The following is a 72,089-nucleotide window of genomic DNA, read 5'->3' on the forward strand; positions in this document are numbered from 1 at the left end:
TGGAGGAGGGCAGTGTGACATTCTTGCACAAAGCATTTTCTATTTCAGTGTATCTTAAGTAGATTGGCATAAGAAAATAAAGCCTTTTCTTGGGTTTACAGAAACCACAAAGATATTATATCATTGGGGATCATACTGGACAAAAAAATGGGGTGGCAGGAGCCTGGGGGAGGAAGGGGGAAGAAAGGGGTTTAGTGTGGAAAATGAAGCTCATATTTGAAGATGGACTTAACCTGATAAGAAGTCTGAAACATGAGCTGAGATGCTAATCTCCTCAGGACAATTTTAAATCCTCCTTTTAGAGATGTGGGAGTGACTTCATACCTGCTTTGAGAACTTGGGAAAATCCTTTCTAGAAAACACCTAAAGGGGGCTTTCCATTGTCAAAGAAATAGCTTGATTAGTGTAAGATGATATTCTTTCCCACGTTGTACATTGACTTAACAATGTTCAGATGAACTTCTATCAGTAAAGAATAATTAGGGAAAAATGAAATAGAATAAAATCATATCAAGAAGTGCTAGAAACAAGCAGGAAAACTTTTTTTTTTTTTTTTTTTTTTTGCTATGGCAGAAGCAGAAATAAGGCAGCTCTGTTGCAGAAGAGCTGCCTGAAATGTGGAAGATTTAAGCAGCAAGTTCTTTCACCCTGAGTAGGTGAGGGTGTAACGGTAGGCTCATACTCAATGACACAGGGAGCGGGGATGAAGCAATCTCAAAGAGATCATGGGACATTGACTGAAATGGCAGGGAAGGTGATGGCAATTGAAGACTCCTGAGATCAGCAGTGGGACAGTGGATTTGCCTGGCATTGTTATCACTGCCCTGAACACATGCTTGAACAAGGAAGTATACACAGGGAAGCTGATGATCAGAAACTGTTACAGATGAATGGCCCTGTGCTGTGATAAACCCAGACCCTTAGCTTTTTTACAGATAGGACAGCACAGATGGAGAGGAAGAAACTAAGATGCCATGAGGCACTGCTGGGAAGAGACTCTGAGCCATCTCTGTGAAGCCACTCAGACGCAGAGAGCACAGTGAGATTTGTAGGGGAAAGGAGGGGGTGTGACCAGAGCAAAGGGCTGGACAAGCTGGGTGTCCAGTTCATGTGCATTTTTATCTTTTTTCATCATTTGATATAGTTCTCTACTGGGAGCATGATGCAAAATCAGACTCTGGTTCATACCAGGCAGCATGAACTCTGGAATGGTCTCAATATCCTGCTCTCCTTCTTTCTGTGTCAGTGCCAAGGCCCATCCAGATACAGAAATTTTCAGGATCAGCCCGAGCATTATTTTAATGAAACGTTTTTGTTTCCCTTCTGAGCTTACACAGCAACTTTTGTTGTTTCTGGCAGTGAAGAATTTGGGAAGCACCTGGAGGGATGGGGACCTGGTGTTGCCAGGCAGCTTGGCTTGCTTGAACCAACCAGGGTTGCAGGGTGGCTGTGTGGGTCACAGAAGACTAGAAGACTGACTAGGCAGTCCAGCATGCACAATTCCAGCCACCCCCTGGCCTCCAGTTCGACATCTGTGTGGCTGGAGAGTGATTGGGTTAGTTTTGGCCAGGCTCCAGGCAGATCCCTGGGGGCCCAGGGTGTTAGAGCCTCTGTGTCAATGTTAAGGCAATCCAAAGAGATGATATCCAATCCAAAGAGAAATATCATTATTCTCATCTTACAAATGGAAGATGGCACTCAGTGCTGAGATGACTTCCCCAAGGTGGGGAAGTGGCTGTACAGCACCATCAGAAGTCCCAGGTGACCTCTGTACCACTTACAATTTACATTCCTCCCTATTTTTTTGCATTCATATATACAGTACAAACTATATGCATTGAAAGGTCATATAGGCCATTTTCCAAGAGGTTTCACCCTAACATGGTAGGCCCTGAATAGCTGTCCCGTGAATTTCCATTCTTTACTTTAACCAGGAACAGCAAACCTGTGGCTTGTGTACTCTTCACCATCTGGGATGGAAGTGAGGAGTAGTTCAAGAGGGGACCTTATTTCATGCAGAGAGCTGCCTTTTTTTTTTTCCCCTTCTTTTTTTGCTTAGTTACTTCATAAAATTTAGTTCCAGTTACCACTTAGCTCTCAGTGGCATTTCCATATCACAGAGCTGTTGCTTCATTCCAGGTTTTCAACAACTGAAATATATCATGGGATTTTGCTGTAATGCAGGAAATTGCCTTCACATTAACAATCTGCCACTTCTGTAAACAAGAAATCCACTGATGTGACATGTCAGCGCTCAACAGGAGGAGTCCTGGCTACCTTAGCAAAGTGATGCATTCCTCAATGGAAAACTGGTGTTAGGCATACCTAAGTAATGACACAGTTGCTTTTGCTTATTTTTAGAGCAGGGGCTAGGTGCCTTCTCAGGATAGTTGGAGACAGAGGACATGAAGGAGAATCACTCCAAGCGTGCTCTTTAAGTGCACTTTGCTACCAAACTTTCTGAGGTCACGGGGTTATGTGTCGGGATTTTTTTTGCTTCTCTTTAATAGCATATTAATAGCAGTATGTGCATTGTAGATGATAATATATCTTTTTTAGCCAAACCCACTTGTGTCTCACATAGGCTGCTTGTTCTCTCCTGCTAGCACGTCTGCTTTGACTATGTAATGACAGCTGCATGGATATATGGACTGTGGCAATGGGCTGGCAGCCACTTCATTGTCAGCTCCCCTTTGTTCTCCCAGAAAAGAGAAGGCACAATAGGGAAGGCTTCATGCACATGTCAGACATATGAGGGACAAAGGGATGATGGGAACTGACTGAACTACAGGATCTAAGTCACGCCGAGAAGCGCGCTCTTTCAGCTCAGTTCAGCTGCGGTGCGGTGGCCGGCCATCGAGCCCCTTGTAGTTAGCCAGCAAGCAATTAAGCTGCAGTAAAGCCTCTGTGCCATTCACATGGCTGGGTTCAGGGGGCATATTCATCCTTTGCACCTGAGCCCCATCTTGGGTTGAGGGTGGATGTTTAGCACGGGAGCAAGGCAGGGTTTGTTAGAGAGCTGGGACCTTTCCTCAGGGCAGCTTGATTCTCTCAGGAGAAAGCAGCAGCTCTCTGGCACATGGAAGTTCTTAATCAGGTCTAAACCAGAGAAGCAGCAGATATCAAACAGAAATCCAGGTTGAGAGCAGTCGCTTTGAGATTAACTGGAAATGTTAATCAGCTAAAATGTCTGAGAGAAAATGTGGTTGACACCTGTGGAGCAGAGGGGATGCCAGTAAAGAAAGCAGTGGTAAGGTGCCTGTTTCCTAAGGGAAAACCAGAGGGAAGAAGTAATTTATTGCCTGTGGCAGAGGTTAGTGGCAAGAGAAAAATTATAACCTTATAAAATTCAGTATTTCTATTGAGTCTGCTCTTGTTAATATTTGGTACACATTTAAGCCCCATCGCAGGGTGCTCATTTGAAATGTTACACTTCATCTAGTGCACATTATGTCCTGAGAGCCGTCACCTGCTGTAGACAAATGTGGGTCATCTTTAGGGAATCCCCTTCAGACTGCTCCCTGGCCCAGCTTACACAGGGTTTCATGGAATGTCTCTGTCTAAAAGAAGCAGCTAAGGTCACCAGAACAAGGAGGAAAGACAAAAGAGGATGGTAAATGTGTCCAGGTTGGATTTTTCAGTAGTCTCATTTCAGAGATAGTGCTCTATCTCTGCAAACTCTCAGGAAAGATGAATAGTAAACCTGTGGAGAAAATAACTAAAAATATTTAGCATATTGATTTTCATCAGAAAGTGCCTCTTTGTCAGTTGAAATGTTTTGGAGATAATAGAGTGGTTTGGGTTTTTTAAGGAAGAACAGTGTGGTTATAATTTTTGAACTGGTATCACTGTAGTTTTGCAATTGAATTGCAAGTGAGTTGTGTAACAGCTACTACTGCAACCCTTCCCAATAAGGCAAATTTACATTCTTGTCTGAACCAAACAGAATTCAGAATGTCCTATCAGAGAAAATGTTCTGACAATGTGAAAAATCTTACAGGATGGGGAAACTGTTTCTGGATGTTTTCCACCAAAGTGAAACCCTCAAGAGGGTTGGTGGTTTTTTTGTTTGATTTTTTTTGTTTGCTTGTTTTTTTGTTTGGTATCTTTTAAAATACTTGCTATGACTTAAAGAAAGCAAGAAGTTATTTGGAATTTCTCTGGGTTTTGATTTACATTATCATATATATGCTAATGTTGTCAAATAAATGCATTTAATACCTGTACTGAATTAGTGAAATTCTATGTAGTTTTATTTAAAATCTGTTGAATTGTCAGTAGTTACAAGATGAGTGAGTTTTTCTGTGTATTGCTGTCCCAGTGTTTTGAGAGATGACTGAATTTCATGAAGAGAGTTTCACTGAATTGAAGGTAAAAGACTTAGCTCCCTCAAGTTCACAGTTTCCAAATTTCAAGCAAGTTCCCAGCATTATGTAAAAGCTCCTGTGCTTTGCTGTGGCTTCCTACAAGTAAATGGTTTAGTTAGAAGATGGAAAGCTTCGCTTGGTTGTTAGGATCCAGAACCTTTGCTCTTAATTGTGTATGTCCAGCTACCAATAGACGAGGAAGGTCCTCTAATAAAGTGGTTTTTATTATGTATATAGTGGTAAATGCTGAAAATGCTGCAGTAGGGAGTAAACCCTGTATGACTATTATAGACATGTTATGTTTTCTGGTTTTTAACATTCAGGTCTCTCCACCCTTTTCACTGGCACACAGTTGAGTACTTCAGTTTTTGGAAATACATTTCTCCAAGAGCTCTGCTGTTAGGTATAATGCAGCCAAAGAAAAGGGCACAAATATAGTAATAATCATACTACTGTATGGTACCATTTCAGGGAGCTAATATGAAACTAAAACAGAATATGCAGACAGCACATTACTGGAGATATTGCTTTCTTATGGAAATGTGTTTTTTAAAATAAAATTGTTTCTGATGGCATTTGTAATGGAAATGGCCTTACTCTTCTCTGGCATGAGATTTCCTGTAGTTGGTACCAAATCCCTATAAGATGTGATGTATGTGAGGTGCCAAAAAGGGCTCAACCATCTTGAAATTGGTATTTACATTTGTGGTTCAAAAGCATTTGCTGCTTTGTTAAGGAAAGAAGGTGTTGCTAAAAAGTGCTGTTGCAAATAGCTGAAAAGGTGCCACAGTCTAAAAGATGCTATGCGAGGTAAAGGAATTGGAAAAATAGTTCAGACGTTAAATCCTAGTGAAAAAATTGCATGTATCTAGATACAGAGGATGGCCCAGCAGATGAGGAATGGCATGTGACAGGAGCACTGTGTTTTTTCCCTAATCTCCAGCAACCTCTGGGATGCAGTTGTTTGTGCAGAGGTGCAGCATTCCCCCGGCAGCACAATGTGGTACCTGCCTCAATATGATCTCAGAGGCTGATCTGAAAAACCACCTTCAGTTTAAACAAAACCTGTTTTCAGTATATTTTTTAAGCTATCAGTGACAGGCATCCCACACACTGGCAGGCATTCACTTCTGCCTGCTCAAAACTGCAAAGAATTGTAGTGAATTAGGGAATTTGTTGCCTGCCTGGTTGCTTTTTCGCGCTTAAGCTATACATAGCAGTGTTCGCTTGGGGTCCTTTAAGGCTCCTTCATACCACTTAAATGCCTTTATTTTCCAGTATTCACGAGGGTGGCAATATGACAGGGTTTGGTCTCTGCTGTTTTACAGCAAAATTTAAGGAACTTTCATAAATGTGTTGCTGTTGAATCCTAATCTGAACGGAAGAGAACAGTCCCTGGGCTTGGATCTCAATCCACTGGGCATAGAGACTCCAGTGGGACTCCAGTCTCTCTCTTCTTCTACTCTTTCCTCATCAAAGCATGATTAACTTAAGAATCTTAAATTGTACTTAAAAATTAACTACACTGTAGTTCAAATATTGTAAGAATGTGTTTGGATCCAGATAGTTTAAGAAAAAAAAATTTGAGGTGTTTTGGCTAATTTAGACTGATTGTGTTGAACTGCACAAACTCTGAATTGAATATTGAACAGGTGGGTCCAAAAAAGGTTGTTGTTTTGTTGTTTTATATTTGCCCCCACCAAAATTAAATAAATACATAAATCCTTCTTCTACCTCTGTAGTAAAAAACCTCTTTTTATGTTGTGTTCACATGCTTGCGCTTTCTATAATTCTACTTAGAAGGTATAATTACATTTATTTTTAACATTTATTTATTTAGACATCTAAAATAAGACAAAACTTCTGTCTTTATAAGTTTCTAATTATTCTGAGATTCAGGAAGACATTTTTCAAGTGTATTAGATGACATGCTCATCTCCTGTTCATATTTAAGATGTTATTCTCATCTTCCTACTGTGCTTTAAGTCACTACTTAGGAACACTATATTGAGAAAAACATATTCCGTTGCATGGAGAAATAATCCGTTCCTGAAATGAGAATTCCTATAGTCTACAGAGGAAACTCCTATCAAGCAAAATGTTCTGTGGATGAGTACTGAAAGAAAGCTACCCTGAAAATGTATTGTTCACATTTGAACACATTATCCAATTGCAACCTAATCTGAAGATATGAAAGTAATTCATTACATGGCCTGAAAATTACTGCATGAAGTAGACATCATAACAGGCATTTACATGCTAAATGTAGTAACAGATTTCAAAAAACCCCCAACTATTTAAATGAATATAAATAAACGGCTAATTTGGCAAAATGTTTTCATGGAGTTATGGCAGGTTCATTGCATATATAATTCTACAATTTTTAAATATGTCTTTTAAAAATAGATATCTGTAACTAAAATAATTCATTAAGAGTAAGTAGACTCAAAATACATAGCTCTGGTTTTTATCAGATTCATGCAAAAAAGCATCTGAATATTTTGCAAATTGAGTTAAATATCTGGAAGTCAGTGTTGTACCTCTGATCTCACAGAGAAAAGTCCATTTCCCTGCAAATAAATAGCACCACCCCTCCCTGCGTCTATCCTAGTCTAGAAAAGCTTACCTTTACTTCAGGAATTTCATTCCATTTCTAATTCCAAAGTGAATGGAGTTGACAAACCAAGGGCAGACTTGGGACATTATGGATTTTTTCCACCTTGGTTGATCAACCTCATACATTTTATTCAAATAATGTCTAAAAGCCCTAATTAGCAATGGCTAGTGTGCCCCCCAGATGCTTGCTATTGATTTTGCCTGCAGTAAACTAATCTAATTGCCCTCCTTGTGAGAGAGAGGGTGAGCATTAAACAACCGACTCACTCGCATGTCCGTGAGAGCCATGAGAATGGCAGTGTGGAGTGGGATGGCTCTGTGGGGCACTGGAAAAAAGCCAGGCCATGGAGATGGGTAAAGACACTGAGCTAGTGGGCAGGCAAGTCCTGGAGGTACAGTGTTGCTGAGGGAGAGAGCTTGGATGTCATCCTGCTCCCATATGAAGAGTCAAACTCAGAAGGGAGATGAGAGAGGCAATGTGTTGATTACTATGCCAAGAGAGAAGAGGGGGTTTATCCATCAGCAGTTCACTGATTAAAATGCTTTTTGTCTGGGTCTTTGTCTGGGTCTCAGGACTTCAGTGCCACCCCCAAAATGACAGTGTTCACATAACTGTAAGACAACATCTATTATTGCTTCCTTTGATAGCACTGTGTTTATAGAGGGTTTGATATTGTCTATAAAAACTACTTCTCCATTGAAACCTGTCTGTTAAAAAGCAAAAAAGCAAACCCTCAGCCTGAATGTTTTCTTTAATAAAACGTGAAGGTCCCTTAATTTTTTGTTACCTATGTGTAAAAATATGTCAAAAGACAAGTTCAAGGAGATTTATTTTGTATTCCAGTAGAGCAAAAATGCTTTTTTCTTTTTTGAAACTGCATTTCAGAAATGATTAGTCACTAATGTAGGATTTTTCTGATATTTGAAATGAGATGTTGGTATGTGAGATACTGTGATGCATTGTTTTTCTGTTGATAGCTTCACTTGGGTTGGAGTTCCTGGTTTTATTTAAGTTATTATAGGATAAATTTATTTATTTATTATCACTATAAAAATAATATGAATAAATTACCCTAAGTAGCTCAGCAAGGGTTTTTCCCCATTAAATAGTGCTGTTGTTGATTTTTCAGGGCAGTAATCTATCACATTCCTCTCAGTACCTATTCTTTTTTTTTTGCAGCTTTCTGCACTGAGTATGTGTTTTGGAAACAAGCCAGCCTGATCCTATAAATCCTGTTTTTCTGTGTGATTTGTTTTACAAGAGCACTCACATGAGATTGTGGTGCAGGGATGAAGTGGGGGGGGGGGGTCCTTTGCCTTTTTCTACTGGAAAACTCAATAAATGACTGGCAAATCCTGACTTTTTGTTGCGTGTCCTTGGATTGCCATGCAGTTCAGTTGCCACAGTTACATCCAGTCAACATCACAAATACTCTAAGGTGCACCTCTTCCACATCTTTTTTGTGTCTTCCAGCAAACTGCCTAGAAGAGGAAAAGAAAGGTTGGCTTTTTAGCATGACAGCTGACACAGTGTGATGTTCTTGCTGCAGAGTGACTGTCTGCCTTGGGCTGGCAGTTAGTCCTCATCTAAAGGGATTCTCCTGTCTTTAGTCATGTCTATAGAGTAGTTTTTCTTGGAGGCTTCACTGTGGTCTTGGAGGTCTTCAAAGTGGTAAGAAATTACTTTTCTGTTTGGCTTGTGGTAGGCTTTGGAAGGTGCCCCTGGCTTCTGTAGGCTTCATTTTGGTAGGCAGTGCATCATTATTGCAATGTCTGTCTGGAGGGGCTGATGGCGTTAATGTGCTCATGATCATTGCAACACTAGATGCAGCCACATGCTGGATCAAGAAAATGAGATGGAAGATGCCAGGAGGGAGCAAAGGAAGGGCTTAATAGGGACAGTTTACATGGAGCAAATCAATTGCTGTACTGGACCATGACAGAGGCAGGGTGTCAGGAAAAACTTAAGCACAGAGACTTCTGACTTTAAGAGACCTTACAGAGCACAGTGCACTGCAATGATTGCTTTTCAAGTAGCTGGTGGAGAAGGGGTGCCAGGAGGTATGACCAAGGAGAATCTGAACCAGAAGGCTTTGGATTTCAAAATTAGATGGTTATGTTATGCTTGTTATAGGAGTGAGCAGTGAGGTTCAGTGAAGGGAATTTTAACAAGGATCAAATGAAACAGTTCTGGCAGCTGTCTCTAGTCAGGATTGAAATATGGTGGTACCAGTGAAAGAGCCAAAATCATACTTCAGGAGCAAGTTAGGAAAAATGAAAGTTCACATAAGAGACACATTTATGAGTATGAAACCCAAAGGATGGCTTTTAGATGATGTTGAGACTGAAGAAGCATCAGGCTTTGGGATAGGGGCAGATTTTGTGGAGAAAAAGAGCAGAGTGAGTCAAAGGTTAATTTGGAGAAAGCTGCAGCAGGAAGGGTTGAATGAAGAAGGCAAGTAAAAACTGATGGGAAGATGTGTGATATAGAGGCAGGGCTGAGGATGGGGAAGTACAAAAGCAGCAAAAGACTATATGTATGAATCATCAGCCTGGGAAACGGCATGCAAACATCTGAGGGCAGGTAAGATTCACCAAACAGGGAGGATGAAACAAGATGAGCAAAAATCCTGGGAAGATAAACATGGTGGAAAGGGCAGCTTTTCAAGAGCCGGCACTGAGGCATTTAGCAGCTAGGAAGAAGAGAACTTGATTGGTATCTCCTGTTCTGAGCATAAGGAGGATTGCTAATGAGTAAAATATTTCGAAATGGAAGAAAATGTTGAAAGCAACAAAGTCAGTCATATTCTGAGCAAAGCCAGGGAGTCCTGCCAGAGAAACAGAGGAGCCAATGCAGCGCGTTGTCTCCTTGGTTATTCTTCTCTCTCCTTGGCATTACGCTTGCTGTTTGTGAAGGCTCCTTCCAGACTGCTCTCATGCAAAAAGAGTGGGGGTTGAGAACTTCCTCTTCAATGTAATACCTGGACAAGCTGCAAAACTATGCAAACCCTGCCCTGCTGTGGAAGCTGGAAGGGGCTGATGGTCGGCTGCAGAACTGTGGAGCTGTTTAAGGCCTCTGGTGGGAATTTTCCCTCTTTCTAGAGATATTAATAGCACAAACCTCCTTAGCTCTTTAGGGATCTCTGGAAATAGCTGGGTAGTCAGTGAGTGTACTGACAGCATGTATGCTGATTAAGTAGTGGTTTAGTGTGTTATGCATGTTTATTATTCAGCTTCCACCCTGTGATGTTGTGCCAGAAGAACAGAAAAAACCGCTGATGCTGGAGTGGGGGGAGAGAGAGAGAGGGAGACTCAGGTGGACAGGATGAAATGAGAGAGCACCAGGTACAGAAGGAACAGGTAGGTTTGGATGGAAAGCAAAAAGAAAGTCTGGAGAACCTTGAGAGTGAGAAATATTAAAAGTCCAGCCAGCAGGAATATAAATGAAAGGTATGAACTATGAGGGGTAAATATGTAATAGCACTGCAAAGAAAGCTGAATTTATTGTTCCTTGATGTGGCTGGCTCTATTTACCATCCCCTTGTCTTTGCTGGGATGCAGTTCTTCTGAGTGATGAGGTGACCTCTGCTGATGAAGATAAATTCAAAACCTGTGGTGTTGTTAGAGCCTGTTCTGGAGGTGCAGTTGTTGTCCTGCCTTTGAGAGTTAGGATGGTTACTTTTAAACAATGGGAGTGGGATTTAACTACAAAATGTTGCTTAAGATAAACTGCAACTTTATGCAGCAGATAGCTGTAAAATTACAGTCCAGGCAAGGAAAATGATGTATGAGAGGAGAGGATAGCAAGGAGAGGGTGAAATTCTGAAAAGAAGCCTTTGTGTTTCTTTCCCTAAGCTAATAAATGTTTTGCTGGTAACCATATTGCTTCTCTGTGTGGTCTGGTATGCCATTTGTTTTCTCTTCACAAGCCATGCTGCAGGGAGTGCAAATTGAGCAGTGAAGTCAGTTGTGAATGGCGTAAGAAATGCATCTTGGCATGCCTCAGATATTTTCAAGTGCGTTCATGTGTACCCTCTTTAGGCTATAAATTCTACAGGACATGAATTGGGGCTTTTTCCGTGTTTGGGCTGTTTTGACTGATCTGTTTGTACTGCCCATAAATAAAGATCCAGTGATTCTCAGTTCTGCAGAGGAAAAGCAGGACACCTGGCATTTGGCAGTGAGCACCTTAATGTCTTGCCAGAATGGGCTGCAGAAGTTTTGGCCAGATTAGTGAGCACTTCCTTCCTCCTTCCCCAAAGTAAAACCTAACTCTGCTAATTTTGATCACATCACTGGGGGCAGTGGCAGCCTGAGTCCTGCAATTCTTCATATTGATACGTTCATTCTTCTCTTTGACCCCCTCAACTTTCACATTCCCTCCAGGTAAAATATCACTGTATCACTGCAAAGATTTACCTTCTGAAAACTGCTCCTGTTCCCATGTCAAGCTCCTTCCATGATTTACGTATTTCACATCAAATTCAAGTGTCCTTGCTACTTGTTCTTTATTTCACTGCCCTTTCTTGATTCATTGGGATTATCTGTCTTAATTTCTTAGAAAATAATGTCACTGCCATACATCTGTCTAAATTTTGAAGCCACTTAATGTTTTCAGTGAAACTGACACAACAGTGGGTGTCTCCAAGACCAGGTGCTTCTATGGGTATTGTGGAAATAGATGTCCAACTGAAGGAGAGAGACTGTGTTACTGATGTTACAGAAGAAAAAGAGAATGAGTTGTGCACCAGGGAATCTCTCATATGACAGCTCTTGCACCGCAGGCTTCCTTAGTTCTGGTGCTTGGTCGTCACATTTTTCTTTTTCTGAGGTCTGATGCTTCCTGGCCACCTGCATCTTGCCTTCCCAAATTCCCAGGCATAGAGACTCAACGTGCCATTCTGTCACATTCCTTAGTAGAACCCAATTCCTGGGTTGAGTTGCTCCATGTTGCCCCAAACTGTTCACTGTTATTGGGGTGCTATACTGCTGGAAGTTGAGGGGTGTGCATTCTGCTATCCTCTGCCAGCTTCTCCACCTCTTCTTTCAGATTTCTTACTTCCCCAACTTGCTCCTTTGTTTTTGGGCTTTCTGTACAAATACATAGCAATTTGAATGCAATGATGTATATTTTAAACAGATTATGTCCCTTAGTGTGGATCCAGTTATACTGAAACAGGTTCAGCTGTAATAGGTCTCCTAGGCCAGGCTACAACAGGAGGGCTTTGGCAGCACAGCTGTACCCATTTGCAGGCTTCACTTATCATTGTTTGTTCCTGCCCTGAAATTTCCAGCATTATCCAGTTATTTATCTGTTTGCATATTTAGTTATTAGCCAAGTTATCTGCATCTGTTTTGCTGTAGGCCCATCTTGGTAAAAAATCATAGCCCAAAAGAAGCAGTTTTACTGTAACAAATGCTGTACTCTTGACCAGGGATGCTGCATCCATTTGGAAAAGCACTCATATATTGTGGGAGGAAGAGTGTTGTCTTGTCTCATATAAACATGACTAATGACCCTGTGCCCCAGACAAGGGGATCAACTTCTGGCCAACCCTGGAGAGGCCCCCCTCTCTCCAGGTCTCCTGGAAAATTACTCCCGAAAGAAAGCTGCAGTATATTGACCTGACTCGTGTGCCTCATTGCCTTGTGCACATTTATTCATTCCAGTAATAGACACAAAAAAGGAAAAACACTTACATAGCTACTGTGAAAATGAGTGTATTAAGCCCCTCAATTGAAAGGAACATATGGAGAAGAGAGATGAAACAGATCCCCCTCCAAAAGGCCCTTATTTGGCTACACCTCAGAAGGAAATAGTGTGCCAGCTGCTGCTATAGCCCTGGAGGGAAAAAAAAAAAACCCAACGTTTTGCAGCAAGGTGGAGACACAAGGGAAGCCTAATGGAGTCCCTTAATAAACATGGACTTGTCCATAGCAAGGAGAGGAGAAACACCGGATTGAAATTAAATCACTGCAGAGTGAGAGGCTTGTGATCCTGCTCTCTGCTTGACTCCTTATTCCCACAGTGGTAGGAGCTCGGAGAGCTCTGTGGTGGGTACTTGTTGTTCAGCACAGGAGCAGTCCTCAGCACCTAGCCACACTTACAGAAAGCTCACAGCACCTCTGGGAGCCCAGGTCCTTACCCCAGCCTTAGGAATGGCTGAAGAGAATCGCTGTAGGTTACAAAGCAGAGCTGAGTCGCCCAGCAGCTGTGGCAATACATGGCACACAGCTCAGGGCGGTGCCACGTGAAGGTGATAGCAGAGGTCCAGAAAGCAGCACAGCCAAGCCCAAGTGCTCAGGTGGGCTACTCACTAATGTGGCTGCACTGCTTCCAGTCCCGGGCTCTTGCTTGGTCTTTTCTCCGTTGTTTCACAAGGGGAGATACACCCTGAGATCTGGTAACAGCCTGCAAAGCCTCTCCCCAGCCCCTGGGCAGCAGCTGCCTGGCAAGAGGGTCTGCCATTACCTGTTTGTACAGCCCCAGCCCCACGGGCATCGTGTCAGTGCCACTGGATGTGCAAGAAATGGGAGCACACACATCATTTTCTCCTCTTTTCAAGCAAGGTTGCTATTTCATGGGATCTTTGAGTGAAAGAGATTAGAAGGACTGAAACTCATCAGGGCAAGGCAGGGGAATCCTGGTGATGAGAGAGGTGTCAGCACATTCCCATCCCCACTGGGATAAGGTTATGTTATGATGCTCTTGTAATAAGATGTCAGACTGGCTGATAATATCCATTGCCATATGATTTTGCAAAGCTTTGGCTTGGGAAGCAACACTTGTTTTTCTTCAGGAAATCCATAGAGAATAAATTCAGAAAATGCCTTTAAAACCATAAACTCTCTAAAGTAAAAGAGAATTCAGGAGGAGTAAGGAAGACCCCTGGTACTGCAATGAAAAGCAAAATTCAACTTTTACAGTGTTTTTTTTTTTTCTTCAAATTCAATTTCACAGAATATATGCTTGTTTCTTCAAAAATGTCAGAGGCTTACATTTATGACAGAGTACAGCAGATAATTCTCTAGAGGATAAGTAAAACAAAAGAAAAATAATTTTTAAAAATCACAATAATTTCATGAATACTTCTATTAAAAAGATTAGCAAATGCAACACAACCCCTAAAGCAAACATCCAAATACTGTAGCATATGTTTGTGTCTCTGTGAAAGCGTCAGTATTTTTCAGTTGCTATTAACTATTTCAAATACTAAATGTCAGCATTTCAATTCTCCTATATTCCTTTTCTTCCTCATACTTCAGTAAGTGCTACTGGGGTGTCTGGCTCGGCCAGGAATGGAAATTCTCTTGATAGAAAAAAAACAAACAAAAAGAATCAAAAACAACTTGACCAAAATATTTAGTGAAAAGTACAATAAGACAGAATATGCTGAGCAGTAGATAAATCAGCCAGAATTTACCTATCAAAGGCAGTTTCAAGTTGATACAAAACTGTGCTACCTTACAAAAACCCCAGAAAAATAGAAATAGAATGAAGCAGAGCTGAGGGTAAGAGAGGCTGCAGAAATTGTACTTCCACTGCCATTAATGGATGGAAAGTAATTCTCCTTTTTTTTTTCTTTTTTTTTTTTTTTTATCCAACAATGGAGACTTGCTTTAAGATGATTTGTCAGGTGACAGTCTTGAAGGGAGTCGGATAAGTTTATAAGTTATTCTCCTTGCTTGTAAATTCCATTAATATCTTTCTCACCTGGAGGCAAGTGAAGTGAAATTGTGTAGTTATTTGGTGTCATTCAGCTATGAAGGGTCTGTAAGTATCTTATTAGGCCAACCTACTTTTTAAAAGAGTATCTTTTAATAGAAGAGAATTTTTTCTGCATAAATTGTATATGTCTTTATTGGATGCACTCTGCTATAATGCATAAAACTAGATAAGTCCCACCCCAACACACACGGAGCAATTATTGCTCTAAATCTGAAACTGTCTGAATTTGCCTGGCGTGAATGTGTCACCTGAAGCCAGCTCCTCTCTAATCAGTCTGCAGCGTGGATTTAGGTGCATCCAAGACAAACTGTAAGGCTACAGAGCTCCCGAGATTAAAACTCTGGACATTTCACATTCATGAAGCATTTAATGTGCTTCGATTTTTGTCACTTGGGACATAATGCACAAACTAAAGTCAGGGTGACCCCACGGGCCGGGTTCCTATGGAGCCATTACAATGTATTTATTCTGTAATCCTCAAAACTAGGAGGGATTTATACAATAGACTAATGGCTTCAAAGGAGTCCGTTCAGCCTTCTGGGTGGAAAAGTCCACTTTTTAACCCTTGCAGTGCTGGCTCCTTGCTGGCTGCATCCACCTAAGCAGGGAAAGAAGCCCTCCCCCCAGGCCTTTGTGGGGAGGACACACAAGGTTTGGTGTCCAGGGTGGAGATACTGAACCTGTGATTGGACTGGGGGGGTGAGGATGTACCTTCTTTGGACACGTCCACAACTCAGCCATTCACACTTGTGTTTCTAGAGTTCAGGATAGCCCTGTAGAAATCAGTTGAGAAAAATACCATCATACATAAGTCTAAATATATTCTCAAAATCCTGCAAGGCCAGAGGTACCACTTATTTTTCAGTTTGCATGGTACACAGGTGCTTATGTTTACGGCTTTTCATAAAATCTTTATGAAATTTCATTGGGGTTTGTTTTTATTTTTGTTTTTTTAAACAAAGAGGGCCAGCAAGGTCAAGGTAACACAGAAAATTTCCCTAGCTCCAGCTGATATACGTATTTTTCTTGAGTAAGATTTTCAGCATTTCTTTCACTTGCTTCCTAGGTAGATTTAATAATTACAAGAGGCAGGCTGGTACCTGAGAGGCTGCTCTCCTTTATTAACCTCCTTAGCAGCTCCAGCACTGATGTAACTGTGAGAAAACATGCAATGCAATTCTAGTAATAAACTTCTATGTCTTCCCAAAAGGTCCTCCTCCTCAGATGGGCTTGCTTCACATTGTCCTCGGTCCTTTAAGGAATACCCTGTGCATGAGGCACACCAGATGCAAGCAGGCGTCTTGGAATGTGATCTTCCTAAGTACTGTTCTGAGACCAGAACCTGCACCATTGCCTCACTCATACTGCTGCAGAACGTGTGCAGTGCTAGCTGTTGCTGAGGTAAAAAAAGCTCCTTTTGAAGGGTTAGATTCTTCAAGTTTTGTGGTGGCTGAAATTGATAATGTGTTAACTATCATGTGACCCAAATGAAATGGAAGGGTATAATAGGAGCCGTATGTGTACTAGGAATGCAAGTTCCAGGATTGTAAATCCACTTATATAGTAAAATCTTGCAAAATATGTTATTTTGGAAGAAGGTAAAGCAAAGGGATGTTGAAAGTTGAGATGTTGTTTAACTTCTGGGTCATGAGTCTTTCCACTCATAATTGGGGAATCATTTTCCCTGTGGACTCTTCTTTCAGAACAGCAATCTGTCTGCTTTATTCTTGAGATTCTCATAACCAGAAAAAGAACTGAAGGCCTCAAGTGTCAGATGTGGTGTGCAATGATCTTATATGAAAGATCGCCAGGAGAAGGTTATCTGTGTTACTACTGACACTGTGCTACTACAGATCTCACACTCTGGATCAGTCCTAGGGTCTTCATGCTAGTGACACCAAGCAGGTGGAATAATTTTTGCTCAAGTTTTAATGTGCTTTGAAGTCATGTTACATCCAAGACTTCTGGTATGAAATGACCCATTTGGTTTTTGAGTTAAAGTCTGAGATTCAAGTGTTCCCTCACAGAAACCATTCAGCTGCACCTTGCCAGTTTGGCTGCAGTGATCTGGTAGGTAGATCCTTGCTGCTTCTGTCCTGGCAGTGGGGTTTGCAGAAATAATGCTGCTTGTGACAGGAGTATTGCTGTATATCTGTCTCTGGGGGTGAGGTTTTGGTGGGAAGATACCCTTTGGGCATAAACCCCCCAGAAAGATACAGCACTTTACTTGAAAGTTACTATACTGTGACTTTCAATAATGGACGAACACACATATCATTGTCTGAGATGCACATCTAAAGAAATGTGACAACTTCTTTAACTGCTCCTTCCCTCTTCATTAAAGACTGAGAAGCTTCAAGAGTTTGGCAGCTGAGACATTTGTAAATACATAATTAATGAACTGTGAGGAAAGCTTTTTACCAAAGTGCACCTCCCTCTACCAGCAGACACATGTAATCTACAGAAACAGTGTCTATAAAGTCTTGTCAAGTACTTTTTTTAATTGCTGTTACAATATTGCCTTAAAGCTTCATCTGAGACTGGAGCCTGGCTCAGTCTGGCGCAGGCATGAAATAAAAAATGGTATCTGTCTCAGGAAATGGACAACCCAAAAGACTTACTAAGGAAAGTACTGACAGGAAAAAGAAAACCCTTAAATTTCCAGGGGGAAGCTGGAGTATAGATCTGGTACAAAGCCACACAGGAAATCTTGTACAGGGAGGTTTATCACATATTACTGTGCTACTTCAGGATTGCTCCTAATGTAAGAAGAAAGAAATAATGATGGGTCTCACATTTACAAAATTTGACTGCAGAAACATCTCTAGGTAGTCCAAGAGATATAATTAGGGTCGGGCTTCTGCCATCTTTTGGCAAGAGAAGAAATGGCTCCATGTGACATAGGAGATATAGCATAGTTACTTTTGACACTTGTAAGCGGTAGATGTGTAAAATCTCTGATGACCGGGGAGAAAATGGTCTGTATGTTAGAGCACCTCTCTGAAGCTGGCAGGCTGGGGAGCCAAAGGTTGTGTTTCCCACCTGAGCTGGGGAGCGACCGTCACGTTTGGCATTCCCATCTGTGTGCTCTCCTGGGAGCTGTCTGGCTACATGTCATTTGCTGTGTCCGCCAGCTACATCTCAGATCCAAATGCAAAATCCACTACTCAGGGACATTATGTGGATTTGTGACACTACCCGTGGGACTTTGGATCCATAAACCAATGAATGGATTACAATGAGGCATAAATATAGTATTTTCATGGATGACATATAATCCTACTCAATTATTGTTCCTGTCATGTAAAGGGAAACTGTACCCATTTTTCTCATCCCTGCACACTGAAATTTCAAAAGAAAGAAATGCCCAATGCAAAAGATTTTGTCTAGTAGCTCCCTGCCTTTTATCTACTAACAATTTTAAAGCTTATGTTAGATGTTTGCTATAATTAGTTCTTTGCATCTCTACAAGATTATTATACGGGAAATTCACTTGACAGGAGCATTTAGAGTTTCTGGACCGAGCAGACTGGTATGTTAGTCTCTGAACAGTGAAGTGCATGTCACATCGTGTACTCTCATTTATGCCTGGATTGCCGTGCCCGGAAACAGCTTTGCCTTCTGTTTTGCTTCTATGAACTCTTTCTGTTTTTGAGAAACTGCTGCTACTGTCCTTTGCTTGAAATGATTTGGATATCATAGCTGTTTCAGGATCCAGCAAGATGTGAAATATCTCGTGCATAACGACTTAATCCTTTCTATCAGCAGCAGGCAGTTTTATGGGCGTGGATGCTTCACAATAAGGGGAACAATAAGGAAAACCAAGCTTGTGTTTTGTTTCCTTTTAAGACTGAAATGCCATCTTTTATTGTCAATCTGTCCTCTTTTTTTTTTTTTTTCCCCCCCATAGCTTCCCAGGCAGTAAAAAACCTTTTAATATATAAAGTTGACATTATAATGCCTCAAAATAATGTTTTATTAGAGAATGGATATGTGCAATGTTTGTCCAGCAGGCACCTCTAATGCAGTATGTTAAAGCTTTTCTACCACTGCTAGAGGTACTGAAGGGGTGCTGTAGACAAAACCCATCTCTTGTAGCAAGAACTGTGATAGTTCCTCAGCATCATGTCCTGCACATGTTTTACAGTGCAGAAGCAGCTGTCCTGTAATATTCAGCTGATTGTTTGTAATAAGCAGTGGTTTTTTCAGAACTCTTCCTTGCATTTGAAAGAAATCTTTCTGGTTATGCATGGAACTGTGGATGTCTCAAGACAAATACAAATACGTTGCCCATAGTCAATCCCATACAGGGATTTAATCAGTGCCCTTTCTTTCTGGTTAGAAAAGTTTTAGGGCACCATGGTATGCTCTGAAACTATAGCCAGTTTCCTTAGAGAAGCAAACGAAGCACTTGTATCTTCCTATGCGAGCTGAGCTTTTTAGTTGAATGTTACCCACTGCTGTTTTTTCCCCTCTCACCTCTGTATACTCTTACCACAGACACAGAATCTGCCTTTGAAAGGGCAGGGTCAGCCATGCACTGCTGTATTTATAACGCAGGGATTGCTGCAGTTCTCAGCACAAGTGCTTTAATCATCCTTTCATCTAAAGGAGAAGCATCTGGTCCTAAATGTGCGCTTTTTTGCCCCTTCTGCTACGGCACTACACGGATGGTTGATTAAACCACCCCTCCTTTTTCCTGGCAGCAGGATTGGGATGGCTTGCTACCTTTGTTTCCACTTGGGGCCTCTAAATGGGGCTCTATAAAGGGAATAATAATAAGGAAGAACCAAGGCTTCTGTTGGACCCTCTCCTCAAATTTAATCTGTGTCCAGGCCCCACTGGCCAAGCTGCTTTTATGTACATTGCTAGGTCTTAAAAAAAAATTAAAATACAGGAGCATGTGAATGAGATGGTGCTGGAAAAGACAGCAGGGAAGCCAAATGCTAGGTGCACTTGTCTTACAACACCCAGAATGGTTTAAGATGAAAAATTCAACGGCAAAAGGAACTTCTTTAAACTGTAGTTTAGCTTAAATTTACATGGATACAGACATTTGCTATTTCCTTTACACAGATACACACATTTGCTATTTGCATTACACAGATACAGACATTTGCTATTTGATATTGCAAGTAGATCTATGCCAAGTAAGATCTTCCCTTTCCTCTTCCTCCTCAAAAAAGTTTCAAAATAATTTCATTGCAGCTTTAGCATTTGGAAATTTAAAATTAAATCAAGCTGCATTTAGCAATGAAGTATCATTGCACTATTTGAAATACTGAAACAAATGAATGTTGACACAGGATCTTATTTATTTTTAGTTATAAATTGTGGTCAAAGCAATTCAGGAGAAGTGAGATTAAGCCATGAAGTAACACAGACAGTCTTTCTGTTAGCTTGGCTGTAGCCTTAGTGCTCTGCATTTCATAGAATCATAGAATGTCAAGGGTTTAGAATGGAACTTAAGGATCATCTAGTCCCAAATCCCATGCCATGGGAAGGGACATCTCTCACTAAATCAAGATGCTCAAAGCCTTATCCAATCTGTCTTTGAACACTGCCTGGTTTGGGGTATCTACAACCTCCCTTGGCAACCTGTTCTGGGGTCTCACCACCTTCACAGTAAAATATTCTTCCTAATCTCTAACCTATATTTCCCCTCTCTCAATTTTTACCCTTGTCCTATCACTATGCTATTCACCTCCTATATGTAAGGTAATGGGTCCCTTCCTCTGTGGGTTGATACTTGCCTAGGTTCACTCTCTTATACATAAAACCCACTAGCACCTCTGGATTTCCTCATTTATATTATGTTCAAAGCAACAAAACAACACATGGATGCCATCTTTTCATCAAATGATCCCTGAAGAGGTATTTTTCAAACATTCTGAGTGTGCTGAATCCCTCAGTTTTCCAGTGAAGGTGCAAAGTGTTGAACAGAGAATTTTGGGCTGATGGGAGTGAGTTTGTTCAGAGGCTCCATGTGTAGCCCCAAAGCTTTTCAGGTGGTTTATCACTCCGCAGAGGTCTGAAGTTGAAGTGAAGGAGGGAGAATTGGTCCCAGCAGCAATACAGCTGCAGGTAACCCAGCCCCGTTTTAGGAACAGCTGTGCTTGCTCTTTGGGCTGGTGCCGAGTCCAGGAGACCTGTTCACTTCTATGCTTTGCGCTTGGCTCAAGTTTCATTTGTCTGAGCAGCAATGGGAAGCTGCTTTTCACCTTGAAAGGCCAGCAGCCCTCCCAGCCCCCATCTGATGCCACAGAGACTGAGGAGGAAGGGAGATCTGAAAGCCTTGTACATTGGCTAATGAAACATATATGAGGCTGGGGCTGGTGGTGTGCCAAAAGAGGCTTTCAGCCAAGGAAAAGACAAGGGAAAGCACTGCTCCTTGACCAGACCTCTGACCACAATACACCCATTTTCTCTTCCCTGAAAGCCACTTAGGACTCCCTAGGCTCTGTCCTGGCAGCTGCAAGGAATCTCAGTACCCTTCTACTGCAGATCCCCCGTCATTCCCTGCAAATGACCTGGAGTGGCATCCTGCTCTCTGTCTGCCCCAGCCATAGGTGACCAGATGGCCTTTCGAGAAAATTCTGCCTCCTTTGCTGGCAAGGTTCCTGGAAGCCCTCCTGGCTCTTCTGCTTCTGGCAGCAATTTTCCCACAGGACAAGGTCAACTTGTAGGGTGTACCTGCTGGTCTTCCTCTGCCTGTGGCTCCACATGGAGTTGTACCTACCCTGGGCTAGAAGATACTATACCCTTGATGGTCTGATGTGCTAAAGGCATGACGCACACCAGAAAATTTTACAGCTTTGCTCTGTAAAAAAATATACCCAAATATAGACATATTATGCCAGAATAAATGCTCTTCTGCTAGCATGGCTAATTTGGCTCTGGAAAGCTCTGGAAGATGGAAAATCAACATGGGAAGGACTTTTTGATGCTATAAACTACATTCAAAAAACTTGAATTTTAAGCCCAGCCTTTCTTATCCAATACAGACATAGCAAGTTGTGCTCAAGAGAGCTTCCTGTACGATGGCTCCCTCTTAATTTTCTCTAGTTTAAAACCAAACCCATTGAGGCCTGAAAAAGTGTCACAATATTAAAAAAAAAGCAAAGGGATGTGTAATTTGGTAACTCATCCACAACCTGTTTCTAGATCTGGAAGATGATTCTTATGTTTGCCAGCACAAGTTAAGAGGATGCTTTCGTGCCGTTTTTGTGGATATTGTACATGCTGCATTCCTCCTCGTGTGGGGAACAAAACCAGAACAGGATGCAAACTGCTTCAGATTTCTCCCACTGCTGACCTTGCTGCCACTTGTGCCAAAATGAAGACAACAAATCCTTGGAAATCACCATGTGTGTGTTTCAATTTTTAATTGAAACTTTTTAGCTGAGCTGAAAGGTGGGGGTGGTGGGAGGGAAAGGGGAAAAAACAAAGCAACACACTTCCCTCTGCTCCCAATGAAAAGAAACTAGAGCTATTAGATTCACTTCAATTGCCTCACCTGACCTGAAATGAACTCCCTCCCTCAGGCCTGTAAGAAAATTCAATTAAAAGGTCCATCTGTGAGGCAGCAGCTGAAGGGGAATTACTGTAGGGAGGTCCACATTTTCATAAAAAAAGAAGCCCCCCTCTCTCCCTCCCCTCCTTCCTCCTCTCCTTCCTCCTCTATCCCTGATTAGACCCATTCCTAACCACTAAACCACAAGTCCCCCCAATTAACCAGATCTGACCAAATACCCTTTATATGCTCCATTCAGATTAGAAACACTATAGATTTTGTACATCCCTTAAATATTGTGAGGTGGGAGAAGGGGGAAGGAGCAGAGGAGAGAGGTTGGAAATCGGAACGTCCTAGCCCTATTAAATTGGCTGATGCAATGGATTAAAGGCCACTAATATGCAAAAGACTGTGCTGGCAGTGAAAATAATCACCATAAGGCAACAACAGTGTGCAGCAGCTTAAAAACACAGAGGTGACAGGGAGAAAAAGCTGGCTCCAAGGACCTGTCTGAAAAGTCTTACCAGCTTGCTAGCAGCACCCTGCCCCAGCTGTGCTCTTAAGATCAGAAATTTGTCCTAGATGCTTGGCCAGGATCCGATACGTTTGGGGTGTGGTGTCTTGTGTATTACTCCTACGGAGCATGATAGAGAGCCTCTTTATTCCAAGAGACACAGCAGGTGGACAAACACATGGGAGAAAGATGGCATTCCCAGGTGGCAGGGGACTTTTAGACTCTGGGGAATGGGGACAGAGGGAGAGGTCCACAGCCAATGGGATACCAGTGAGGAGTGGCGAGGGGAGGGTCTCTTCACCCAGGAAGAGACCACCCGGGGGTACCGGGGTGGGTGAGGGAAAAACCCATGTGATGGGGGAAAGGGATAACAAACCATGTGTCATAACATAAGCTATTCAGTGCAATATAAAGACTACTCTGTGCAAATTCCCAGTCACCCAGTGCAAAGCAACAACTAAATAAACTAGTGCAACACAACACCTGGGAGGGATCGGGACAACATGCGTGGGTGAGCCATATGTGGCACGTGGCTGCCATGGAAGGTGAGCCCCAGCTCTGGTCCGGCAGGCTGGTGGGGACCTTGTGTTGCCTCCCACCTCTGGGGCCACTTCTGTCCAAGGGGAGGCTGATGAAGAATCAGGAACCGCCATGCCTTTATATTTTCTTAATAACACCTTCTCAGGTGCATGATGCTGGTGTTTGTAACAAATAACCAAGTGGTTCCTTGAGCTCCTGTGCGTTTTACTTTGTGCTAGCAGAAAACCTGACTTAACCGTGCCTGAGAATACATGCACTCCCTATGCACTGACTTCATTTGTTCTTGCACAGTGTGTAATCAATCACTTTAAAATACCTAGCTCCCAGTGCTTGCTTCCCTGGCGTGGTGTATATTGTGCTGAGTTACATCACTTCAGGAGGATTCGTTTGAATATCGACACTTTGTGCTCCCATCAGGTAGGGCTCTTGGAGCAGAGCACAATTAAAATCTTCACGCTACCCTGCTAATATATACACATATATATATTGCCATTTGCTGAGAAACAAAAATGGAACAAATCCTTCTAATGTAGCTAGGGATAATAAGTGGGAAAACATATCAACAATTCCTGACATGAAATAGGTGTTAAGTATGCTATTAGGTTTTCTCTTTTTTTAAGCTTAAGATTTAGTATTGAGAGCCTGTGCATTTTCTTTACAGATACTTGGCATGCAAGATATTTCAGACTGTGTACAACAGTTTGGCAAATTGGTCCTTTGGTGTCTTTATTGGCTTGTTTTCATTTTTTCATTAAATATGTAAAACGAACCTTGTTTTACTGCAATATCAACTGAAGCTCTATTAAAAAAAATTATAGACAGTTCAGACAATAAAAGACCTTGTAAATCAACCAGAGATTGGTTATCTGCTCAACAAGATCATTAACTGTGCACAGGGGGAGACAGCTGAGGCAGGGCCGCTGGAGAGAAGATGCTAAAAATTAATTTTACAAGAAAAGTTAGCTCTGCCAAGTTTGATTTGTTTTAGGGACACTCCCTTACTATTTATTATTCATCTTTCAAGGCAGTCTTTGAAATCAGGCAGGCTTGTGATGAAGGGGTTGGGGGTTTTTTTTGCAATGCGTATTTCAGTGAGACACCCAAAATCTCACTCATACAAATTGTCGCAGCTTGACAGACTTGGAACCTTATAATGTTAAATCAAGTCCTAGTGGAGGTGCACTAGGGAGTGTGAAATAGTGTCACTGGCTGCTTCTATGCTGAATGCTTTGCACTGGAAATGTTTAGTGTTGTCTTCCATAACATGCTTATCGTTAATATTGTGCATGGCACCCTCTATGCAGCTGCTCTGTATGTGTGCTGTGTATGGGGTCTTTTTGCACAGCTTTCCAGCTGCTTTCAAGCTGTTCCTTTGAATCTGCCACAATATTCACGCCCTCCTCCCATATCAGGCTGAAGGACACTTGGATTTGTTTCTTGTTGACTCTTTAAAGCCTAGGTATCTTTCATGATTAATTGAGAGCTAAAACTGAGTAGGGGTTGGGTGAAGAGAGTGGGGGGAGCAGTCAGTTTTCAGTGGAGCAGGTCTGGAATAAGGATCTCTCCAGAGGAAGATGGGTCTTCATATATTAGCATCATTTGCCTGGAGGAAACCCTTGCCTGGAAGCCTTGGCCAAAACATTTAGTAGCTCTCTTCTCTCTTTTCTCCACAGATAAAGAAGGCAGATGGAAGGCAAGACCAAAAAGGATGAACTGACACAAGAATCATTTGCTGAGCATAGTAAAGGGATTTAGGCACTTGGGAGGGAAACAAAGTCACCAAACACTCTAAAAAATAAGAGCAGATACAGGCAGCCCACAAGGTTTAAAATGAGTAGTTGAATGACCTGTGTCACCTTTCTTGTGACCTCCTCTATGCTTTTTTTTTTTTTAAGCCATGCACCTGTGTTTATAATTAGCTCATAACTTAAAGAAGTATTCTTCCTTTACCAATGATAAATTTGGGATGCATTCCTAATGCAAGGAATTAATGGAATATCCTTCAGCTACGTGAGATGAGATCTTGAGAAACTGAGTGATAGAATGTAATGGCATGGGCAATCACTTAGGGGCTAATAAGAATTTATGGTTAAATGGGAATCCATCAATTGTAAATGACAGAGAAGGAGAAGGACAAGACTGGCCTATTAGTCAATCACAGAATGTCTGTGAACCTCTGAAGTGATGTGGCCAGGAAAAAGAAAGAACAGGCAGAAAGTGCAAAGGTGTATCTGACAGATGATGTTCAGCAAAAAGGGGGAATAGGGGAATATTATTCCACTGGGCTCCCACTTAAGAAGGCTTTGACTAGTTCTGACCATCTGCACTGGTAAAAGCTGAACTCAGACTATAGCAGAGACAGGGCAATTGGGAAAATAGAAAGTTTATGTCCCAGGAGGAGGGTAAAAGAGTTACGCTTATTCAATCTAGGAAAATATAATTTAATGCTACTTTTTGTAGCGTTATCTGTATCTAAAGATACAGGGTGCAGCAGCAGGACTAAGAGTTAATGGGCAGTGCTGCTATGAAGATAAATGGATATTAACCAGACACAGATGGAATTTCACAAAGGCTTCCCAACCATTCTGGAAAGAGGCTCCAGAGCAATTGTCCTGTAGGAGTCAGATGGGGCAAATGGTCTCTTTGACTTTGTCATGGCACCAAAATTCTTAATCAAAGGTGGTTAATTATGTGAGGTGGTTGCTTTGAGATATCCCTGAACTGAAACATGCAACGTTGATTGTTGCTTTCGGGATCAGTTTTTCTGTGTAGGGTGCCAATAATTCATGTTAAGTACTCTCAGGTGTGCATATCCACACACAGAACAGCCTCTGTTTTCTCATCATCGCCTCTTCTGTTCTGCTGTGCTCAAAGAGCTGCTCCTTTCTGCTCTTGACATCCTCCATCTTTAAGCAACAGAGACCCACCCTCCCTGCATGCCTTTAGGGTGTTTTTCCTGCTCCCATTGCAGCCCAAGAGCAAGCTGCTCGGTCCGGCAGGCTGGATGGTATCACATTTTCACTTAACTTTCCTCCTCAACAAAGGCCTTTGGTGAAGGCCCCATCTTGGGTTTTAGGCCAGAAGGAACCCCAAATAATAACCTGCAGAGTGTCCTGGTCTTTCTTTATGTCAGTCATACACGCTGAAGCTCTCTTGCCTCTTCTCAGAACACCTTAAACCCGGCAAAGTAATCGGGCTTAGGTGGTTGGTGTGAGGGAGCACCCTGAGGAGCCAAAAGCTTGTGTCATTACCACCTATTTTGTTCCTCTATTGTATTTAACCACATGCTTACTTGCTAAGCAGAGATCTATGTCTTGATTACATGGATGTGGAGGGCCAGCTATAACCTGAGCCCTATTCTGCTAAGGGCCCCTCCAGGCACTTATTGCAGCATGAATTATAAATGCTCTTTCCAAAGGACAGTCGCTTCCCTTTACAACAGTTGAGAGGGCAAAGCAGTTTAGGCAGCGAGGCCAGCTTATGTTTTCTGCCCATTGGCCCTTTCAGGAGGTGGCAACCATTCTGGAAAATGAGCATTTTCCGTTCTCATGGTAGGGTAAAAATAGCAAGGATACATAAAAACTAAAGCAAAGACACAAATACCTTGCAGCATATAATTGCATCATGTGAGCTGGTAATGCTGTGGAAGAGATTACCTAAGAGAAAATGACTGATACTTGAATAGAGAAAGTTAATGTTATTTCATTAGGAAAGTAAACATTCTCCTTTTGATTTCATAAAGTTTATCTGATGATCAGCTGGTAATTTAAAGACAGTTTTTAAGTGTGTTTTTTATTGGAAAAGTTATGCTTCAAGCAAGTTCTTATGCATCTGCTTTTGAATACCCTTCCTGAGAATTCAAGGGATTTGAGTTCCTGTGAGAAAGAGCTGAGAACCAGCGCTGAAGACATGGCTTGGTAGCAGGTTTGGCTTAGCTGAAGCCAAAGGTGAAGTATTAGAAATGCTAGTTAATTGAAAAAATATAGACTTTGATTTGGCATAATACAACTGGGCCAGGTGCTACACTAAAAAATAATTAGTGCTGTTGTATGTGGTCATCTCAGCTGCAGAGGGTTTTAGCCCCTCCTCTTCCCCTTTGCATATTTGAGTAAAATACGTCGTGTTGTGCTGTGGTGCGACAGTTTTATGCTAAGAGGAGGGATGCGCATTTGGTGTGGATTGTACCGCACTGTGAATTTGCCACTCCTGTCGTCCTTTATGAATATTTGCACAGCCATAAGCATGTGTTTGCTCCACTTTCCTTACCTGTAAAGTGGGATGTCTGACTTCCCTTCTTCCTGCATATGGTATTTGTGAGGCTTACTTCGTTACTGCTTGCAAAGCTTTTTGAATTTACAAAGCTCTATGCAAATACCACGTTGCTCACTTACATATATCTAGTAATGTAGGAGCACTTTAGGCAGATAAGGTTTAATTAGAGATGTGGAATAGTGCAATAACAGTAGGATTTTATATGTTCTAGTATATCACTGCCTGTGCTATCTGTAAATGATGAGGCCAGAAATTACCATTGGAATTATCTAACATGGCTGCCTGAGTAATAAGCCATAGTACTCTTGCAACTTCTTTTCCTCCTCATTTACTTACCTTTGGAGAAGGTCTCTGTATGGACACAGGAACAGGAGATTTTAAGCTCTCTTATAATTGATTTGCTTTTCTCATTTATTTCTCACTAACCCCACAGAATTCACGGAGGTTTAAAACTGTTTTACTTCAACATGAAATTCAGAAACATACTTTTTCTTGATTTCCAAAGTAAACTTCTGCTATTAAAATGAGTGAGTACCTTTCATGTCAGCAAGATTTAACCCCATATTTCTAACAGAAAGGTTTTGAAAGAAGAATCCAGTCTTTCCAATGTGTGCATGGGTCTCTCACAATTATTCAAATTTTGCTTAAAGCTAGACCTTTTTTCTTGGAGTTTGTATATTTAATATGGACTTTTTTTTTCAGTTCTGCTTCTTCTGTTTGGGTTGTATTTATTCACCTCTGGAGTAGTGTCACATAAGTTTATGAAGAGCTGCTGTAGATCTTGTATCCTATAAATCATAGGGTCAAATTCTTGCCCCAGAGAAATCGATGACAAAACCTTCTATAGATTGGAAAGTACTTACAATTTTACCCATTATGTTAGCACGAAAATGATGTTAAAGTAATGCTAAAATAAACTGTGGGAGTTTTTGCCTGGTAAGTTTGACTATTTGTTTGGATTTGTGGTCCATTATTCAACTCTAATGACCACAATTTATTTGTTCAGTCATACAGTCTAAATTTTTGTTGGCACATCCTTATTTTCTTAATGCCCTAAGTCTGAAAAAAGGTACGTGTGTGGTCTTCATTGCCTACATGCTGTTGTGTGGTCTTTTTGCGCTTTTACAAATTTATCTGTTTACTGGATTAAGCCTATCATAAATATTAGAGTTGAACTAAGTAGCTTACATTTGGCTAGGTAAAACCTCACTGATCCATAGACTGCTGTTTTTTTGGTGTTATCTGAACCCACCTACCAGCTCTGAGATTCACAGAAAATATCTGGGGTTTACTTTTTTTTTTATAAGCAATTCTCCTCAATAAGAATTAATATTAGGAATAACTGCAGCATGACAGCTGTGGTCCCATGTCTTCTGCCATGAAATGCCAGCCTTGATAGCATCAGAGTCAAGCTCTCTGGTCCTGGATTTAAATGTTAAATATTCAATATCAGAGCAGCTCTAGTATTTTGAGCTTAATTACAGGTTCACTTTGAGCCCCTGGTAAAAAGCTGTGGGTGAGAGCACAATTTTAAGAGCCTGCTCCTGTTTTACCTCGTAGCAGTGTGTGAGGTAGTTTAGATAGCTTCGACAGGGTATCTTTTTGCCTCAATGTGCCATATGAAAATGTACAGGATAGTTTTTATTCTTGCTTGAATATGATACTGTTATTTAAACCTTCACTCCCCATATGAAGGTGTATTTATGCTTCCTGAAATACAATGTGAAAAAATGAAATCTCTCGGTCCACTTTGACATGGTTATTGGATTTTTATTCCATTGTTCTTTCAGCAGTTATTTTATTTTATTTTATTTTATTTTATTTATTTTTATTTTTTTTATTAATTTTCCTTGAGGTGGCAGTTATGGGAGAGGAATAATTAAATCAAATGGAGCAAAATCTCTGCAGATCACCCTTTCATCAACTCTGCTCCTTGGGTCAACATTCCCAGCTTAGGAACTGATTAGGAGCAAAAAACTCCATGAGAACAATTCATTCTTGTTTTGCTTTGTTTTGTGTATGTGGATAATTCCCTGCAATAAATCTTCCTGCACACCATCCCTTTCACTCTCTGATGTTAACAAGACTGAGATCTATGCGTATACATACACACATTGTCTGTCTCGAGCTGGCAATGTCTTGATAAGAGGTTCATTATTATCCACCACTGTCAGAAGCTGTTCTGAAATGATCTGCAAGGCGAAACATCATGTATATATTGGGGATTTTTTTTTTAATTAAATAGAAAAAGTGTCATGAAACTTTCTTCAAAGGTGCCAGGCAGCTGTTTCTTCTGAGGCATGTTGTTCTTTTCTCAGGCAGTGGGTCTTTGATAAGTGTCTCTCAGCACCCTCAGAAGTGTTTTCCAGGTTAGAAGGATGAGAGAGAGGAGATGGCAGTAGTGATGCCACCGGCTGATAAAGCCAAGAATGCAGACTAAGCCTCCAGATCAATAGGAATGCAGACGGCTGTAACACCAGACTGCCTGGTGTCAGCTCTAATTTCGCTTCCTGTGCCGCCTGCACCCGACTTCCAGCGCTTGGAGCCGGAGGAATCCTTCCCTGCTGCCAGGCACCCGTCGCAAACATCTTGTAGGCAGGGAAGGGCAGGCAGGAAAGCGTCGAGAAGAGCCACGGAACACACGCAGTTGTCTCCCTCCCTTTGGCTTTACCCAGGCCTGCCCACGGGTGCTTTTGCCTTCATGTCCGCTCTTGCTCCAGGGCCCCGGCCTGGCGCAGGGCAGCGAGCCGCCTGGGCATCGGCCACCTGCGGCCTTAGCCCTCTCTCCTCCGCTGTTTTATTCAGCACAGATTTTATACCCGTGGGAATGCTGTGATTTTTTTTTTTGGTGGGGCAAGCAAGTTTCAGCTTTACCCCGGTTTGCAGGGTTGGCTGTGCTGGCAGCATGGCAGCGCGTGCTGGCGGGTGGCCTTGGGCGGCCTGGCCAGGGGACAGCAGGGCGAGGCAGGCTGCCCTCCACACACAGACGCCTTGTTTTGGTCCTCCCTGCGGGATCAGCAGCTCCCCCTCACGCAGCCACAAGCCTTATGGCAAACTGCTTATGTTAAATTACTTACGTTAAATTACTTATGTTAAATTACTGTAACTCAGGTGTGGGATGGAATATCTTGAATTCCTCTATAGCTGCAATGCTGAGTAAAGGCAGGGATGAAATTAAAATCCTTGTTTTACATGCGAGGCCTAAAGAGAGGCTTTGTTTCTGCTCTTTACGAACTCGTTGCATTTTGAAATCGACGTAATCTAAGATTGGGTTATAAAGGAGCTAAATACTGAAATACAATTACAGAAAGGGTGACGAAAGTGAAAAGAAGTGTTTCTTTGAAGCCCCAAATTTTCAGTTTTCAGAAGTTCACAAAACACTTTATTTAACCATTTTTATTTATTGAGCACCAAGGGATGCCTGCAGGGAAGACATGCAACACTTGAATGTATAATGTAAAACTTAAATCATGGGGAAATGCAAAAAGCCGGAGGAAACCCTTCAAGTCATCTTGATCTAGTGCTGGAGATAAATACAACTTGTATGTTTGTATCCCATTTCTTCCAAATTCTAACTTTGTGTAGGTTAAGCATTTTTTAAATCAATTCTAATCTTGCGACTGATGAGCCTGCTTGTAATCAGCTTAACAAAAGTTCAGCATTCAGGAACCATTCTCCTAGACATTTTGCCATTCTGAACCTGAGTGCAAAATTTGCACTGTTAGCAAGTTTGCTTTTCCTATTGCTGTTGTATTGGACTCCTGAAAATCCTTTGACTTCATATTCATGTATATAAATATATATACAAATATAGGCACAAATAATATATATAAAATATTGAACGGCGCCTTGAAGATTTAAGGTCCCTTTCCAGATTTACTGCATATTTTTTCTATCTTTTCCAGCATATAAATTTTAATTTTAAAATCAATTTACATTACACATATATCTGCTGTTGCAGTCTGGACTAATCTGAACTTTAAAAAGAAAAAATGCTTAAAGGTTGAGGTGGCTATTATGACACAAGCATTCGATAGTGGTGAAATAAAACCACAGGGTGATAGCTAAGCTGCCTTGTGAAGGTAGCTGGGGTTGGAGGCAGCTGATCATACAAGAAGCTGATCCCTGTTGTACACTGTGGCAGGCATCTCAAGAGATAAATTTCTCCTTATCCAAACTCTTTGAGTCCACAGGCAGACGTGAAGCAGCAGAAAGAGAAATGTTATTTTGTCTAATTTACTCAATGGCTTTTAAAATTTGAAGCATAGTTACAGGTCAATATCTTCAACTGTTTCATTGCTCATCATATTACTAGGAGCTTTCAATAAATATGCTTATTCATTTTGGCCCATCTTCCCCAAAACTGCTTACTTTTCCCATTTTGAGCCACAGAGCTTGGCAGAGTAATTATTGCCAATAGTTTCTGGTTTAGTAAATTGAAGCATTTGTAGTTGTTAATTAAAAATATTAAGGAGTAGTTGTCTCTGCCATGACTACAAATTGTCAGTATAGCACAGGCTCTTTGATTTTTGTGGGCACTCTATAAAATTTGGTCCAGCAGGAGCAAGGGTAATTTGATTTAATAAGCTAATAAATATGTTTGAAATATGCTTCCTGCAGGTTATAAAAACAGAAGGGTTGAGCCACAACACAGGAAAAGGAAAAATTATGCACATTAAAAAATACAGATTTGGGAAAGAAATCCCTAGTGGCGTGACCAGAATTCACTAGGAATTTCTGTGAGTTAGAACAATATTTTCCCTTTTACCTGGTGACAAAGTGCTTTCTGCAGTGAGGTCCAGAGATAAGTTATCCTCTTAGACAGCAGATAATAAGCTGTATGGCTTCCTTTACTAAATGAGCAGAGAAGGGAGCCAAACAAATGGTATAGCTTTCCTTGTTGATTAATTTGACACTAATTTTATGTTGCCTCTAAACTGATGATTTCCAGTGGGCTGGCAAATAGATACAGAAATAAATTAAAATTCATTGTGGAGCTATGCCAAAGTCAGAAGTGGAAGTTAGAAATTTTGGCAGCTACAGGCGTCTCATCTGTCTTCTAGGACCAAAGATGAAAATGAGAGACATGCCACCCCAAATTCCCAAGTCATAGAAGCTGGGTGCTTCTCTTAAAATAGCAGGCAGTGACATCATTAACAATGTTGACATTTAAATTGACATAATTAGGTTCTTGAAGTTAATAACCCATCTGTGCAAATACATGGGTGATGCTTACCTCTGACACTGTGGATCCATCCATAGTGCAGGCCTGTGCTCAGCTCACACTTGGAGCCCTGCTTAGGATATATGGAGTCCTTTAATTTCATCTCATAAAACCTGAGGAGCCCAAGGGTGCTTCATCTGCTTGGTTGGGATCCAAAGAAAACTCCTGGGTAAGAAGAATGTGGTAGGATATACATTAGGGCGTGAGGATGCATCCCCTGTAAGGAGCATGGGTCTGGCTTTGGAAGGGTTCAGTTTGCCCGATCTCTCTCCTCCTCTTTGTGGAGCCTTGTGCTCTTGCAAGCACAGGTCAAAACTGCTGGGCTCAGGCATCAAAACAATAACATTAGCAAAATCTGGAAGTTATTTGGTCAGAATCCTGCTGGGCATGTTTTGTTTGTATTTGCGTAAAGTTACTCGGTTAAAGTTACTGCTTTTGGGGAAGGACACAATTAGCAATGACAGCACCATTTGGCACCGAGCTGTACCTTGAAATGCCTCTAACAGAGTGATTATTTGGAGCAAACATGTCTGAAGTCAGAGCAGTGCTCTTGGCTGTCTGTCTACTGTGAGTCTGCCTGTCAGAAGGGACTGACATGCTGCATTACTGATAGAACAGGGAAGGGAAGGCAAAAGAAGTCTCACGACTCCTAGTAATAACTTCAAAATGTTGATTTTTACAGTTTTAAATGGAACTGTTTCCTACGCATACCTTTATTATATATTTAGAAATTAAGTGTTTATTTTTTTCTTCTTGAAGTCACCATTTTTATTGTAAAATAAGCACTTAAAAAAAAATAAGACAAAGAATGTAGCAGAATTTGTTTAGGTTTGAGTGATATGACTGCAGTCAAATGAATAGAAAACCTCTTCATTAACAAAAAGTTCAGCCCGAGCTATCTCTTCATTGCATTTTCAGCATCCTGCTTGAGTTTAAAAATATGTTCTTTTCCGAGCTCTGCCAGTACACTTCTCTGCATCCCATTGGGCAAAATAGGTGTGAGATCCTAGTATGCATCACAACTAGTTTTATAAATTCTCTCCCTAGATCAAACTATCAAGAAAAAACACCCAAGAAGCTGGCATATTTAAATTTTTTTATCTGATTTTTGGACCTCTGTTTTAAACTGGTATAGGTAGTTTTGGTGCAGTTTTTATTCTGCTGCCAGCTGTTCACACTGACTCCAGAATGCCACATCATGTTGATCTGATTTGAAATTTTATATGAAAAAACTGTAAATATTTGCTAATAAGATTTATTAATGAAATTTTGAAATCTGCCTGATTTGATGAATAGCTTATGACTAGCTGATTCGCAGGAAAGTTTTGTATGCATACCTGTTAGCACTCCCTTTCAGAGGAAATGTGTCTATTGCAAGCTGGATCAAGTTTGGGAGATTGCACCTCAGGTAATAATGGTAATAATAAGAGTCACTTTCAATATTCCCTGCATCTAGGAAACTGCAAAATTAATGACCACAAGTGCAGAAAATGAGCATGAAATAATTTCACTTTTTGTGGGTTAACTTTAGCAGAAAACAGAGCTGAAATGCGACTGCTCTGCATGCACCTATTTCAAGCATTGCTTTACCTGATGAAGACATGCTATTATGTGAATGCTCCTATCTATTAGAAATTAGTTAGGTAATAGCTTTTTACAAGGATGAAGGCATTGCTTAATCCTGAAATCTTTTAACACATGGACTGTCAAAATGATCTGCTCTTATCTCATTCGTTGAGGAGACAGTTTTGTATGGAATTAATATTTTCATTTGCTCAGGGTGTGGGCACATTTTTTTTGCAAAACTCAGGGTCTGTGTGATGACAGGATTTATTTCATTCATTATTATTGCCACATATTGAAGCATTTTATTTCAATTCAGTAGACTATTTTTGTTTCCATAAATTATCCAGACTGTTTCTCGTATAAATGATGGGATGGATGCCTCTGGTGTTAAGGAAGATAAAAAGGGAAGGAAAGATATATTTGAGATTACCTTTAGTGTCATGCAAGTTATTACCTAGCAGTCTGAGAAGAGTTTGCAGAAGTGTCTGATAAATACGTTTAGAACAAGCCTGAACTGGAGCTAGCAGGGGAAACAGTGAAGCTGCACATCCAGCTTTTGATTTTACCCATTTTCTCAAAATGCAGATGAATCACTCAGGACAGAAATCCATCCTTTCATAATAACTTTCTTAGCTTATTTTGTGTTGACCAACAAAAGGCACCATATTGTTCTTTCTGAGTAACTTTTAGTGCCCTTGATCACAGCTCGGTGTATTATTGGACTTGCTTCATGTTTCGGGTACAAGCTGATGAATCTTCTGCCTTTGCCCACACCACTGTGAACAGAGGGTGCCGCCCACATTAGATGAATTGGCAAGTGGCAATAGAGAAAATAAAGTCTGCATTTTTGTTTTGATGGCAGACATGGGTGAGGGGCTGGGGAGGTCTCTCTTTGAGAGGACCTCAGTGATGTCAGAAGGAGGGTTTGCACGACGTTTTTGATGTCGTTCTTCAGTAGAGGGTCATGCAGGGAGGTTGCAGCCAGAATGCTCTGAATTTGCCCTTTGGTTCCTGAGCCCATGTCCCATTACCACCAGTTCAGAAGGGGTTATTGTGAAAACCGAAGTTAGTGCTCCTCCTGAGAAATGAACGGGAGCATTGACAGGGTCAGGAACTACCAACAAATTGGAGAGAGGCATAAATGGGTATTAAATGGGAAGTTTTCCTCTTCTTCTGAGCCCTGGTACTAACCTCATGATTCCAGGTACTGGAACATTTGGCCAGTTCTGAAGAAAAGTTAGTTTTACAATTAGAAAGGAAAACATAAAACTTCTGAAGCATCTCCACGATGTGTTGGATCAGGTGAATGGTTTAAAATCCAGAGAACTCTTGAGTTTTAAGTTGAGACCAAATAAGTCTTGATATCTATACTACAAACAGAACCTGAGGCAGAAGTTTTTACTAGCATGATCATGCCTTTCTAAAATTTGGCTGTAAATTGTTGGTCTTGTTCTTTCTGAAATCCAGTCCTTTCCTCAAATGTGTTGGCATTTGCTTCTTTGAAGGAAAGAGGAAGACTGCTTTTCCTTTAATTAAAGGAAAAAGTTTAATCACTCAGCAGCCCTACAGTGGATGAATGTCAGTGTAATTTAACCTGAAAGTACTTGTGAAACCCAGCTCTTCCATCCTGCTGAGGCATAGCTGCTGTCTGGAGGATTCTTTACTGGGTTTTTCAGACACAAGAGGTGCATTGTGAATAGAAGGAGGTAATCTTACCAGTGAGGTAAAACTAAAATACTTTAGGGAGACAGGCACACCTGATGGTACCTGGACCAAACTGCACCAACCACCATCTAAATTAACTGTAAGAATTTGGTGTGTGTACATATGCATGAAAATAATTTATTCTTCATTTGTTAAAGGGACGTTGCCAAGACTGGTAGGCCTAAAATTAGCTCCCCAGCTGTGTTTTGCTTTGCAGGCACGTGCATGTCTGTTCTGTTCCTGGAAGCAGCTGGGTGTTGAAATCCACAAGAAACCTGCTCTGTGTGAAATGAAAAAAAGAATATGTGATTTTTCAAGATTCCCTCCCTTTTGTTTGTTTTTCCTTACTTCTCCCACCTCTTTACAATGACGGCCCTTTCTGGCTGGAGACCAGAAATCTCTTCAAAGTTTCTGAGTGTTACTTTTGCTTAGGAGGTGAGAGCCTGAATGCTGAGGCCAAATTTTCACCCATCAGTCCAACATGCCAGCTACAGGATGTAAACTGCATAGACTTCTCAGAGCATATTTGGCATCAATTTCCACCTTGGATTCATGCTTCTCTTTGGCAAATTCATGCCAACATCTTCCAGCTGAATGCTAGCTTGATACTGAGAAGGGAGCATGCAACTGGAAGAAGGAGGAACATGGATTTTGTGGTTACAGAGGAACTTAACAGAAAGCTTTTTTTTTTTTTTTTGTCTAGCCTACAGCCCTTCCTCAGAGACAAGACAAATAGATTTCTGAGACTCAGAAGAGAGGTTTTTTAGTGGCATTTTTAGATGACTGCAAACTAATTCTTGGCTTCTGAATTTTCACTCCATAATATATTTGGAAACATGTCATATTTAGAAACAAGCAATTCTCTTTTCAGTGTGGAAATATGATTCCTCTATACCTTAAACAACATCCCAGCAGTGTCTGTGTCTCCTGGGTGTGACTTCCTTCATACATGCGCATTAGTGAGGCTGAGGGCAGGTGAAGGGCAGTATCTGAGAGGGATGGATGAGATCTGTCGTCCCACTGTCACCTTGTGACTTACTTTCAATTCTTTGTTTTTCAGAAGGCACTTGGAAATTATCTCGAGCCTCAAAGTGTTATATAAAACCCCAAGGCTCTCCTTGGGGCTAGCGTGAAGAGTTTTTCTTCTTTCTTCATTCCTCTCTAATGATAATATCTGTGAAGTATCTAAGACATAGAAGGTAAAGAATTTTTCTTTTAATGGTAGAAGTTATTCAGACTTTGTTCATAACAGAGGTGGCCCAGGCATGGCTGCCACTGGACTTTGTAAAATTAAGTATGATCTAGATTTTGACTGCTAACAGAACTAGTGAAAAGCTAAACAGCTAGAGGTGGGTTTTCCATTGATCTGTTTGGCCCTTGTGTTGCAAAATAGGAGACAAACTGCACCCCAACAAAATCTTTTGGCAACTGAAACGCTGCAGAGCCAACTGCAAAGTTCAGTTACAACTTAATGGAAGAGAATAAACATTGCACACCTGTAGCCAAAGTTCATGGGAGGGTTTTTTCCTGTACTACTCCTGAGTTCACGAAAAGCTTATCATCTGTTTGCTTAGCTGCTGTTCAATTTAGAATAATATTTAACTCTCACAGAATCTCAACATTGATGAAACTTTAACTTGAAAATCGACAATTCCTATTGCTTCTAGGCAGAAATTAAGGAAGATGGCCATTATACATTGCTCTTCACGAGAGTTACCAATAAATATCTTTTATGAAAGGCTTGATAAAGTATCTGCTATTAACATTGTCAATATGGAGAAAGTGAAGTCAAAGAAATGGTAAATAGCCTGTAAATCAGATCTACAGGGAGGGTCAGGCTGTGCTTCTGCAATATTGTAGAGTATCTACTGCTAAATCAAAACCACAGGAGCTCTATGGCAAAAATTGATGAACTGGGGTTTGTGCTTGATCCTGGCTTAAATTTACTGAAAAGATTCTAAGGAGGTAATTTTCATCTGGACTTTGTGTAATCTCTGTTGTATTTAGGAGTTTTAACAGGTGTTAGTGCAGAGCTAGAAGCTCCAAGTCAGAAAGCATCTGAGAAGTGACTGGTGTCCCTTTGCCTGGTCTATCACAATCCATACTGGACCTGTGTGAAAATAAAAGACCTCATAGACAAAGGGTTTTATTTAGAAAGTTTGAATTGTAAGTGCCTGAAGTAATGTGATTGATCACATTATTTTTGTGCAGAGACCAGTGAGGTTTGTGGCTGTTCATGGCCTGAACACAGAAGGAAGTAGAGAACAGTGGTGATGACTCTGGGACTGCTTCTCTCTGACAGAAGCTTCCCTCTACACTAGGACAGCAGGCTGGTACCTTCCAAAAGATGAACCTAAAGGCAAACATTCCCTTTGCATGAACATTCTTTGCCACTTCCAGCACAGATGAGTGGTCTGAGGCTGGCAAGTAATGGCTTTTTACAAGGTGTCCCCTGAAAAACTGAAAGCAGTGGGCAAGGGCAAGCTGAAACTAGATGAGCAACAAGCTCCTGGATAGAGTAAATGTTTTCTCAGTCTCCTTTCTAGTGTTTTTTTTTTTTTCTTTTTTTTTTTTTTTCCTGTGGTATGCTGTCAAGATCCAGTCACTTCCTCAAAAAGTAGATCTAGTGTCACTGATTAGGAAGCATCCCACACTAGCCCTTCTTGGGTACTGAAATCTCCCTGCAGTGCTCAGTGTCATTAGCTCTGACCAAGGCAAAGGACTCCTGCTCTACAGCCCTGTCCCAGCTGGTGTACCCATTTCAGGCTCAGGATGCAGTTTCAAGAAAATAAATGCAGTTACAGTAGCAAAGTAAAAGAGTAGCTGTTGGTTATTCTAATTTTAATGCAGTAACTTACTTCAAGCTCCCAGGCTTTGCCCTGTCCTTTTAGTACTCATCAGTTGAACCTTGAATAGCCCTTAATTAGCGGGCTGCAGCTGAGTATGATGAATTGTCATCCCTAGATATGGAAAGGGATGGTGGGAATCTCTGCTGGCCATAGTTTGTTGCTCTTGTTCAGAACCTCAGTTTGTCCAAATACATTGTGCAGTAGTGGGACCAGGGCATATCGGTTTGGATGCCCTAATTTGCACTTGGAGGTGCTTTTGTAGCACCTGGTGTGCCACAGGTGTCACACGGAAGAGCCAGAGCAGCAGGCAGCAGGATTGTCAGCCTTGGCTGATCTGCCCCTTGTTGCGTCTTTCGGGACTACGCCAGGACAGGCTGGCATTGCCTATAACCAACTTTTCTCCACTCTGCCTTGAGCTAATGACAAAGAAAAAGCTATTCCTCTGGGGAACACTCTCTCCCAGAAGCCTGTATGTCAAACCATCACTGTTCTGTACCACACAAGGGGAGGGGGGCCACCAACATGGCAAAGAGAAGTTGTTTGTTGGACTGAAAGGGAAAACGATAACCCATTTTGGATATTCTTGTTGAAGGAGGATTGCCTTCCATTTTGAGGTGGACTACAGCAACTACAGCAGAGAGAAGGTGGCTATGTGAGTTTGACCATCCTGGCTTGGGGATCATCTGCAGCCACCACAGAATGAGACCAGGAAGTATCTACTGAGCTCAGGTGTCGCCTTCCTTGACACAGCAACACTCAGAGCTAGAGGAGGGACTGGAGCCAAGTGAGACTGGTAAGACACCAACACTTCCTCACTGGGACCTGCTCCAACTCAACAATTATGGCAACAAATCCTGCTCTCTACACATCTCCACACACCTTTCAGAGTTTTGAAGGGACACATGTAGTTGCCTTGTTGTATTTTAATAATATGGCCCTTTAAGTCACAACTGTGTTTTACACTGTGTTCAGTAGATAAACAGCCATAATTCCTAGGGCCTTCAAGGCAGTGCTTAAAGCTGCCGTGGCTCCTGGGCTGCCAAAAGGTCTCTGACCACAAGACAGACAAAGCCAAAGAAAATAAAAGATCAGAGCAGAGATTCAAGCAAGATGTTTTATTGCTTTTAAGGGAGCTCATGTACAATTTCACAGCACGGCAAGTGAAATCAATGCTTTTGCATAAAATCATCATCCAAGGATGTCTCTTAATCTCTGATCTTCTCAGTCCTTATGGTCAAACAAATAAACTGAAGCTGTCACAAGTGATGGCTGTAATTTGACTTGATCTGTTCCAAGCTCAACCTGCTCCAGCCCAACACCATCTGCTTCCTCCAGCCTTGCAAATAGCCTGCAGGACACAGCAAGGTCTTCACCAGGAAAGGTGGGCTGGATGTTCACCTGAGGGTGAGGACCTGTAGTTTCCACTGTTCAGGTACCCAAGCTGCTCATATGTTCTGTGGCAAAGCAGCAGCTGCTTGGGTGGTGAGTGACACAGATGGTTAGCATTGATGGTGAATGGCTCTGAGAGAGCATCAGCAAGTGCTGCTCACCCAGGAGCAGCAGTGGCAGGGCAAGTTCTGCTGTCTCGTACCGGGCCAGCTCCAGAGGACCCTGGCCAGCTCAGCCAACATCTATCAGGCCTGCATGCCCCACACCACACTGGCTCTGATGCCTGTGGTTATCCTCTGAAAGGCTTCCTGTGGATTGTGTACCACTCCTTGCTGGGGGAGGAGAAGGTGGGGAAATGTTTTCCATCCATTGTGGTGACACACCAGGAGAACCCCATGGAAACAAAGACTTCTCTGACCTCTTGAATCCCACTGGGGAAGGACTGCATGTGCCAAACGCCTCCTGAGCCATCCCACGTGAGGCTGACTTCCTAATCCTGAACTCATTATTTGCAACTCAGGGGTGGAAGCGTGTGGCTGCCAGCTCCCAGATGACTGATTCAGCCCACTCAGGACTCTCTGATCCTCTTGAGGTGGATTGCGTCTTCTGCCCCACAAAAGGAGTGAGCTCACCACGGATCAGGCTGAGTGTGTCTCTCCCTCTCCTGGCAGTCCTCCCAGACTACAGCATGACCCTCAGCTATGAGTCACCTCTTTTCTCACAAACCCAGATGCTGTACAGAGCAGGCAGTTGCTCATCTGCACCAATGCTGAGAATTTACTGCGGCAAAGTTAGTTTGGCCTGCTGTGATTCCTTCTCTGCATGTGACCTTTCTGACTTTTGTTGGTCCTCCTATGTAGAGCATCTTTGTGCAACTGCTTCCCCAAGCATATACTAGCAGCAGTGCTTGGGAGGAGAGAGGGAAAATCCCGTGGGGCTCTTGCAGTGCCAAGGAAAAAGTGACAGCCAGGTGCTGACCATGCAGTGGGGCTTTCCATGGATTCATTTCTGGAGACAATGCCTGGCAGTTTGCCCCAGCCCTGCTGGCTGTAATCAATACTTTATGTTGGGCACTGATCTTGTTGGTGTGAGTGCTCCTTCCATGCATCAGTGGAGATGAGTAGGGTCAGCGAAACCAGTGACCACTGTGCCTGATCATCCTGGCAGAGCCCAGTGGGGAGCACCAAGGTCTGGGGGGAAGACAGGTTGGCTGGTGAGTGGGTTGTCAACTTTGTACCCTCCATCAGACATGTGCATGTACTCTGAGCCTGCTGGTTCCCACTTGCAAGCCAAATACTGCCTTTGGTATCAATTTTGCCATGTCAATCCAAATACCTGTTCCAGGGTTGGAGGCGCGAGCAGTGCCTGGGCTATGCCAGGTGCAGGCAGGGTGTCAGGGGCACCAGGCAGCCACAGGGCTGAGACCCAGATCCTGCTGCCTCTGCTGGCCAGGATGCACAACCAGAGAAGTGAATCAGCGCCACTGTGATGCACAGTCATGAGAGAGCTGACTCCTCCTGGGAGGGCTATGAGGATGCTGGGTTTGAGAAAAGGCAACTTCAAAGTCGCACTCCTGCTCTCTGCATGTTTCCACACCTGCGTGCTTCCAGCACTTTCAAAGGAGGAAGAACTAGCCCAAAACTCTGTGTTTTGCTTTGGTTTGTTTGTTTCCTCTCTTCTGGAACTGCGTTCCTCCTATGTCGTCTGGTTTAGCATTTTGCCAGCTTGGCTAAGTATCTTGTAAAGAAATCATTTATAATAAAGCTAGTATGCTGGGGTTTATCATTTATAAGTGTGGGTCAGGGTTTAGTTCACTGTGTTAAACTCTCCATGCTGCATGTGATTTTTCAAGCTTTGTCAGGAACAAAAAGTTCTGGGGATGTGCAAAGCATGACTGCATGGTTTCCATGGAGACTCTGCTAGTTAGGCTGTGGAAATCCTGAAAAGGCCAGAGGATGACTGACAATACAAGGTCTTAGCGGCTGATCTGAAGAGCCAGACTGAATTAATGAGATTTTTCACAGAGAGTTATTAGCAAGGCTAGCACAGTATGGCACTTAGGCCTCTTTCGTTTTCTCAGCTGCAGTCTTGGAAAACAGAAATGGAAATATCTAATTGCTGTTTTTTAAGCCCTTTTAAGATTATTTCAACCTATAACATTTTAAGGATGTAATGAAAAGCAGGTTTGTTTGCTTTTTTATCATTTGGTTACTGTTATTACTGTGTTTTTTGGTGGCAGTTGCCCTTTATCTGTACAGAGATGGGAAATTCAATAATACTTATTACATTGAGCAGTTAATTCCCACATACTGTGAACACATTACTGTTCAAAGTAAGTTATCTCGAGTTCCATTTAGAGCCAAGCACGACATACCATGGCTTTATATCTCCTAGGGCCATATTAATTATTTATTACTGACTGCTAACACAAACTGTTAACTCTGGCTAGTAATAGTTTGTCCATTTATCCATCACTTGCTGCTTCTTCCCTGTGTTTCTGCCTATCCCCTTTCAGCAGTCTGCTCAGTCTATGAATGCATGTGTATTTTTGGACCCAATTAATACAACACCAAAACTATTATCAGTCTGAGATGCTAAGTTTTGATCAGAACCCGACTTTCCTGAAAGTTTTGCAATGTCTGAACTGCAGGATTTCACTGGACCATTAACAGGTGGATGGTCAATAGTTAGAGGGAGATATCTATTCTTTGCCAGTGAACTAAATGGATGTATCTGCCTGTTTCTGGCAGATGTATCTTGTTTGCTGTTTCATTTTCAACCAATACAACAAAAAAGGTGTTTGAACACTCTCCTCCTTTCCCTGGAAAATGCTGTATCTGCTGAAATCAGCACAGCTGGTACAGCAAAGCAGCATGTTGGGGACTGCTATTTCTTGTTGGTTTGCACAAGTGCACATGCCCATATGTTTCTGGGAGATGTAAAACCATAATGTTGCTGCTGAGTAATCCACAACAAAAGCACATGCGGGCTGCATTCCTTGGATTCCTGTACAGTAGACTAATCCACTTAATCTCATGTTCGTTTCTCTGGCTGGAATTTCACAGTCCCTTTTGATTTACTGGTTTGTAAATCTCTGATTAAGTGCCTGGGGGAGGGGAGGGGGAGAGGATATCATCTCTGAAGCCCCCTCTTTCTTCTCAAATGGTTTTGTGGGAAGGAAATGTGTAAGCTGAAGTGAGGGTTGGCTGGTCTTATTTGGCCATCATTTTGTCATCATCTTATGATTTTTAAAAATATTTGTTCAGTAGTTTTCTCTGTTCTCAGCTGTTCGGTGCACGGGCAATATCTCTTTTTTTGCCACATGGCAACATTTCCACTCCCCAAGCTTCACAATTTTTTTACTACTGTTTTTTTTTTTTTTTTTAAACAAAGACGCTAACCAAGATGTGTGGAAGTTTTCTCTTCTGTTAGTGCACCAATAGTTAGAGACCAGCACGGAACACAGGAGCTAGATGTTGGCTGTGAAGCAAATTCCCAGAAACCTGCTGTTTAGGAGGAGGTATGCATATGAGCACAAGATAAATCCCTAGCTAAGCAGACAGATAAATGAGAGAGCTTGGTTTCGGGAGGTGCTCAACTGACACAAATATCAATTTAGGACCTGCCCTTGAAATATAAAGGTATAAGTAAATAATAGAGGTGGCTCACCTGACTTAATGAGTCATAAAGGATGGGAAATTAAACACTGAGCTCCCAAAATAAACCCTCCATTTAAAATAACAAGTTACCACAACCCGCTGCATCCTCAGCCCCTGCGAGTGCCCTGCTTTCGTGAGTGTCGCGGCTGCGAGCGAGGCTGTCCCCAGGCAGGGTCCCCCGTCCGGGACGCAGCTGCTCCGCTGCGCGCAGCTCTGACTCACAGCCCGTCCTCCCCCTGTGCTGCCGAGATGACTCCGTGCCGGAGCGTGAGGACACTTCCCAGCTCATCGCAGAATTCCTCCGCAGCCCCACACTGTTTTCGACACCCTCGAAGGAGGATGAGCTTTAGGTCGCTGCCTTCCTCCTCCTCCTGCAGTCACGCATCCCGCTGAGCAGCTTATGGATGTCCCCAGACAGTGCTGCTGGTGGGAAGGATCTGTCAGAAGCCAGGCATAACTATCCATCACGAAATTAATCAGAACAGGTCTGAAGAACTGAGCAGGCAAATAAACAAACATATGGGCTACCTGACAACGCAATGTTTGGAGTAACTTTACTCAGGGAGAAAGGATAAAATCTCCCACGCTCTCCAGGGCTGTCCAGAGACATTTACAATTAGATCCAAATTGGGTTAAGGCAACAGATTTAAGTCTGAGTTGAATTGCCTGGACTTGGATCTGAAGATGCCAAATCCTGTCAACTAACCTCTGCCCAAAGTGATGAGAACTGCACAAGAACAACCTCTCTCACAGTGCTCCTGCCATCTGGGCTGGTGCCAGGTCCCAGGGTGTGGAGACACAGCCTGCTCCCAGGATGGACCATGCTGGTGGGATTTCAGCTGCATCTCAATGGGAAGTGGAAAACAGATTTTTCTAAACTTTGGCTGTAAACCAGAGCTAAAGCTACTGGGACAGTCAGGCCCTTGGGTATCAGGCTGATTTTATTTGAAAGCTTGGAAGTTTTTGTTTTGATATTTTGGCTTTAGCATGCCTGAAATGCTCAGAGGAAGCACTGGGAATGCTGTGAATCTCACCACCCATACTGTTAAACTCCTACAGCCAATATAGCCTCAGTCATTCTTTTGAAAAGGCTCCCTGGTAGGATTGCTGCAGCTGAAAGTCAGGCAGGAAGCAATGGGCAGTCTGGGGAAAGAAGTAGGGTCTCGTGAGGGTATTCCCACCGTGAATTAATAAGGAGGGTGATAGATAAATGCTACCTGAACTTGGGGTTCAAGATGTAGAGCAGAGAAGTGAACCACAATGACTCAAAGGCAATAAATCTTCTGTTCCAGACAAAATTAATCCAAGGCTGTCACAGGCTAGAGAGGAAATTTGGAAACCCCTTTGGAGTGAATGTCTGCCAAACTTGGAAACACATACGTTGTGCTATGACCTGTCAGTCTGCATGAGCCATGCTGCTGGGGCGCAAGCCAGACCCTTTGGCTTTTTGTCCCTGACAGTGCAGACAGTGCTGCTAAGGAAGGATAATACAGGAACTCACAGAAAAGTTTTGTCTATCCAGGCATGCGTCTGCTTTCAAATAACCTTAAGTAAAAGTGGGCAAGAGAGAAAATATACAGCAACAAGGGAAGACTTAATGGGATGCCAGCTGGTTTAATCAAACCTCTCTTAGGTGTGCCCACACTGAGAAATGAGTGCTTGCTTTCACAAGGCTAAGGCTGACCTGTGCTAGCAAACTACCATGCTGTTTCTGTGAATGTGTTACAGCCTCCCAGCTTGCTGACCATCTGGTGGTCTCTCCTGTTAGGATTAGGCAGGTCTCTGAGTCCTGTTCATATCAAGGCAGATGAATGGTTTGATGCCACTCTTTCATGGCATGCGGTGCATGGTGGCACTAGAGACTTGGCAGGTCCCTGCCCTGTGACCCACTGGGTCTTGAGGAGATTGTGAGTTGGTGTCTGCAGACTGCAACCAGCTCCCCTCCAACCTCTCTGTCTGCCCAGCTGCACCCACCCCTGTGGGCTGGCTCAGGGCAGGAAGGTTATCTTTGCCACTATCAGGGCTAGAGGCTTTGTTTATTTTTAGATTACTCTGTAAAGTCTGGACAGAGAGATGAAAAGAGCCAGCGTAAAGAGGTCTCTGCATGCCAGACTGTCTTGCTTGTGCTCTGGCTCTGAAAACACAGGGAAAATGTGAAAGGATGGGCTCAATCTAGCCAGATTGATTAAAGATGGCTCTGCCCACGTTTTGAGTGGCAGATGTAGTACGGGGGTGGGCTCTGATTCATTTTGGTGCAAAGGCAGCAAGGCTCTGCCAAATCCTCTGCTTGAGCCAAAATGGTGGATGTTGAGCTGAAGAGGATAGATCTACCAGCAGAGCCTGTTGTTCCAATAGCTCCTCTTAGAGAGCAACAATTTCCACCTGGGAAATGCTGAAAACACCTTGTGGGAAGTTCAAATCATCCTGAAGTGCCCTTTGTTGGGGGTGAGCTGTGAAATGGAGGTGAGCCTGAGCTGCAGGCCATTTAATGAACAGGGAAAACCCTTTTCTATCATCCCGTGTTACACATTACAGGTAATATTTTAAAAGTAGGCAGCTCATTGTCATTCAAAGGCCAAATTTAAAAGCAATCCAGAAAGGTGGTTACTGTCTGCCCAGCTCTGGCATTTCAGAGCTCACTGAGGTTGATGAGAGTGAGCCTGGTAGCTCTGAGCCCTTTTGGTCCTGTCCCTCAGCAGAAAAAGGTGGGATGCAGGGAGGTGAGAAAAGCCACCCTCCCTGCCATCCCCCCAGGTGTGGCAACAGCAGCTCTCTTGCTGATAGTCAATGAGTTTACTGACTGCTAATGAAGTGGAGGGAAAAGTGACTTGCAGTGATATCCATACAAAAATGAATGTGTGAAAACCACTGGCTATTTTTGGAGAATTCTGCCCTGCCTTCTCCACCCCACCCCCCGATTTAAGCATCATCCTGGGTGAGGTGGGGGTTTTTTATGACTATATATGGTTGTTGTTGGGTTTTTGCAGCAGTGAAGTTAATAAAGATGGATATTAGCAACAAACTGTCAAGTCCTGAGCTGGAGAGATTTTTCACTCAGTGAAATAGACCAGGGAAAATAAATAATCCAAGAAGTGGTAGAGCTTGTAAATATTGACATGTACAAGCAAGGAAAGAAAAGTTAGGCAAAATAAAAAATGGGCTGGGAATCGCTATTTTTCGGGTTATTGCTTGAAAAAAAAAATCTATTTTTACCTAGCATCCTGTCTAGAAGAGATAATATTTTTCACTTAGAAGGTTTTAAGTGTTTGAAGGGGTGTGTTGCTGTTTCTCCAAGACAGCATCTATATTTGAGGGTCAGTCTTCCTTCCCAGCCTTTGGGACCACTGTGAGCATTAGTCCTTCATCCCTGTGGTATCTATAGGAATACCCATAACAGAGAAGACTGAGGAAAGAGGAAAGGAATGGAAGGTGGGAAGCAGAAGAGATCAGAGGGAAACTGCTCTTTTTTTCTGGTTTCTCCACCACAAAAGAGTATTTTTAAGATCTCCACAAGAATACCTTTTAACCTCAGCTGGGGTCCAGTCCTATCACCCAGTAACTTTGCCAGTGCATTGCTTGGCCCCAGATCACACAGGGAGATGCAGAGCTGCACAGGTCCCACTAGCTGTTGTTCCCTCTCCCACACAGGGGAGAGTTTTGGCTCCCTGGGGTCCGCCACTGTGACACGTGGCTGTCACACACCAGCTAACTAGGTGGAAACATCTTTAAAACAGCTCCTGCTTTGTTTTGTTTTCCTCTACCTTCTTAAAACCTCTAAGAAACTACTATGTTGATCATCTGTAGTTAACCCATCCACTGGTTGACTGGTTGTTTAACTGGTTTGTTGCCCAAGTCCTGCTTTCTTCAAGTTTATCATCTTTATGACTGGTCGAGAATTTGCATTGCTGCCCCACCTGTACACCCTTTGGAAAGGCTCCAGACTTCTGAATGTTGCAACTACATGAAGAGAAAGCCAGTGATGTAAAATTAAAGAAGAACTTTTTTTGCATTCAAGGTGGGAAATCTTTTGTTCCACCCTGGCATAACATAACAGTGCCAGTGAACGTAAATAGCAGCGTTGCAGTAGCCAGTAGTGTTTCAGCCTCTCGTTACACCTTAGTGAGGTTATTTGGGATGGTGTTCTTACAAGGCAGGCATAAAATTCTAAATTAAAAAAAAAAACGGTGTTTTCAGATACTCAGTGAAATTAATGGAAGGGAAAGAATAGTGGTCTTTAATTATTTCAAACCCAGACCATTAAGGCAGATGTACATCATCAGTCTTCTGAGAATGTCCTGGGGATATAGCCAAGACAGTATTTTTTTTCCTCCTATCACAGCTGATTTAATATCTGCACTAGTGCACATGCAAGAAGATATGAAACTTGTGCTTTTCAGTTCAAGTCCCTATAAATGACTCCCCCTTGGAGATTGTTAGAAGTGGAATGGGGTTGTTGTAACACATGGGAATCAGTACTTCAATGCATGTGCCAGCAAGGCAAAGGTGGGTTGACCCTGTCTGTGTTAAGTCAGGGAAAGTATGGGGTTGAGCTGAGCAGCTAGTGGAAATAAAAAGAAAAAACTAATTCCAAGCAGGCTCCAGTGAGCATGTTTTTATCCAAAAAGCAATCAGAGAGAGGAATATGACCTACCAGATGGAATTGCTGAGGCAGAGGTGAAAGTTAAAAACAACAATAATGAAACCCGATCAAGTATAATTTTGACAGAATGAAGACATTAGACAGAAAAGGCCCCAGCAGGCGAGTTTGGCTCATCCTGAGCCCAATATTTCATTTTTCTTTTTTTTTTCAGAAGACCCCTGAAGAAAGCCATGTCACAGCACCATAAGATGTTGAGGCTGAACCAGAATGAGAGCTGCAGTGCCTGCAGCCCTGGGGTGGGGCTGAGGCTTGCTGGCAGCAACCTTCCTGGGCTGGTGGGCCAGGTAGTGGAAGGGCTGCTGTGCCTCTCCTCCTCACCAAGGCCTCTGAAAAGAGGGACTGGGGGTGCTGAGATCTGAGTCCTACTCCAGTTTTCCCTGTTACAGTATTCCACACCATTGCCCCTATAAGCTATTGGGAAATTCCGTGGAGAAACACCAGATGTGGACTTAACGCTCAACCCTCCTTTTGCTGTATAAGGGATTTTGTGTGCTAAATGAAATTTAGCCCCTCTTTATGACTGTCAATACTGCCCAACAGATATGAGAACTTTAATTTAAAAGAGAACCAGACCATCTCTGCCTATAAATTTTGGTCTGTCTTTTAGAGCCATTAATGGTTGACAAATTCACTAGGAAATCTAAAAAACAAAGTGGAGCTGCTGTGAGGAAAGTAAAGTGCTGGAAATAGAGGAGCATGTTTTTAAAATGTGCCAAATATTTGGTTTGCTGTTGCTGTTTTGCACTGCGTGGCTGGCTATGGGTGCCCGGGATGGACTGCAGGAGTGCAGAGGGGGACTGAGGAAGTGTTGGCTGTGCTGGAGGAGGTGGCAGGAAGTGGAAGGGTGAAGCCACAGCAACTTGCAGAGCTCTGTCAGCTCCATAATAACGGGGTTGTCTGCTTGAGCTTGGCTGGATACCAAGTCAAGGGTTTATGGTGTGAGTTCATCTGCTGGCTTTTCTCTGTACGTGATGTAATGCTCTCTGTGAGTGCGATATTTATTATACCCAGCTCTGTAGTGGGTACGTGCAGTCAGAGCCAGCCTCAGAAAGTTTGGAAGCAGCTCCTCGATCTTTTTTTGCATCCTTTCGGCTGACCTATGACATAATTGGTCGGCGCCCTGGCTCCCTCCTCCGCCTCCCCCTCCCCTCCTTGCCCCCTCCTCCTCCTCCCTCTCCCAACGGTTTGTCAAACTGTCTTGCCTTTATCTCCTCTCGCAGCCTTCTCGGCAAGTCACAGGATGATTTATGCCCCGATAACTTCTGCTTTTAAAGGCTGGGCTAATAAAAGCAGCCTTTGCAAAAACAACTTTTGCGGGAGGTGTGGGGAAACCCACCCATCATCGCACTCAGCAGGCGAAAGCGCCATCTCAGCAGCGACGCCGGGGAGCAGGGCCGAGGGCCGCCTCCCTCGCCATCCCCATCTGGCGCCCAAAGGGATGTGGTGCTGGGAGGATGGGTGGGAGGACAGCCTGGCCTGGCGAGTCCCAGCAGGTGAAGGAGCACAGGGTGTGCATCACCCATTTCCCTTGTCTCTCTGTCCTGATATGCCCTGCTCAGCATCCTGCAGAGCTGGAACCTGGTGTGCACCTCGGCAGCAGGTGTGGGGACCAGGGCTGTGTGTTTGGGATCTTGGTGGTAAGGTCTGTGCTTTGCTAAAGGAGGAAAATATTTTAGCATTATGATACTGCTTTCAAGATTTCATCTACAAGCTTCCTCAGTGCTGGGCAGCAAGGAGGCCAGGGATGAGGCAGGCAGCCGGACCTGTGATCCCACTGCACTGAGCACAGCACCAGGCATGCCAGAGCTGCAAACACACATGGCTCCCTGCCCTTCATTAATTTCTGGCCTTGAGGTTTGCCCCAAAGGCACTGCAGCTGCACCAGGGAGGCAGGCAGCAACCTGCCCCTATGCAGCGGGGCTGCGCCTGGGGACGTCTGTGCTGGCCTTACAGACCTTCCCAGTTAAATGCTGCTGGAACTTCAGCTTGGTGGCAATCCGTCCTGGAAGTTCAGATGTGGGCACAGACTGTGCCCACAGTTTTTGGTTTTGTGTTTTAAGCACCATGGAGTTAAACCCTTAAATCAGCTCCTACTTCAAAGCACTCCCACTGTAACTATAAGACCAGAAGGATGAGGTGGGCACTGGCAAACATAGAAAGCATGGGAATATTTTTGCAAGATCTAACATATTTAAATTGTTCTCTCGAAGTAAGTTTATAATTTTATTTTTATTTTGCAGCTAGGAAAGAGAAGATTTTCTTCTCACTGCTTTATTAACCTGGGTCTGAAATCATTATACCTTCCTGAGCAAAAGCAAGCAGGCCATGCCACAGCTAAGACCAGCACACTGAGTTTCCTGGGGTGGAAAAATCATGAACAAATAAAAATCAGGTGTTGAAATGAAAGCTGAATCCATACCTTAACTGAAACCTTTGCAAATAATACAATGAACACAAAGGAGAGAACAATTTAGATTTTTGTAAAGATTTTTTTCACTTACTTTTTGTGTGGTGTATTTGATTTCTCAGAATTTTTTTTTCCTTTTTACTCCTGAAAGACACGTTGTACTTGCCTAAAATCCTAAACAAACTAGTTAGACTTGAGAAAATATTCAGAGCAAAATTTAAATTTACTTGAAACTTGCTTGGCTTCAGGTTTCTTTACAGTCTCTAAGCTCAGCCCTGGTTCACTGAGAGGTTTGTAAAAGACCATGAACTTTTAGAGGGAACATGGATTGATTTATGAGTCTGCCTGAAAATCCATGTGAAATTTGCCTTTCACATGACCACAATGCAAAAATATCTTCTTTCCCCCTCAACCCCTTCCTGCAGTACTGGATAAGCACTGATGTGTTTTATCTCCTATTTCTGCAATGAGTCTTCCTGGCAAAAGCAACATCTTGCTTGTTTCTTTATAAATCACCAGTGGTGCTAACAACAAAATGTTCACAGCTCTGGGGTTCGTACTTGTTAGTTTGTTGCTGCTACATGAGCCGGGCAGGATGAAAATGATGCCGATTTTGATTTATTTTAACTTGATGTTAATGCTGTTGTGCACATTTTGCTCTGGATTGTAACAGCTGAAGACAGACTGGGGCTGCACAAAGGCTTCTCAACATCTTGTGACACATGCCCGGCTGCAGGAGGGCATGTTGCTGTTGCATCTGGTTGCATGCTTGGGGGAGTGCTGTGGGATGGAAATGGCCAGCCATGCAGGGTGCTCGCTGCACTGCAGCCCCATGGACAAGGTGCAAGCTGCAAGGACAACTGTGGCACATCCAGTGAAGGGTCCAGAGGGGAAGGGCCACTGGTGTTGTGCTTTTCAGATTGCTTTCACAGTCAGTGTCTCCCATAGAGACATATATACTCTATACTCTCACCACAGGATTAGTGCAATCTATTCCTGTGGTGAGAGTTGTTAGGAATGAGGGATTCCACAGCTTTTCTTGTCTCCTACACACATGCAAATGGTAGGATATTTTTCACATCTGGATGTCTTGTTTCTCCATTTCCAAACCGTGTGAAAGATTTTATCTGTCATCTGCAGGCACCAAGACCTACACTGGGCTCAGGACAATGCATCCTCTTCCAAGCAAAGCTGCTCCCTGCAGCAATCTTCGCAAACACAGCCACTTTTCAGGTCAGAGAGGCAGCTCTGTAGGGGCCAGTCTCCGTGGGTTTGACAGCATCCTGCAGTGCCAGCCAGGGGCTCATTTTTAGAGTGCTGTAGATGGCCCATGGAAAGTTCCCATCTGGCCCATGTTGCCAGAGAGGAAAGGGCAGGATGCTGCAAGTGAAGGGACAGCAGCTGCTGAAGGGACAGCAGATTGCAATGGCTTCAAGACCTCTTGAAAGGTGTTCAGCATTGGAAATCCTTTGGAAATTTGTCTGGATACAGGAAAAGACCAAGTCTAGCCCAAATACGCAGCTGAATTCCCCCTTATTGCAAGGACTGAATTCTCCTTATCATAGGGAAAACACAGGATAAAGAAAACGTTGTAAATTTTTTTTTTTTTTTTAACTACCACATGCCTCATTTAAAGGCTAAGTTGAACATTACTTCTCCAATTTGGAAATGCCTTCCCATTACACATTCCAAATTAATTTACAGTAAAACAAATTTGTCCATTTGTAATACTTTAGGGGAAACACTTGGAAATCTCCCAAGCATTTTGATTCAGCAGATCTGACTTATCTCTTTCCCTTTTTCCCGTCCTCAAATTTTCGCTTGTTGATTTGGGTTTTTTTCCCATTCCTTTATGAGGTGGGATAAATATTAAATATGACAGCAATTCCAACGGGACCAACAGAACGATTGTCACTCAGCTCTGCTCAATGGCTACTCCTTCAGCTCATATATCAGCCAGAAGGATCACTGCAGAGTTGCCTGGCTCATTTCCCTCTGTGGTTTGTCTGTGCAGATGATGCGGGTTAACCTGAGAGTCAAGAAACTGGAGCTGATCCTAGGCCCTTCCTGCACTTCTGAAGAGCACAGATGTGTGGAGCTCATAGGCCAGCTCACAGGTAATTTCCATTATTGGGGATCTTTCATTTGGCTGGTCTTACTCTTGATATATCGTATTTCTTTTGCTTGAGAGTTACTTATATTACTCCACTGTTTATCACTTTGTGGTTTTATTTTATGTTATCCCTGGTCCATAATGACTTATCAGGCTGTGAACACATATAACGAAACTTGAACTGCTTTTTTTCTGGCAGAGTTGCAAATAGAACGCAGTTCATGGAATTTCCTGATCCTGTGTGCTTCTTAAAGGTGTGAGGTGATAATTCAAACCAACATCTCACTTGGTCTTGTTGTCACACGAAGTTAAAAACTCACAAAAAACATTCACAGCAACAAAGGGTTGGTCCTGATACCAGGACAAGAGGGTGCCAGAGGAATAGAGAAGTGAAGAATCTCCGGAAGGAGAATATTATAAATTTCTTTTTAATTGACAACTAATTGTTCAAATAGATTCAAGAAGAATTTGTAATAGAGTGTAAGGTTAAGTGATAACTTGGTGACAGTTGATGGAATGAAAGTATAGCCTAGAGTTACCTTAGAGTAGCCTAACAGTAAAAAAGGCACTTCCATGGAAATTTGTCTATGTAAATGATAATATAATGAACTGGATCCAGATTAGCACATGTGCATTAGCAATTTTATCATATTGAATGAAAGAAACCTACTTTAGGGACAACACTGAAAGTACAATTGCTTTGAGGCCAAATCTGTCTTTAGAAATAAAGGCTTGTGAGATTGCAGGGAAAAAAAAAGAACAATTTCAGGCCAGAGTAAGCTCTTGTTTTATTTGTGTCTACTCAAAATATAGGAGTGTTTTATGTCAGAGGAGCATTTCCCAGTGGGAATGAATGAGAAACTCTAATGGACAATAAATTCTGGGGGTCAGGAGGTTTTCAAGCTTCTTTTACATTGTGCACTGCACTGGCTTTGAATGACTCACAGTCCTTTACCCTTTTTGTTCCAGGGAGCATGCATCACCTTCCTACCTCTCCCAGAAATGAAATGCAGTGGCAGAGCATTCAAAGTAAGACCCAGAGGGTCTAAACTGGAGGTTCAAGTCTTACCTTGGATTTTAGATGAAAATCTGGAGATGATCTGGCTGTTTGTAGGGGTCTGGTTATTTGAACCAGGAGTCAAAAAGCCTGGCAGGGATGTGACTGAGCATGCCATAAATCCTGCTGGTCTGAGAGACTCACTGGCTTAGGAGAACCCTTAATCTTTAACACACAGCTTCCCTCTGGCTTTCACAGATGTTACTTGCTGTGAGAACACAAGAAGGGATTTGGAGAACTGTGTTCCCAGCCACTCTCATGAGAATTTGGATGTGGGAGCAAGGCAGGATCCTTGTGCAATCCTTCAGGCCCTCTACAGTGTCCAGCAGGATCCCTGATGTCGACTTCTGTCAGGCTGTAAGCTGCAGTTTGGGAATGCCTGTCCCACACCATCAATACACTGTCATATCTTCCCCACTGACCTCAGCATTTGCTGCAGTGCCTGGTGAGATCCACAGCCGTGATGACCTTCCCTTACACCAGCTGAAATGAAATCCTCCTGGGTCAATCCTTACACACATCTCAGCCTCATAAGAACTCCAAGGGACTAGGAGATGATGGAGAGTTTTTAGCCATGTCCAGCATCCTCATGAAGCAGATGGCAAATGACCATGAAGGAGCACAGAAAGATGTGTCAGTACTCCTGTCTGCCTCAGGTGTGATCCTTTCCCTTTCCCTTTCCCTTTCCCTTTCCCTTTCCCTTTCCCTTTCCCTTTCCCTTTCCCTTTCCTTTTCCCTTGCTCCTGCCCTTGCCCTTTCCCTTGCCCTTTCCCTTTCCCCTTTCCCCTTTCCCTTCCCCTTTTCCTTTTGGAAAGAACTATAACAGGACATCTGGCTAAAGCCTAGCCTTCATAAATGGAGATGTCCAAAATACAGTCAGTCAAAAAATACATGTATATATAAGCACAACCTGATCTTTTGCTTCTGCCTGCTCCTGACTGTTAAGTGAAGATGATAAATGCTTTCTCACTTTATAGAGCAGTATGACACTAAATATATTTTCAAAGGTGTCTCATGGAACAAGGATGACTGCTACAGTGAGAAGAAAAAAAAGGCTTCCTCATCAGTTTGTATCTCCTTTCTGTAATCTCCCTAAATAGCTGCTGGGAAAATGCCATCACTTCACTCACAGGCTACCAAATAAGAGGAACCCCCTCCTGTCTATGGATTCAGGTATATTTCCCATCTGCAGCCTGATCCTGGCCTCAGCCTTGCCTCTCCCTGGGGCCAGCAGTGACTCAGTGGGATCTTCCCCTGCAAGGTTTGGGAGGGGGTCAGCCCCAGCTCTACATTCCTTTTGGGTGGGAGCACGGGTTCAATAAGTAGTCTCTTAGTTGGCCTCTGGTTCCTCCCACATTGCATGAAGCTGGCTAGGTCATTTTGCTGCTTTGGGAAGGGCTCTGACAGCACTGCACTGAGCACAGAAGCCCACGAGGTAACAGAAAATAGATCCCTCCCTTGGCATCAGTTGAATATCACAGGAGATTGAAATCTGTGCATAGATTTTTCCTCTTATGGAGAAGTGCTCAGCATCCCTCTCCTTTCTGTAGGTGCAGAAGGCGCTCACCTCCATGGGGTGGTGCCAGGTGGGTGAGTGATGCCGGGTGGGCGCAGGCATGGGGGCAGTCCAAGCCTGACTCAGCTGCAGGAGTGCGAGCAGCCCTCCTTCCTCTCACATGGCCTCTCATGCAGGAGGGAGGGAAGGGGGAGCAGTGCCGGAATGGTAATATCTTACTGTTTTGTTCCTCATCAGGTGGCCTGGTAAGCCACCTTCAAGGACTATGAATTCAAATCAAGGGACGGTTGCTAAATCAAGGAGGGGAAAAAGTAATGAGATAACCCTTGCTGCTTCCCTGTGTAGTGTTGATAACCACAGATCTTGAGGCATCCCAGTGCTGCAGAAACAGGAGAGAGTAAATAGCCTTGTTTAAGAGAGGAGCTGATAAAGGCAGGGGCAGATGTGTTTCTGCCATCTCTGTAAGCCTACAGGGATGGTAGAAACATTTTACCTGGAGATGCAGGGGTGGCTGGCCAAGATCAGCAGCCTTCTGCCTGCATATGCAGCTGGGGAACATCTTTGTCCTGAAACAGGGATGTTCCTTTGTGCAGAAAGCCTTATGGGCTGCATGGCCGAGGCTGACGTGCCTGTGTTGGGTCAGAGACAAGGCTGACACCCTCTGTGTGCACTGCAACCTCCTGAAAGTGCTCTCTGGGGTGGCACAGCCACACTGAGAGACCCCACTCTCCATACCACACATACTACGGGGCTCACTGCTCAGCAGTGACAAAAGTTTGGACTCCTGCTGCTGTGGAGTACTGGCAGGTGCCCCAAATGAGGGCCAGCAACCCAAGTCAAGACATTGCTCTTTGAAAACCTGCTGCCGCCGCTGCTCGTTTTCATAATCCTTTCCCCTACGACAGTATAAACAAGCTGTCATCTATTTTTCAATGAGAAATACTTTTGCTTGGCTCGGTTTCACATTGCACTGTTACTATTCGCTGTCGCAGAAGCTGCTGCAGCTATAAATAACCTCACCACAAGCTCTTCTCATCCGTAAACTCAAGCACTCACTTCAGAAGAGGCAGGCGAGATTAGGATCTTGTTTTGAAGGGTCAGGTGCTCCGGCAGAAGTGATGAGTGGGTGTTATCACTGGGGTGCTGGCCCCCCATGTGCCTGGCCCTCCATTTGGCTTCCTGGCAGAATGTGCAGGGTCCAGAAACCCAAAACCACCTTGCTTGTCGCACAGGAGGTGATGCTCATGTCAAGAGCATCATGAGAACTGCCAGCAGCAATGCTTCGCTTCCACGTCCCACTGATGGAATCAGGGCAGCACTGCTGTCTATGACCCTCATGTTCCTGTTCTTGCACACATTTTGGGAAAAACATCCCAGGAAGGCCACACTCCCACTGTCTCTGGGACCTGGCTGCCCTGGAGTAGGTGACGTGGCCCTCTCCACTCCAGATGGGACAGAGGACCATCCAGAAGTGCTGTCAGAGCACATTTGTGTGCTCTAACTGCAGGAAGAGAGCCAAAGGTTCAAGCTGTCAGAAAACTGCTTGTTTCTGAGGCTTTTTTTGACTTGTTTTTTTCTTCCAGATTTCCAAGTCAGACTGGCTCAGATGAAAGGGTCAAATGAGACTTAGGTCTCATTAGGAGCAAGGAGAGAAAGGGAGGGGAGGCCCCATTATGGGGTGAAACAGTGCAAGAGTGACATCCTCCCCACACATGCTTGCACCACTCTAGGTGGTTGCAGAGCCCCCAGACTGCTGATAAACCACACACCGATCACAGGCGTGTGCTTCGCAGGCGTCTTGCTCAACCTCTGGTTCCAGCCATGCGTGAGACACACCAGACAGGTTTCATACACTCCCCTCTTCCTGCAAGTGTTTCTTTGTTGTCCAGGGCTGTTGTTTTCTCTGCTCTGTTCACTCTGCAGTCCTGTCTTGGCCTCCTCCATGATGACAGCTGCATCTTCCCTGGCATGCCGCCACTCATGGCAAATGTGTGCCGTGGGCAGGGGACGTGGTATGACTTGCCCCAAGGTGGAGGGATGCGGTTACACTCTTCAGATCATTGCCCACGCCAGAATAAGTGCTCCGAGCTGATGATGCCCTAGACCAAGCTGGGAGTGAACTACAGAAAGGAGAGCTCATTTTGACTGTAGGCTGAGTGAATACGGTGACTCATCTCAGTTCCTAAAAGCAGAGAGGTGTTTGTTTCCATACAATGCGAAGATGCTTTAACTCAACGTTCAAGGTCTCTGGCCATGGTTTCACATATATCACTGGCTGCTGCTGAGCAGGATAAGTGCCCCTCCTTCTCCTGTGCCCAGTCTCACAAAGTCCTGCCCCTGCCCCAGTACATGTCTCACCACCACAGTGAGCTGACATAGGAAATTTGACCTGGGAAAATCTGACACCTTCCTCTTTATTTTCCACAGTCTTAGTTTTCTGTTGGCTTAGCTTTGGTATCAGGCATAAAGTAAAGGAGAATGAGGCCTGTCGTGGGTGGCAGACAGCCTTCGGTTGGCACAGCCATAACATGTACTCACTGTTCCAAAACAGAGACCCCCACCATGTCACTGCCACCTACCCTTGCGTGGTGTGCACAATGTGAGCAAAGCTGGCAGCAAGCGCTGCTCCCTCATTGCCTGGGTCTTGGGCACAAGACCAGAGAGAAGAAGGCCTGTAGATTTATTCCTGAGCCCTTTTGTTTTTGTGATACTTTACTTTCCCAGCCAGACAGGATGAGAAACAAATACCACCAAAATATGATGAGAGAGGCTATTCTTGAAGTGTTTATAGCCCAGCCTCACTGGAGAATGTTTGGCTGCCTCCCAAGACAGCCAATTCTCACTGTGTTTCCAGGCCAGTTTCTGAACTTTCAGGCACTTACCCAAACAGAATCTGGACTTTTTGAAGTTTGCTTATCTCTGTTTACAAGGGCCTCCTGCGAGGGTGAGTCAGGAAAGGGCAGCTGAGGTCAGGGGTGTGAGGGGGGAGCAGAGCAGGGAAGCTCTGGTGAGCTTTGCATGTCCTGCATGTGAGAGCAGTCGCCCCGTGCAGTCTGAATGCCCAGCTCTGATCTGCCCAAGTCAGTGGTCAGCCTGACTGTATCTAGCAGGTCTCGTTATTGCAGAAGGTTTTAAAAAGCCCTTAATTCCCTGAAGCATTTTTAATTAATAAAACTGAAAGTCAAAATGGTGGCGAGGGGTATGTGTCTGATTGAGAGAGTAGGGGATGAGCTGGAGCTTCTGACCAGCACCCTCCTGCAAATGCAAAGGTGTCAAGGTGAAAGCTGTCAGTTCTGGCACACTTCTGCAAAATAGTGGTCTCAGCCTGCTTAAGAAAGGCAGCCGCTGCCCTCACCTTTCTCTTCCCTCTTCTTTTCCAGACAGTCTACCGTTACTTATTAATTTGGAGAAGATGCTGCCTCATTAGTGCTGGAGAATAGCAAGGGTTTGCTAAATTCTCCTGGTTTTCTTTTTATTCCAGGTTGTTTCCTGTGATGGTATCTTGGGATTTTTCCTGATTGCTTACAGATACGGTGTGTGAGAGCTGTATCAATTTAGAAGGAATAAAATCCAAGCCAAATATGGGTGAGAAATGAGCTGTGTGTTTTAGTGAATGGTCATGAATTTGCAGTCTGCAGAAGTACTTTAAAACGATAGTAACCAAAAGCTTGTTTTGCATATTTAAGGTGAAATACAAACCAATCAGGACAGGTTTAAATTAAATATATGCTACTGCTGATAAAATTCTGATATATTAAAAAGTTATTTAATTGCATGCAACTATCCAATATCCTCAGCTGCCACTCTCAATTACTGACATTATTAGTCTAACATTATTGTATTCAAAATGTAATAAAATAACTCCATTAGTTTGGGAGCAACCTCATCACTGAGAAAAAAAGATGTTTGATAATGCACTGAGTGATCAAGCAAACACAGGGGTTTTATTCTCTTAATTGGCTATCAGAGCAAACATCGGCATTTTATGAATAGCAAACGATGTCAATGCTATGTTTGTTTAAACCTATTGCTATTTGAACTGACTGAGCAACAATAAAAAATCCTTTGTTTTTAGATAAACATTTTTTCTTTATCCTACAGGGAGCTTGTTTTGTTTAGCATGTGCCATGAACAAATTTCACTGTGGTGCTCCTAGTAAAACATGTCTGTTTAAATCAAGTAAATTAAACGTAATCCTGAGATTAAGGAAAAAGCTGTATTTTCATTTGGAGCAGCTTGTTTTTCCTAGTGGATTTTGTTACAATTTTCCGATGTTATGTAAACAAATAGTTTAATCAGGAACAATAGCGGGGGGAAACCTTAACTTTCCTTTTTCCTCAACTGGTGGAAATAAATAACATATGTAATAAAGATACCATAATTATGAAACAATACTGTGCAAAGGATAACAGTGATTATTTTCAGCGTCAAAAATGTGGCATGAGCCATGCGGTTCAGAAGTAAGGTTGCAATTTCACAAAGACTTAAGTGTGCAACCAGCCCCACTGAAGTCAGAACAGTAATAAACAGGCCTGCAGGCTTCCTCCGTGCAAAAACTCCAGCTAAGTCCTTGATATAGCTGAGAAATCACAACTGATGTTGCAGTCTCCTCCCCACTTTTTGGATTTCAGTCTCACACAAGCAGCATTGGTTGGCCGTGTCCAGGCACGAGTGCAAATGCGTGCACGTGCACACGTAGTCCAAAATGAAAATGTCTCTTGTGAGCACTTCTACCTCAGGGAAAAGATGATGGGAGTAGATATGTGACTGGTGTTAGTCATGTTGCTTAAGACACTGGTGGGAGGCACCAAGATGCTGCTGAGATAAATGCCATGCAGGAACCCATGGGTCTGAGCAATCCCTCAAGTTTTGCTCTCAGTGTTTCACATGAACCCGCCAAGAAGGTGCAGTCAGTGTGGTCATTTGTGACAGTGGGAATAGAAACAGATCGTGCTGAAACTCTTTAAAAATCTGAAGCCTGTAACCCAGTTCCTGCCCAAATTTAGCATGGTGCATTGTGTGACAAGATGCTGACTCAGAGGAGTTACTCATATACTTGAGCCTCTGTGAAGTCAGTACCTTTCTGGTGACCTTCCAAACTGTTGCCTCAAAAGCCACCTATTGTTAATTTGTGCATGCAGCTTTACTGAGAAGGCTTTGCTGAAAGAAATTTGAATGGAAAGCTGTTAACATTCTCATGCCCAGCCCTAATATATAATTTCTGAGTATACTTCATTGCCACTTAAACACTGTGGTTAACTCATATCTTTAGCTACATGTTCTTGAAAAAGTCAATGCCAAAATTAAGTAACCTTTTCTAGCAGTGTCTTGAATGGAAGGGAAAAATGTACTTTTTAAACCTTCTGCATATGTGGTAAGCAGGGCCTGTAATTTTGCATATGCTCCAAAACAAAACAAACATTTTATTTAAACTTTAAAAATATCTGCGTTGATTCTCATGTCCTGTGGTTTTGCATTAAGGTTTCAGAAGTGAGCTTTGGGGTTTCTTGTCTCATAAACAAATGAAGTGCTAATTCTGTTGTGTGGATGTTTTTATGGATAGGTGTTTTCCTAAACAAATTATATTGTAAACAAAGATGGAGGCTGATGAAAAATTACTTTCCCTCTGACTCCCATGGTACAGCTTGTTCTCCAGCCATCCATGGAGTCATACAGGAAATCAGAAAATCTGGCTTGAAAAGCAAAGAAAACCAGCACATCCATTTTTTTCCTGGCCTATCAAACCTCTGTAACAAGTAAGTATTCAGATTTGTTTTTTTTTTTTTTTTAATGAAATGACCAATATGTTTTATTTTCTAGACTGTTGTGTTTTACTTGAGTTTTTCCTTTAACGGAGGTGTCCTTAAACAAAGGCACCCTGTGTCCAGGGTAGCCCAGGGTGCCAGACCTCCCTGACTGGAGTGCTCCGCAGAATCTGAATAGCAGTTGTTTTCACTTGTGTGCATTAACTCTGTCTTTGAAAGACATATGCCATGTCAGCACTCTACTATTGCCTCCCATCCATTTGTTTAGAGATTAATCTTCCCCTTTGACAAAGGTAATTTTTAAACTTCAGAGCCAGGCAGCCCCCTGTGCTGTGATGCGATGCAGAGGACGTGAGCTGACGCCAAGCAGCAGTGGCTCCACGGAGTCGCTGCTGGTGCCCAAGGGACAGGGGAGGAAAGTGGCATTGCCCAGGCACAGCAGAGCTGCTGCAGCCCCCCTGGATGAGGGGAGCCAGGAGGGAGCCAGCCCGGAGGGCCTGAGTGGAGCTGAGCCGCCGGCTGATCGGAGACGAGAAGGCAATGTGCTGGCAAAATTGCCTGAGTCCTGCTTGGAGCTGCATTTTCACCACGCAGAAATGATGGGCCCATTTCCCTCAGGACCCTTCTTAATTGGTTTTGTTTAAAAAGAATAAAAAGCAAAGTGCTGACAGTTGTTGGCCGGCCTAATCAGGTTTTAGATATGTTTTGAATCAGCTAACGGAGCAACATAGATGCTAGATTCATCCCCTCTACTTTGTGTGCCCAGGGAAGGAGGGAAAAAAAACCAGCAGAGCCAAACTTACTAATAGATTTTAATCCTTCCTGGAGTTACTATCAGCCAGGCTCCTGCTACTGTTTACCCAGCTGAGGAGTCTTTAAATGGGTGTCTCCATTTGCAAGGATCTCATCCCATTGTGAATATGGCAATGACTAGACAATGAGGCTGTTACAGAAGAAAGATGAGCTGGCTGCAGCCAACAAATCTTGCACTCTCCATTTACAGGGCTATAATTATCCGAAGTTTTAAAACACAATGCTATCTGCTGAAAGGGACCATCTGGGTGAAGACCAAGACATCCCAATTAAGTGATTGATAAGCAGCTCGTGCTGGAGGAGCACACACCACCCATACAGTGCAGTTCTAAAAATGCTGCTTGTGCTAACAGCCGTCTTTAAGGAGTTTGAATGAAGCATGCACTGTGGGAGGGAGGAGATCAAGTGTGTGTGTGTGATTCAAAGTCAGGCAGAATAAATAAGATCAGCCTCCAAAGCACAGTGGAAAGTGTTTTTAGAGCACTGAGGTGCAGTGGCAGAGCAGTGCCCATCTGTGCTCTGCAGTCTCCTGCGTGAGGGCAGTGATTTTGTCCCAGGGTTGTTTTGAGGAAGCATTACAGAGGGGAGGGAGAGCAAACCTCTGCTCATGGGAGGCCTTTGCTTGCTAGGCACGAGAGCGGGTTGTCCATCCACCTGCATTAGGTGATGAGTGGAAGCATGAGGGAGAGAAATCTGTGCTGGTGTACTCCATCCATCACGAACTTTGACTGTGGCCTTGCCCTGCAGTTCATTTTTCCATCTGCAATGAGAGGATGTCCATCTGTCCTCCTGTTCTCTATCCACCCATCTTTTTTAAGTCAAGCTCAGCTCTTGCAGAACACGTACACAATACCTGATTCAGGGCCAGTGGCACTTTGTCACACCACAGCAACAGAAGATGCAGTTTTACCCCCTAACACCTTCCCAGTATGGATCAACACTCCTTTGCATCTCTTCAAAGCAGTAACTGGCACCCTGGGCATGGATGTGGTCAGAAGTGTGAGTCAGACTCCCTACAGTAAAATAAAGCAACCAGCTACAGCTGATTTACTCTTCAACAATTGCCCAGTGTTGCCATCCCCAGGTTATAAAGCCAGATGGGAGTTTGTGTGATAATCTAAGATGACCGTAAGCCTTGCCTTGATTAGTTCTTTTAACTTGCAAAATGGTCCATCCTGTGTGTAAGATATATTTATACAGGGACATAATATTTTGTCTCTGGAGCTTGAATCTTAATTTTAGTGCTGCTGTGTGTAGCCACACCTTTGAGACTTTGTTCCGGCCTGTGGCCTCTCTGCTAAATTTCTCTTTGGATATTGACTGTTCTTGCCCCCTCCGCCTATTCTAAGAATTGATGGAGGCACATATATCTTTCAAGTAGATTTATTTTCCAATGCTTTTCTGTGAACCCATCTTGATTAACCAGCTATGTTACTCACATATGAGCATTCAAATGAGATGTGGCCTTTATTTTCTATGCCTAGAGTACATGTGACTGCATTTCAATCATATTTAGATGCTGTTTTGCAGGGGTTACTGTGTGAATAACTCGTCATCTTCATTTGTGCATCACTTTCCCTAAATCTTTCTCTTATCTTGCAAGCTTTTCACGTAAGATTTGTTGTCATCTTTTGCTGTCTGGCAAAGCCAAATAGAAATAAAGGAATCCAAGTGGGTCTCAGTGGAAGCAAACCCTTGTTTTCCCAGCAGAAAAGGACCTGGGGATGCTGCCTGAGAGCAGTTGAACATGATCCAGCAAATGCCCAGATGGCCAAAAGGCCAATGGCACCCTGGCCTGTGTCAGCAATAGGGTGGCCAGCAGGAGCAGGACAGTGATTGTCCCTCTGTACTTAGCACAGGTGAGGTGGCATCTCAAATCCTGGGTTCAGTTCTGGTTACCTGTAAAAGTGAACATTCTGTAATGGATCAAGGACTCTGCTTTGCTCATGAGATTAAGCCACCTTGAACAAAGAGGTCTGCAAATGTAAACATTCCCAAAACCCACATCACTGAAACAACTGGTGATCAAGCTCATCTAGTGGAACTCTACTGCCCAGATGTAGTTCAGGGCTCTAGGACTATTCCCAATGTGTGTGGAAGTTCTGTGGGTCAGGCTGTGCAGGATTGGCTCCCTCTGCCTCACGTATCCTTCAGTGCTGTCCTAGCGGACCTTGCATCTTAAAACTTTGTTCTGAGAGGCTTTGATGCCACTCTGCCATGTGTGCAGCACACACCCATGCCGTGAAAATACTGCTCTGGGAGGCTATAACAATCCCAGCACCGCCAACATTTTTGAAGTAATCCCACTCCTTACGCACACTACAGAGTCCATCCCAGTGTTGGAGGGCCTCCACAAAGTGTCTAGAAGCCCCACGGGGCCAGTTCATGTCACACAGGTCCCTGGCCTCTTTATATGTACCAGCAGGGGTGACAGCTGCTATGGCAGCAAATGAAATTTAGAGAAGGCAAGTTCTTTGGCAGCCATGTCCCAAATTATTTAGGAGCTTATATGCCAATGTACTGGATGCTATTTTACCCTAGGAATTGTCAGAAACCTGGCTGTAGATCATGACTATGCAATACACTCTTTGTGTGAAGCAAGGCCTGATGTCAGTATCAGGTGCTAAAAGATGTTTCTGAAGGATGACTGAATTTAACAGCCTTTTACGATGCATTGGGTTAGCTTAATCTGCAGGTGACAAAGGCATTGATGAAGTGCCCTGAGACCAATAAAAAAAGGATCACACCTGTTTGTGAAGCCATGTGTAAAAATACAACCATATCCAGAGCTGAGGCTTCAATGTTTGAATCAGCTTTAGGAAAACGCCAGTGTCAGAATCTCAAAAAACGATCTTCACTTGAGTAAATACACAGGACTGCTGCAGCATCTCCTAGAAGCTGCTTTCTTCAACTGCAGGCTCTATTTTCTTATGAAAGATGCAGCTGCTCCTGTCCTCCCACCAGTATTTCCTGCCAGCCTCGCTGAGCTAGAGGGATGTCAAGACCACGAGTTCCTCAAAATGATGAAGTAGGCAGGAGCTGCTTTGCACCCTCTTTGTGTTCATCTTCAGGTCTGTATATCTTCATGGGAGATATGCTGTACCCAGATAAAGGTTATTTTGCTCCTTAAGAAGATACTGCATGGTACTCTATGGCATTTCTGTTACAGGAAGTGAGGCTTGATTTTCTTCATCCCTAAATCTCCTATGCCTCTCAAAAAGACAGGAGAAAAGCAACTGTAAAGTCAAATAAAATGCCAGCTATACCTCACTGAAATATTAGCGTCTTTGTTTCCCTCTTGACCTAAAAGAAACCTAATTTTCTTAACTTAATACCAAAAGTGGAATGGTTGATTCAATTGGCTTCTGCTGTTATGGAGGAATATAGTATTTTTCATGTTGATTCAATTGTTGGGCCTTTCTATTTCCAGTGGTGGAAACATTTGAAAACAGAGAATTTTCCTTATAGCGAGATGTGGTCTTAAATTACAAAGTTTGAACCTGTTTAAAATATTTCCCAAATTCAAGGTCTGGGAGCTAAATAGTAGGAGTTGTTTAAATCCTCCTAGGGAAACTGGAATTTAAGGTATTTTAAATATGAGTTTCATGTAGCAGTCATAGTATTTGCATCCATTCTATTTGCATCATTAAAGGCTTGCTGATGAGAAAGGGAGAAGTATTTGGGTGTCCAACTTCAGGTTTGTCTACATTTGTCTGTCTTCAGCTCAGAAAATGTCTAAAGCATTTTCTAAAGGGTCAGCTGTGATCTGCCCATTCTTTTTGCATTCAAGACAATTGCTAGGCAATTTCCTCTTCTGTGAAATAGTTTCTGTTCAGATAGAGCACAGCTATACCAGAACTTGGTTTTTATCTAGGCTGTTTTCCCAGACTTGCCTCAGATCCTCTCTTTTCTCCAACAGTCTGTGATCCAGCCTGTTTTATCTAATCTGATCCATCTTGGCTTCTATGCCACGCTGATTCCATGGTTCTTGAATGTCCCAACAGCCTTTGTTGTCTTTCTTGCCCCATAAGTCCTTCAGTCAAGAAAAACCTGGGACAGCTATCAGGTAAAACCAAAAGCCAAAAAAATTTGGCTTTGCCTGATAATCTCCATGTAATCAGCCCATCCTTCAGCTTAGTGGAGGAAAAAACCTTCCAAACTGTGTCCAGGGATAAAGGACAGGTCTTTGCGCCCTCCATCTCCTTTGGGCAAGTTCTCAGATGATTTGGCTACCTCTGGAGATGGAGGCAGCAAGCAGGCTGTGAGAACTGCTGCCATGGCACTCTCTTCTCTGCCCTGTCACAAATTTGTCATCGGCTAAGCTCACAGCTGGACCTCCTGGGACTTGCACCCCCCTGTCAGCAACTGCTAGCGTGGGCCAAGCATGTGTCTGTGTTTCCCTCTTGTGTTGTGCCAGATCCCGGCTTAGTCTGGGGTCTTTTCACTTGTGCCAGGGGTGAGAGCTGGGCCAGCTGCTCCAAGGCTTCAGCTGGATCTGGGATGGCTTGTGTGAAGAGCAGGCAGCTGCTGGCTTTATTGGTGGATGGCACTGGAGCTCATGAGTACCTTAGGTGCCTGAGTGCATGTAGTTATGATTATGCAATGCTTTAATGCCATGAGGATATGATTTCTTAAGTGACCAGTCCCAGAAATATTAAGGTTCTCTGAATTTCTTCCTGGAAGTGACACCTGGGTAGAAGTGGTCCATCTGTCAATTGGCTGTTCTGACAAACACCTACTGAACATGTCAGTCAAAAAAGGAGCACACTAAACAAACATGTCAATCTGACAGTCTGAAAATCATGTGAATTATTGTGCGTGTGCTACTTACAGCTTGAGCGTGTTTCCACCTGGGAAATACCTTGTACTTTTGAGGCTGAAGGTCTACATTATTTGTAATAAATTAAAAAGCTACACAAACATTTCTGTGAGTCAAGGGCAAAAGTTGAAATGACAGTCTTGTATTTCTGAGGTAATTTTGTCATGTAATAAAGCCAAAACACTCTTTAGCCTTTTTAGGAGAATGTCTGGCAAATGTCCCCAGTAGATCTCCTCTTTCCTTTCCTACACACTGCAGCATGCATATGTGACTGGGAAATTGAGGCACACAGAAATTCCTGCATGGAAAGGGTAATATCCCTACCAGTTATTTTAAAGGCCAATCACTGCTATCAGAAGTATACTTCAGACAGCCTAAAATATTCTTATTTCACTGAGGAAAAGCAGTGATTTGTGTACAGGCTATCCAGTTTGTGGCAAGGCTGTCAGAGCTGAGGTCTAAGATGGACATAGAGCATCTTGCTGTTTGTCACTGTTCAGACCCAACCATCCACTAAAAATGCAATTGCCAGAAGAAATGCTGGCACAAGATGTAGAAAACAACCCTCTTGTTGTTGTTGCACCAATTATTATTTCAGAGAGGGGACCATATAACTATGGGGCCTCAAGAATAAAAAGTAACAGATGCACACTGGAGCAGAAGCATTAATGTTTGATTTATAGCAGAGAAGCATTTTCCTCTGCTGCCAGGTGTCTCTTAAGTCTGAGCACTTCTTGCTTTGTTAGATGTATTCTCCTGTAAACACTTTGTTGCTGCTATTACATTTTCCCATGCTGAAAGTCTATCGCAAAGCCTTTTTTCTGAGGCATTGGCAGATGGCAATTAGCACCCTTCATATTCTTTCCCCATAACTTCAGCAGTTTTTTGCCTGCATCCACTTAACAGCTCCAGGCATGCCAAATCGCACGCTTCTGGAGGACTTGTTGCTAGTAGCAGATCTTTGATTCTAAATGCCTAAGTAGCGTCTGAACTATATTTAGAGCAAGTACACGCCTGCCTATTCATGATCTTTTGTGTATAGCCTGGACAGCTCGGTGCCAGCATGCAGCATAATCAGCTTCTCCTTTCGCGTTCAAATTCCACAGCTCTTCAGACAGGAAGGGAGAGGGGAAAGAGTGGTGGGCAAAGAAACAAGGATAGTAATTAAATATGACTTAGGAAAAAAAATCCCTGAATAGCAAATTAGCCTCGCTGTTTTACTAATGTTACTGCTCTCTTCATAAAGTCCCAGCCATGTAATTATTGCACATTCATAACTCCTACAGACTTTCTAGAGAGTTATACAGTACTGAAGGAGACTCTGAACATCAAGAAGTTGTCCTTGTTTTCCTGGACTGCTAAGGAAAGAAAGAACCGACTACATTTCCTGCTTAACAGCATTTCCATTAACTGAGAGGGCAGGCACCTCTTAAAAATTCTAGGTAGTTGTCCCACAGCTTTGCAATGTAAGGATACCTGGACTAACAAGACAAGCCTACAGCAGATGTAAGATAGTAATTTGGCTCTGGCACTTACCGACTCGTATAAATGCTCAGAATTTAGGTATTCCAAGCATCTGATTTTTATAAGTCGTGTTTGTAAGTACTTAGTTCTGCAACATTAGAGCAAGATGTTTCTACTGTGAGACAGAGACAAATTCAACCAATTTGGTCAGGTAGCGGTAAATAAAAAAATCAAACCTACCTGTTCATTCACTTAGAGGAGAATAGGTAAATTTGAGTTTGTGATTGACTGTACCACTAACTTTTGTCTCTGTTGTGAAAATGTCTCCATTAAATTTCTAACTTGGCACCTCTTCACAGGGAGACAACCTCTAAAAATTTTCCTTATAAGCCTCTTAAATAATAACCGCATCTTCCCCTTGAACTTATGTAAAATCAACAAAATACAAGATAAGTCTGTAATTTTCTACTGAAAGAAAAATAGTTAATAAAACCAAGAAGGGACCCTGCTCCTGTTTGTCATGGTTAAATTTTTCGGCTATCTGCATTTAACTGGTCAAAGTGAAATCTGAGCCTGTTCAGATGTTTAGTGTGGGTGGCTGGAGAAATGGGTGGAGAGCTTGTCCAGCAACAGATATCTAGCTGTAGAGCACGGACCCATCTCGTGAAAACACAAAAATTAAAACCAATTGAAATGTGTGTACAATTCCCTGTAAATTGCACTACTAAATGAGAGAATATAATTTGTTTAATATTTTTTACTTCCTCTAAATGCATTTGCTGTTGATTTGCCTTGAGAACCAGCATGGTCATTTCTTTACCAATGCACCATAGGCTTTCTTTGAGTGAAGTGCAACACTCTATACATTTCTGGTTCTTACGTTTCATTAAGAAAATGTTCTGTACTTCCACTGTTTTTGTGGTAGCGCTGCTGCTAGAGATGCACACTGTGTCTGAGTTCTTCCCACACAAAGGATTGTAGGTATCAGCCTGTGCCAGGAGCACAGGGCGCTGTGCCTTCAGCTGTAACAGACAGCTGAAGTTTTTAATTCCCTCTGAAAAGATGTGTGGGGTTTTCCAGCTGAAGGCGGGGGGAAACAACCTGAGCTAGTACTTTGTACTAGAGCCATCTTAACATTTATCCAATAGTTGTCACCTTTGCTTCATTGCAAATTGAAGCTCTGGGAATTAAAGAGGGAGGATTTCTGTCTAGACCTTATTGTTGACATTCTCTGTGGAACACATCCGACGTCCTAGGGAAGGAGGTCACTTTCTTGAGTGCAGATGGACTAAGGCTGTAACATCTCCTGCTGGCCACGTGCCATTTCCCTTCTGTCCTGCTTTTCTTGAGAGGAGTTCAATTTCTGTCTTCTCTATATTCCTCTGATAATATAATCTTGTTTGGAAGAGATAAGTATAGTCATTTCACTATTAAAATTGACTGTGTACAATTTTTTCTCTGAGAGCCAGAAAATTGGACATGATTTCAGCAATGCGCTTTGGGAATGGTAGGCTATTGATTATTCCTGTGTCATACAGATTGTATTTGAAAACAAGGCAGGTCTATAATTCTTTTCTTGATTGACATTTCTGAACCAAATAAATGAGTTTTATTTGTGTTTTTGGATGAACTGTTAAGTAGAAAATGTTCTGGTGTTTTCCCCAGGACTAGAAATCCACAGCTGCTAGGGCAGCAGTGAAAGTGTTTTTGTTTAAGTGATGCATGGCCCAAGATAAAGAAGTGAATTTGGAGCCTCAAAATGAAGTTTATGGCTCGGTCCCATCAAGTATAATCAAGAACAAATGAAGTCCTTTTGGGTTTCTTTGTCGTTTGATGACTGCCTTATTCATACATGGTGGGGTATTTTCCCTAGAAATTTTAGGTGATGTAGGTTAGAGTTTTATTGCACAGATACTTGAAAAGCTCTAAATATTCAGAAATAATTTTATAAGTGTACCCAATCCACCACACTAACTTGAGTTTTGCCTTAGCAGGGAGTGTATTAACTGTTTTTCTGTAGCAAGCAGTTACAATTGTAGCAAAGCTCAAAGTTAATTTTACAAAAGAGAAAGGTGATTTTATTATAAAATAAGCAGATTTTACTTGCTCATACACCCCTATTTGCATATTCACAAGCTTTTTGAACTCTTCAGGAGCTTACAGTGAAAAGGAACTTTTGTCTCTGTATCCTTTCCTACTTCTGAGAGTCATTACGGTTTTCTCATAATTTTTCATCTCTGTGTCTGGGTGCTTAAAGCTCCAACCTTGTTCTGCATCTTCTTCATGACAATCTCTCAACTTCTGTCTCTCTTTTTCAACAGTCCATTGTTTTTTCTACCTGGGTCTCTTCAGAAGTTGCACATGGCTGTGCTGTGATTTGATGACCTGCAGAGCTGGGTACCAGCAAAACCTTCTGTCGCTCCTTCTGGTGCTTTCCCACCTCACAATTCCCCCTCATTCTCCACAGGCCAACCTTAACCCTTCTATTCCAACTCCCTATGCTTCTGTGCCTGTTTTTGCGTTTGTTCAGTTAAAAATGTACACATAATTTTCTTTGGTACTGCAACACACATATGAAATAATGATGCTCAACTATTTCTAGCCTTTTTTTAACACTGTGCTGATAACCTGGACCCCAAATTAACTGTATCATAGGAAAGAATGTCCTGGTCCTGATAAAAGCAGTCAGAAAACCCAGAAAGTGACCAGCCCCTTAGAGAACCTGCTTCAATGTTCATCCTTATGCAACTTGGAAGTCATTAGAACTGAGGCCATATTTGGAGGTTCAAACCTGATACCTCTTGTCTGAATGCACTTTTGTCCATGTCAGAATAATAATACTCTTTGGCATCCCTGACAGTTGGTCAACAGGTAGGTGATATTTTAGGTGCTGTAGTTGAAAATGCAGAGCTTTGGTAGCACACTTTCTATCCTCTGGTCATTCTCAGGGCTAACACAAATGCAAAATGAGCACCCTTAAATAGAACTGAGCTCAGAATGGGAAGCCTTCAGTGTCTGAAATCAAATATAAGTAACAAAATGTGCCCTGAGCCCTCTCATCTCAGGTGGCACTGGAAGGCTGGAAGGAGCGAGCAGACGCAGGACCAGCTGTGTCATCTGCCTAGTGTGGGGTTATACATAGAGGTTTTTGGAGCAGGAGGAGGTGAGGTTCATCCATTATTAAAACATAGATAATAGAAACTTTATGCCCCACTGGTCTTGCATTAGACAACATGAACTGAAAGATGCTAATTCAGTGCCTGGTACTCCTGAGACAGGCTCCCATGTGAGGCGGAAGCAGACAGCACTTGTCTGTCTTGTTCTGCCCAACTCCAGCCACCTGAGAGCTCCTGCTCCTTCCCTAGCGATGGCCTCCTGTGACAGATTCACTTTGCTGGGAGAATAAAGGTGCCAGAAAGGAGGAGAAGACCAGCATCTATACAAGCCAGGCCATGGTCACAGGATTAAAAGTCAGGCACAATGAAACAATCTCTACTCATGCCAGATCAAGTGCTTAATGTAAAACACATCTC

This window comes from Pyrgilauda ruficollis, unplaced genomic scaffold, assembly GCF_017590135.1.
Source record: "Pyrgilauda ruficollis isolate IOZ18807 unplaced genomic scaffold, ASM1759013v1 scaffold35, whole genome shotgun sequence".
NCBI lineage: Eukaryota > Metazoa > Chordata > Aves > Passeriformes > Passeridae > Pyrgilauda > Pyrgilauda ruficollis.